At 49.7% G+C, this 71,681-nt stretch overlaps 2 protein-coding genes across 2 annotated transcripts in view; one reads left to right on the forward strand and one right to left on the reverse strand.

Moving 5' to 3' along the window:
• Window positions 1-11,352: 11,352 nt before the first annotated feature.
• On the forward strand, window positions 11,353-37,682 carry LOC144481707 (histidine N-acetyltransferase-like). Its single transcript, XM_078200851.1, has 4 exons — window positions 11,353-12,011; window positions 13,788-13,998; window positions 25,497-25,721; window positions 36,842-37,682. Exons 2-4 carry the CDS (start codon window positions 13,822-13,824, stop codon window positions 37,394-37,396), a joined length of 957 nt encoding a protein of 318 aa, XP_078056977.1. The 5' UTR covers window positions 11,353-12,011; window positions 13,788-13,821; the 3' UTR covers window positions 37,397-37,682.
• Window positions 37,683-57,087: 19,405 nt separating this feature from the next.
• The window catches only part of LOC144481711 (leucine-rich repeat-containing protein 55-like), a 36,991-nt gene continuing 22,397 nt past the window's right edge, over window positions 57,088-71,681 (reverse strand). Inside the window, exon 2 of the mRNA XM_078200855.1 lies at window positions 57,088-57,378. Coding sequence (XP_078056981.1) covers window positions 57,143-57,378 — 236 coding nt within the window. The 3' untranslated portion in view covers window positions 57,088-57,142. The remainder of the gene's footprint in view (window positions 57,379-71,681) is intronic.

Here is a 71,681-nt window from a genome sequence, read left to right on the forward strand (position 1 = left end):
GGCGATGATAGGGATCTAGATGAGTATACGGCTTGTAGGAAGGGACTAAAGAAGGAAATTAGGAGAGCCAGAAGGGGTCACGAGAAGGCCTTGGCAGGTAGGATTAAGGAGAACCCTATATGTGAAAAGTAAAAGGATGAGACGTGAAGGAATAGGGCCTATAAAAGGTGAAGGCGGGAAAGTCTGTACGGAACCAGTAGAAATGGCAGAGGTGCTCAATGAGTATTTTGCCTCGGTTTTCACAGAGGAGAAGGACATGGGTGGGTGTACTGCGGGCTTGCGGTGGACTGAAAAGATTGAGGATGTGGACTTTAAGAAAGAGGTTGTGCAGGAATCTTTGAATGGCATCAAGATAGATAAGTCGCCGGGTCCGGATGGGATGTACCCCAGGTTACTGTGGGAGGCGAGGGAAGAGATTGCAGAGCCTCTGGCGATGATCTTTGCATCGTCGATGGAGACGGGAGAGGTGCCGGAGGATTGCGGATGTGGTTCCTATTTTCAAGAAGGGGAATAGGGATAGCCCAGGAAATTACCGACCGGTGAGTCTAACCTCAGTGGTTGGTAAACTGATGGAGAAGATCCTGAGGGACAGGATTTATGAGCATTTGGAGCGGTTTAGTATGCTCAAGAATACTCAGCATGGCTTTGTCAAAGGCAGATCGTGCCTTACGAGCCTGGTGGAGTTCTTCGAAAATGTGACTAAACACATTGATGAAGGGAAAGCGGTAGATGTGGTTTATATGGATTTTAGCAAGGCGTTCGATAAGGTCCCCCATGCAAGGCTTCTAGAAAAAGTGAGAGGGCATGGGATCCAAGGTGCTGCTACCCTGTGGATCCAGAACTGGCTTGCCCAAAGGAGGCAGAGAGTGTGTAGAGATGGGTCTTTTTCGAAATGGAGGTCAGTCACCAGTGGTGTGCCCCAGGGATCTGTTCTGGGACCCTTGCTGTTTGTCATTTTCATAAATGACCTGGATGAGGAAGTGGAGGGATGGGTTGGTAAGTTTGCCGACGACACGAAGGTTAGTGGGGTTGTGGATAGTTTGGAGGGATGTCAGAAGTTACAGAGGGACATAAATAGGATGCAAGACTGGGCGGAGAAGTGGCAGATGGACTTCAACCCAGATAAATGCGTAGTGGTCCATTTTGGTAGGTCAAATGGGATGAAGGAGTACAATATAAAGGGAAAGACTCTCAGTACTGTAGAGGATCAGAAGGACCTTGGGGTCCGGGTCCATAGGACTCTAAAATCGGCCCCGCAGGTGGAGGAGGTGGTTAAGAAGGCGTATGGTGTGCTGGCCTTTATCAATTGAGGGATTGAGTTTAGGAGTCCGGGGATAATGATGCAGCTATATAAGACCCTCGTCAGACCCCACTTGGAGGACTGTGCTCAGTTCTGATCATCTCATTACAGGAAGGATGTGGAAAAGATTGAAAGGGTGCAGAGGAGATTTACAAGGATGTTGCCTGGATTGAGTGGCATGCCTTATGAGGATAGGCTGAGGGAGCTCGGTCTTTTCTCCTTGGAGAGACGTAGGATGGGAGGAGACCTAATAGAGGTGTATAAGATGTTGAGAGGCATAGATCGGGTGGACTCTCAGAGGCTTTTTCCCAGGGTGGAAATGTCTGCTACGAGAGGACACAGGTTTAAGGTGCTGGGGGGTAGGTACAGGGGAAATGTGAGGGGGAAGTTTTTTACACAGAGGGTGGTGGGCGAGAGGAATCGGCTGCCGTCAGTGGTGGTGGAGGCAAACTCAATAGGGACTTTTAAGAGACTCCTGGATGAGTACATGGGACTTAATAGGATGGAGGGTTATAGGTCAGCCTAGAAGGTAGGGATATGTTCGGCACAACTTGTGGGGCCGAAGGGCCTGTTTTGTGCTGTAGTTTTGCGATGTTTCTATGTTTCTATTACACTTAGGTCATTTGACAGGTCCCATACATAACAGCCATATAAATCGGAGTCACGGTGTCTGGGTTTAATGTCAACAAATTCACTGATCTGGGCTAATGCAGGAAGCTTCCAATCACAGCTCCCAGACCAGAGCATCTTTACCGCCTACATCTGGTTTTAACCTATAAATTGACCAAAATTCCCAGCATGCTTAGCTCTGAGACAGAGCAGCCATCTTAAAAGCTACTATTGCCATTATTGTTGTTAAATTATTGTTGTAGCCATTCTTTCTCCGTCCACACTGCCCCCTCCAATCTCTTGCAATTTTAGAGTTCTTTCTTAACGGCAACTTTATTCCTTACTTTCCAAAACATCTTTCAAGTTAATCCGGGATCTCATTGAAGTAAGAGGATTTTACTGGAAGAATGCATATTATAGCCATTCACTGCCCCCCCATCAAACACTCCCAGGGCAGGTACAGCACGGGGTTAGATACAGAGTAAAGCTCCCTCTACTCTGTCCCCCATCAAACACTCCCAGGACAGGTACAGCACGGGGTTAGATACAGAGTAAAGCTCCCTCTACACTGTCCCCCATCAAACACTCCCAGGACAGGTGCAGCACGGGGTTACATACAGAGTAAAGCTCCCTCTACACAGTCCCCCATCAAACACTCCCAGGACAGGTACAGCACAGGGTTAGATACAGAGTAAAGCTCCCTCTACACTGTCCCCCATCAGACACTCCCAGGACTGATACAGCACGGGGTGAGATACAGAGTAAAGCACCCTCTACACTGTCCCCCATCAAACACTCCCAGGACAGGTACAGCACGGGGTTAGATACAGAGTAAAGCTCCCTCTACACTGTCCCCCATCAGACACTCCCAGGACTGATACAGCACGGGGTTAGATACAGAGTAAAACACCCTCTACACTGTCCCCATCAAACACTCCCAGGACAGGTACAGCACGGGGTTAGAGACAGAGTAAAGCTCCCTCTACACTGTCCCCCATCAAACACTCCCAGGACAGGTACAGCACGGGGTTAGATACAGAGTAAAGCTCCCTCTACACTGTCCCCATCAAACACTCCCAGGACAGGTACAGCACGGGGTGAGATACAGAGTAAAGCACCCTCTACACTGTCCCCATCAAACACTCCCAGGACAGGTACAGCACGGGGTGAGATACAGAGTAAAGCACCCTCTACACTGTCCCCCATCAAACACTCCCAGGACAGGTACAGCACGGGGTTAGATACAGAGTAAAGCTCCCTCTACACTGTCCCCCATCAGACACTCCCAGGACTGATACAGCACGGGGTTAGATACAGAGTAAAACACCCTCTACACTGTCCCCATCAAACACTCCCAGGACAGGTACAGCACGGGGTTAGATACAGAGTAAAGCTCCCTCTACACTGTCCCCCATCAAACACTCCCAGGACAGGTACAGCACGGGGTTAGATACAGAGTAAAGCTCCCTCTACACTGTCCCCATCAAACACTCCCAGGACAGGTACAGCACGGGGTGAGATACAGAGTAAAGCACCCTCTACACTGTCCCCATCAAACACTCCCAGGACAGGTACAGCACGGGGTGAGATACAGAGTAAAGCACCCTCTACACTGTCCCCCATCAAACACTCCCAGGACAGGTACAGCACGGGGTTAGATACAGAGTAAAGCTCCCTCTACACTGTCCCCCATCAGACACTCCCAGGACTGATACAGCACGGGGTTAGATACAGAGTAAAACACCCTCTACACTGTCCCCATCAAACACTCCCAGGACAGGTACAGCACGGGGTTAGATACAGAGTAAAGCTCCCTCTACACTGTCCCCCATCAAACACTCCCAGGACAGGTACAGCACGGGGTTAGATACAGGGTAAAGCTCCCTCTACACTGTCCCCATCAAACACTCCCAGGACAGGTACAGCACGGGGTTAGATACAGAGTAAAGCACCCTCTACACTGTCCCCCATCAAACACTCCCAGGACAGGTACAGCACGGGGTTAGATACAGAGTAAAGCTCCCTCTACACTGTCCCCCATCAAACACTCCCAGGACAGGTACAGCACGGGGTTAAATATCCCCCTACACTGTTGAATGACTTAATGACACTTCGCTGGCCACTATTCCCGATGGTGTGGGTCAACCTCCTTCTCTCCCATCACCCACCTCCCTCTCCCACCCCTGAGATGAGATGCTGCCCCGAATGCTTGTCTGTTGACAGAAGATGCTGGCGTTAGCAGCATTGTTAATCAGCAGTAAGATGGGGGAGCGTGACTGATCCAGGTAAGAGCCTCGCAAGAGCATGGTGACTCATTCTTGGGTGTTACGTGGGCAGGCACTGAGTAACAGTCACAGCGGTTAGGGACTGCAAAGCCTTTGTCTCTGCCAACAGAAAACAGGAGAGCTGTCAGTGATGAGACAAAGTGTTCCTTCCTCCACCCGCCCAGTGTCCCAGTCTTCCCAGTCCTGACAACGCCACGAATCAATGACCTGGGAATGACGTCAATCGAGTGTGGGGCTGGACCCTAGAAGCTGTGAAGGAACTGTCAAAGAGCTGTCCAGTTATCAAAGCACTTTCAAGCTGTCAAGGAACTGTCAAGCTGTCAAGGAACTGTCAAAGAACTGTCCAGTTATCAAAGCACTTCAAAGCTGTCAAGGAACTGTCAAGCTGTCAAGGAACTGTCAAAGAACTGTCCAGTTCTCAAAGAACAAAGAACAGTACAGCACAGGAAACAGGCCCTTTGGCCCTCCAAGCCTGTGCCGCTCCTTGGTCCAACTAGACCAATCGTTTGTATCCCTCCATTCCCAGGCTGCTCATGTGACTATCCAGGTAAGTCTTAAACGATGTCAGCGTGCCTGCCTCCACCACCCTACTTGGCAGCGCATTCCAGGCCCCCACCACCCTCTGTGTAAAAAACGTCCCTCTGATGTCTGAGTTATACTTCGCCCCTCTCAGCTTGAGCCCGTGACCCCTCGTGATCGTCACCTCCGAAGCACTTGAAAGCTGTCAAGGAACTGTCAAGCTGTCAAAGGACTGGGCCAAAGTTCCCCTCCATCTGGAGTGATCTTCAATCCCTGCCGTCTCACTCACTTCTCCAACTATGTCCCTCCGCTTATTCCTCCTCCTTCTCCAAATAGTGCCCCCTCTCTAACCACCCCCCCCCCCCCCCCCACAGTGCAGAAGGAGGCCTTTCGGCCCATCAAGTCTGCACCGACCACAATCCCAACCCGGCCCCCATTCCCGTAATCCTAAACATTTACCCTGACACCGTGGTTAATTTCGCACAGCCAAGCCACCTGACCTGCACGTTTTTTGGAGGAAACCGGAGCACCCGGAGGAAACCCACGCAGACAGTGACCCGAGGCCGGGATTCAAACCCGGGTCCCTGGCGTTGTGAGGCAGCAGTGCTAACCCACTGTGCCACTGAGCTGGGATTCTACATTGACCAAAAATTTGGGATTGGACCCGAGCCGGTGCCAGGGATAGAGGATTGGTGTGGAGTTGGTGGTGTTCTGGGCTTCATTGGACAAAAGGAGGCCATTCAGCCCTGTCGTGTCTGTCCCCCCCTCCCCCCCAGAATGAGCAAAGCACCTAATGCTTCTCCCCCGCCTTGTCCCCCCCTAACTCCGCACATCCTCCTTCTTCAGATCGGATCCAATATCCACCTGAATCCGTCTTTTCTTTGGGATTGTTAAAAGCGAACATGATTTTGCAGGTTTTTTTTAACACGCGCAGGCTCATTGGAACTGTCAAGCTGTCAAGGAACTGTCAAAGAACTGTCCAGTTATCAAAACACTTTCAAGCTGTCAAGGAACTGTCAAGCTGTCAAAGGACTGGGCCAAATTTCCTCTCCATCTGGAGTCTGTGTGTGATCTTCAATCCCTGCCACCTCACTCACTTCTCCAACTATATCCTTACTCTTATTCCTCCTCCTTCTCCAAATTGTGTCCCCCTCTCCAACCCCCAATCTCCTCCCTTTTCCACCCATGTGTTTTCTGAGGTGGCCAATGAGACTGCAAATCGGCAATCTTGACTGGCAGGCCACCAAATTAAGGAATAGCTTGATGTTTCTTTTTCAGATTGACAGTTCCTTGAAACCTTGACAGTTCCTTGGCAGCTTGACATTTCCTGGTCAGCCTGACAGTTCTTTGACCAATGAACAGGTCTTTCATAGTCCTTCAACAGCTGACCAGCTCTTTAATAGCTTTTCCATTCTTTGACAGTTCCTTGACAGCTTGACAGGTTTGTATATATCAAGTGCACAATCGTGGTCAATTTTAACAATTCCAAAGGATGCCTTATCCAACACGTTTGACAGCTCTGGAACGTCCCACAGTTTTTCACTTCCCATGAAGAATTTTGAAGGTGCCACCAACTTGAGTAAGAAACGTGGCAGGCAATTTACGCACAGAAAGATCCCACAAGCAGCAGCGAGATAAGCGTGATCCCGCTGAGAGGCACTAAATCCATTGAAGCATCAATGAGAAGGCGATGGCCGAGTGATATTATCGCTAGACTACTAATCCAGAAACCCAGCTAATGTTCTGGGGGACCCGGGTTCGAATCCCCGCCACGACAGATGGTGGAATTTGAATTCAATAAAAAATATCTGGAGTTAAGAATCTACTGATGTCCCATTGTCGGAAAAACCCATCTGGTTCCTATCGGGAAGGAAATCTGCCGTCCTTACCCTGGTCTGGCCTACATGTGACTCCAGAACCACAGCCAATGTGGTTGACTCTCAACTGCCCTCCAAGGGCAACTAGGGATGGGCAATAAATGCTGGCCCAGCCAGCGACGCACATGTCCCAGGAATGAATAACAAAATAATCTGTAGTTCAGACAAAAAGTTCTGATAAATTAACCCTAATTCCCTCTCCACAGATACTGCCAGACCAAACACCCTTTTTTAGCTTCTATTTTCGAGAAAATTCCTCAAGGATACAGACCGGCCATTTCCCCTTGGCCAGAGTGTCCAGAAGAATGGGGCACGGTCTCGGGATATCTTGGATCGAGATGAGGAGAATTCCCTTCGCTCGAGGGGTTAAAGTTTATTTAATAGTGTCACAAGTCGGCTTACATTAACACTGCAATGAAGTTACGGTGAAAATCCCCCTAGTCGCCACACTCCGGCGCCTGTTCGGGTAACACTGAGGGAGAATTTAGCATGGCCCAATGCACCCTAACCAGCGCGTCTTTCGGACCGTGGGAGGAAACCGGAGCACCCGGAGGAAACCCACGCAGACACGGGGAGAATGTGCAGACAGTGACTTGAGCTGGGAATCGAACCCGGTGAGGCAGCAGTGTTAAACCACTGTGCCGAAAGGTTGTGAATCTTTAGCAATTTAACCCCACCACCACTAGCAGTATTTCCTTCAGCTATCTGACGTGATCCCAAGCTCCGGAATCCGCTCCCTAAATCACTCTGCTCCACCAGCCCCCGCAACAGCTTTCTTTCTCTGTGTTAGAATCATAGAATCCGTACAGTGCAGAGGAAGGCCATTCAGCCCATCAACACTGCAATCCCATACAATCCAGGCCCTATCCTGGTAACCCCATCTATTTACCCTGCTAACAATTCCCCCTGACACTAAAGGGCAATTTATCATGACTAATCAACGTAACCTGTGCATCTTTGGACACTAAGGGGCAATTTAGCATGGCCAATCCCCCTAACCTGCACATCTTTGGACACTAAGGGGCAATTTAGCATGGCCAATCCCCCTAACCTGCACATCTTTGGACACTAAGGGGCAATTTAGCATGGCCAATCCCCCTAACCAACACATCTTTGGACACTAAGGGGCAATTTAGCATGGCCAATCCCCCTAACCTACACATCTTTGGACACTAAGGGGCAATTTAGCATGGCCAATCCACCTAACCTGCACATCTTTGGACACTAAGGGGCAATTTAGCATGGCCAATCCACCCTAACCTGCACATCTTTGGACACTAAGGGGCAATTTAGCATGGCCAATCCCCCTAACCTGCACATCTTTGGACACTAAGGGGCAATTTAGCATGGCCAATCCCCCTAACCTGCACATCTTTGGACACTAAGGGGCAATTTAGCATGGCCAATCCCCCTAACCAACACATCTTTGGACACTAAGGGGCAATTTAGCATGGCCAATCCCCCTAACCTACACATCTTTGGGCACTAAGGGGCTATTTAGCATGGCCAATCCCCCTAACCAACACATCTTTGGACACTAAGGGGCAATTTAGCATGGCCAATCCACCTAACCTACACATCTTTGGACACTAAGGGACAATTTGGCATGGCCAATCCACCTAACCTGCACATCTTTGGACACTAAGGGACAATTTAACACGGCCAATCCACCTAACCTGCACATCGCCTCTTCAGCAGCTGGATCGCCCGAAACAGACTTTTATTCAGCAGGGCCATTTCGACGCGATTCCGGATCGGCGAACGCGGGGGTAACGGGGGAAATGCTGGTAAAGCAGGGCGGGCAAATGCATTTCAATCGCCGTTGCACCCGTTTCGGGCGTGAATCAGATCGCGGCAATTCCCGGGTCTCGGTAAAGTGGCCATCTGCGCGGATGTGAACGCGGATCGCGTTAATGGCCTCACACCCGACCTTACCACATTTTCGCACCCGGCAATGGTAAAATCGGGTCCTAAAGTTGCAATTTAGCATGGCCAATCCACCGAACCTGCACATCTTTGGACACTAAGGGGCAATTTAGCATGGCAAATCCACTTAACCTGCACATCTTTGGACACTAAGGGGCAATTTAGCATGGACAATCCACCTAACCTGAACATGTTTGGACACTAAGGGGCAATTTAGCATGGCCAATGCACCTAACCTACACATCTTTGGACACTAAGGGGCAATTTAGCATGGCCAATGCACCTAACCTACACATCTTTGGACACTAAGGGGCAATTTAACCTGGCCAATGCACCTAACCTGCACATCTTTGAAATGTGGGAGGAAACCGGAACACCCGGACGAAACCCATGCAGACACAGGGAGAATGTGCAGACTCCGCACAGACAGTGACCCGAGGCCAGGGATCGAACCCGGGTCCCCGGTGCTGTGAGGCAGTTGTGCTAACCCACTGTGCCACCGTGTTGTTCAGACACTCTTCGAAACATCGCTCCTCATCTCATTCGACAGCACTTTGCAAACCCACAACCTCTATCACCTGGACGGACAGGGGCAGCAGATACCTGGGGAACACCGCCACCTGGTGGTTCCCCTCCGAGCCACTGGCCACCCCGACTGGGAAATGTGTCAGCTGTTCCTTCACTGTGATTGGGTCAAAACCCTGGAACTCCCTTCCTAACAGCACTGTGGGTGTACCTACACCACACGGGACAGCAGTGGGTTCAAGATGGCGGCTCACCCACCACCATCTCAAGGGGCAAATAATTGTGGGATCTACTCAAGAATTTCTTTTTCTTACGCAGCTCAGAGTAAATCTGGACTTGATAAAGGCTACTGTGAAGTACCAAGTTAATGTTTTATCAGGTCAAAGACACCCTCATGAATGCGCCTTATTATTGTTGGCTTCTGGGGTCAGAGCCGGTGAAATTCCCAGGCTGCTCCAGTAGGTGGCGGCATTTTGCTGCTCTTCGTGGATTGGATGCCTCACTGCTGGGGTAATACCACCACCTGCTGGCCATGGCAGGTATAGTAAGAAGTCTCACAACACCAGGTTGAAGTCCAACAGGTTTATTTGGTCGCACAAGCCACAAGCTTTCGGAGCGCTGCCCCTTCATCAGGTGAGTGGGAGTTGTGTTCACAAACAGGGCACATATAGACACAAACTCAATTGACAAGATAATGGTTGGAATGCGAATCTTTACAGGTAATCAAGTCTTAAAGGTACAGACAATGTGAGTGGAGAGAGGGTTAAGCACAGGTTAAAGAGATGTGTATTGTCTCCAGACAGGACAGTTAGTGAGATTTTGCAAGCCCAGGCAAGTTGTGGGGGTTACAGATAGTGTGACATGAACCCAAGATCCCGGTTGAGGCCGTCCTCATGTGTGCGGAACTTGGCTATCAGTTTCTGCTCAGCGATTCTGCGCTGTCGTGTGTCGTGAAGGCCGCCTTGGAGAACGCTTACCCGAAGATCAGAGGCCGAATGCCCGTGACCGCTGAAGTGTTCCCCGACTGGAAGACTCTTGCCTGGCGATTGTCGAGCGGTGTTCATTCATCCATTGTCGTAGCGTCTGCATGGTTTCCCCAATGTACCATGCCTCGGGACATCCTTTCCTGCAGCGTATCAGGTAAACACAGTAAGAATTTTAACAACACCAGGTTAAAGTCCAACAGGTTTATTTGGTAGCAAAAGCCACACAAGCTTTTGCTACCAAATAAACCTGTTGGACTTTAACCTGGCGTTGTTAAACTTCTTACTGTGTTTACCCCAGTCCAACGCCGGCATCTCCACATCATGCGTATCAGGTAGACAACGTTGGCCGAGTTGCAAGAGTAGGTACCGTGTACCTGGTGGATGGTGTTCTCACGTGAGATGATGGCATCCGTGTCGATGATCCGGGACGTCTTGCAGAGGTTGCTGTGGCAGGGTTGTGTGGTGTCGTGGTCACTGTTCTCCTGAAGGCTGGGTAGTTTGCTGCGGACAATGGTCTGTTTGAGGTTGTGCAGTTGTTTGAAGGCAAGAAGTGGGGGTGTGGGGATGGCCTTGGCGAGATGTTCGTCTTCATCAATGACATGATGAAGGCTCCGGAGAAGAAGTCGTAGCTTCTCCGCTCCGGGGAAGTACTGGACGACGAAATATAGCAGGAGTAATTACTTCTGCAGTTAAAACAGAGGACAAAGAAACATACACAGCAACAAACTCTTCGGCTCCCCCTGCCCCCCGCCAGCCCTAACTAAACTACAAAAAAAACCTTCTGTCCTTACTCGGTCCGTATCCCTCTATCCCCTCCCTATTCATGGACCCATCCAGATGCCTCTTAAATGTTGCTAATGTTCCTGCTTCCACCACCTCCTCTGGCAGCGCGTTCCAGACACCCAACACTCTCTGCGTGGAAAACATCCTCCGCACATCTCCCTTAAACTTTCCCCCTCTCGTGAGCTTCACGTTTCTAGGTGTCCAGATCACCAACAACCTGTCCTGGTCCCCCCCCATGCCGACACTATAGTTAAGAAAGCCCACCAACGCCTCTACTTTCTCAGGAGACTAAGGAAATTTGGCATGTCAGCTACGACTCTCACCAACTTTTACAGATGCCCCATAGAAAGCATTCTTTCTGGTTGTATCACAGCTTGGTCTGGGGCTCCTGCTCTGCCCAAGGCCGCAAGGAACTACAAAAGGTCTTAAATGCTATCAGTGGTTACAGCGCCAGAGACCTGGGTTTGATTCCTGGCTTGGGTCACTGCCTGTGTGGAATCTGTACGTTCTCCCCTCCCCCACCGCGTCTGGATGGATTTCCTCTGGGTGCTCTGGTTTCCTCCCACAGGGAACAAGATTCGTCCCTGCTGCCACCAGACTTTTGAATGGACTACCCTGCGTTGAGCTGATCTTTCTCGACAACCCCTGCTGTGGCTGTAACACTGCCCTCTCCTTTCCTTCTCCCCTAGTTTCTCCATGAATGGTGTTTGTATGGTGTGCAAGAGACAACACTCTCTCTCTCTCTCCACTGAGTTTATCCAGCATTTCCCGCTTTTTAATCCTGGAATTTGATCTCCCATTCCTTTGGGAGCCAAATCAAAGTCGGAGGGTTTGCATCCCCTCCGGAGAGGCCTGGATTTGTACTCAGTCTGTTGGGAGGCGTACGTTGCGAAACCGGCTGCAGAAATCGGGAGGTTGAACACTCTCGGAATTTGGACCCCGCAGCCCTTCAATCACGTCACGCAGAACAAAGGTTAAAGGTCACTGCGTGTCAGTGCCAGCATTATAACCACCTGCAGCCTTACAGACACGCCAGGGTTGTTGGCACGGGAACTCAAGCTCTCTGCACGCCTGCAGTTGGTTGTATCCACGGTGGGCCCAATTGTGGAGTTTGGTGGGGATTTCTTTACTGGGCAATTGGAGCGAATTGGGATTGGAGCCAGCACGCGCCTTCGGGCCTACGATAATCTCCTTGCCTCAGGTGAGAAAATCGTCATTGGTGGAGGGAGGAAGTGGGTGGCGGGGGTTGGGGGGGGGGGGGGGGGGGGGGAGGATGGCAGGGAAGTAGAAAATTCCAGACTAGACCGCGCTGTCCTCAGGATATAGGGCGGCACGGTGGTTAGCACTGCTGTCTCACAGCGCCAGGGGAGCCGGGTTCGATTCCCGGCCTCAGGTGACTCTGTCTGTGCGGAGTCTGCCCGTGTTTGTGTGGGTTTCCTCCGGATGCTCCGGTTTCCTCCCACAGTCCAAATATGTGCAGGTTAGAGGGATTGGCCATGCTAAATTGTCTCTTAGTGTCCAAAGAGGTCTAACTTGACTTGATTGGCCATGCTAAATTTCACCCTTAGCGTCAAAGATGTGCAGGTTAGGTGGATTGGCCATGTTAAATTGCCCCTTAGTGTCCAAAGATGTGCAGGTTAGGTAGATTGGCCATGCTAAATTGCCCCTTAGTGTCCAAAGATGTGCAGGTTAGGTGGATTGGCCATGCTAAATTGCCCCTTAGTGTCCAAAGATGTGCGGGTTAGGTGGATTGGCCATTCTAAATTGCCCCTTCGTGTCCAAAGATGTGCAGGTTAGGTAGATTGGCCATGCTAAATTGCCCCTTAGTGTCCAAAGATGTTCGGGTTAGGTGGATTGGCCATGCTAAATTGCCCCTTTGTGTCCAAAGATGTGCAGGTTAGGTGGATTGGCCATACTAAATTGCCCCTTAGTGTCCAAAGATGTGTAGGTTAGGTGGATTGGCCATGCTAAATTGCCCCTTAGTGTCCAAAGATGTGCGGGTTAGGTGGATTGGCCATGCTAAATTGCCCCTTAGTGTCAAAGATGTGGGGGTTAGGTGGATTTACCATGCTAAATTGCCCCTTAGTGTCCAAAGATGTGCAGGTTAGGTGGATTGGCCATGCTAAATTGCCCCTTAGTGTCCAAAGATGTGCAGGTTAGGTGGATTGGCCATGCTAAATTGCCCCTTAGTGTCCAAAGATGTGCGGGTTAGGTGGATTGGCCATTCTAAATTGCCCCTTCGTGTCCAAAGATGTGCAGGTTAGGTAGATTGGCCATGCTAAATTGCCCCTTAGTGTCCAAAGATGTTCGGGTTAGGTGGATTGGCCATGCTAAATTGCCCCTTTGTGTCCAAAGATGTGCAGGTTAGGTGGATTGGCCATACTAAATTGCCCCTTAGTGTCCAAAGATGTGTAGGTTAGGTGGATTGGCCATGCTAAATTGCCCCTTAGTGTCCAAAGATGTGCGGGTTAGGTGGATTGGCCATGCTAAATTGCCCCTTAGTGTCCAAAGATGTGCGGGTTAGATGGATTGGCCGTGCTAAATTGCCCCTTCGTGTCCAAAGATGTGCGGGTTAGGTGGATTGGCCGTGCTAAATTGCCCCTTCGTGTCCAAAGATGTGCAGGTTCGGTGGATTGGCCATGCTAAATTGCCCCTTAGTGTCCAAAGATGTGCGGGTTAGATGGATTGGCCGTGCTAAATTGCCCCTTCGTGTCCAAAGATGTGCGGGTTAGGTGGATTGGCCATGCTAAATTGCCCCTTAGTGTCCAAAGATGTGCGGGTTAGGTGGATTGGCCATGCTAAATTGCCCCTTAGTGTCAGGGGGATTATCAGGATAAATATGTTGGGTTACGGGAAAAGAGCCTAGATGGGATAGGTGTTGGTGCAGGCTCGATGGGCCGAATGGTCTCCTTCTGCACCGTTGTGAGTCTATGAATTCTATGGTTTTATGATGAGTGGAGTCCTGTTCCACCCCCAGGTTTGCCGAGTTCTGACCGACAAAGGTGCCCAAGATGGAAGGAGCGAGCCACGGCCTAGAATTCTGCCTCGCCCAGGAGGCCGACTTTGAGGCGGTGATGTCCATCTCTGGAGATGTTTACGGAGGCCTGGATTACCTGCCTGTCAGGTACCACGCTTGGCTGAAGGAGCCACATCGAAAGGTGGTACTGGCTAAAAAGAAGGGACAAGTGGTAAGTGTGACAGTCCCTCATCAAATTGACCATACGGTAGCACAGGTGGTTAGCGCTGCTGCCTCACAGCGCCAGGGACCCGGGTTCGATTCCCGGCTCGGGTCACTGTCTGTGTAGAGTCTGCACGTTCTCCCCGTGTCTGCGTGGGTTTCCTCCGGGTGCTCTAGCTTCCTCCCACAGTCTGAAAGACGTGCGGGTTAGGGTGCATTGACCCGAACAGACGCCGGAGTGTGACGACTAGGGGAATTTCACAGTAACTTCATTGCAGTGTTAATGTAAGCCTTACTTGTGACTAATAAATAAACCTTAACTTTACTCATCTTCCATAGAAACTAGAAGCAGGAGGAGGCCATTCGGCCCTTCCAGCCTGTTCCACCATTCATCTTGATCATGGCTGATCATCGAATCCAATATCCTGATTTCCCCCCCTTCCCCCCCATATCTCTTGATCCCTTTCGCCCCAAGAGCGATATCTAATTTCTTCTCGAAATCACACAACGTTTTGGCTTCGACTACTTCCTGTGGGAGTGAATTCCACACATTCACCACCCTCTGGGTGAAGAAATTTCTCCCCACCTCAGTTCTAAAAGGTTTACCCCCTTATCCTCAAACTATAACCCCCTAGTTCTGGACTCCCCCCATCATCGGGAACATTCTTTCTGAATCTACTGTGAAGAAATGTCTCCTCACCTCAGTTCCAACCACGCATCTTTGGACTCTGAGGGGCAATTTAGCACGGCCAATCCCCCTAACCTTCACATCTTTGGACATTAAGGGGCAATTTAGCACGGCCAATCCACCTAACCTACACATCTTTGGACATTAAGGGGCAATTTAGCACGGCCAATCCACCTAACCTTCACATCTTTGGACATTAAGGGGCAATTTAGCACGGCCAATCCACCTAACCTTCACATCTTTGGACATTAAGGGGCAATTTAGCACGGCCAATCCATCTAACCTACACATCTTTGGTCACTAAGGGGCAATTTAGCATGGCCAATCCACCCAACCAGCATTTCTTTTCGGACTGTGGGAGGAAACCCACGCAGACACGGGGAGAATGTGCAGACTCCACACAGACAGTGACCCAAGCCGGGAATTGAACCCGGGTCCCTGGCGCTGTGAGGCAGCAGCGCTAACCCACTGTGCCATCGTGCCACCCTGGATGAGAGGGGATCAGATCGAGGGATAAAAAATACTAAAAGGGATTGATCGAGTAAATGTGGACCAAATGTTTCCCCCGTGCCGGGCAATCTCGAACAAGAGGTCACAGGGTAGAGGTTGAGAGGCGGTAGTTTTAAAACTGAGATGAGGAGGAACTACTTCTCGCAGAGGGGGGTGAGTTTGTGGAACTCGCTGCCCCATAGCGCGGGGGAGTCTGAATCATTGAATGGTTTCGAGAAGGAGATGGATATATTTCTGATATAAAAACGGGTTAAAGGGAGATGGGGAAGAGGTGGGGAGGTGGATTTGAGACCAGGGAGAGATCAGCCATGATCTGATTGAATGGCGGAGCAGGCTCGAAGGGCTGAATGGCCTCCTCCAGCTCCTAATTCCTATAATTAGAATCTCTACAGTACAGAAGGAGGCTATTTGGCCCATCGAATCTCTACTGACCACAATCCCACCCTGGACCTATTCCCGTAACCTCACACATTTACCATGCAAACCTCCCTGACACTAAGGGTCAATTTAGCACGGCCAATCAACCCAACACGCACATCTTTGGACTGTGGGAAGAAACCGGAGCACCCGGAGGAAACCCACGCAGACATGGGGAGAACGTGCAGACTCTACACAGACAGTGACCCGAGGCCGGAATTGAACCTGGGTCCCTGGCGCTGTGAGGCTATGTTTCCAAGCTTGGTGCCATCCAGGGGTTGTTGTTAATCCATCTCTTAGGCAGTATCTGAAGTTTATTTATTAGTGTCGCCAGTCGACTTACATTAACACTGCAATGAAGTTACTGTGAGAATCCCCTAGTCGCCCACACTCTGGCGCCTGTTCGGGTAACACTGAGGGAGAATTTAGCGCGGCCAATGCACCCTAACCAGCACGTCTTTCGGACTGTGGGAGGAAACCGGAGCACCCGGAGGAAACCCACGCAGACACGGGGGAGAATGTGCAAACTCCACACAGACAGTGACCCGAAGCCGGGAATCGAACCCGGGACCCTGGCGCTGTGAGGCAGCAGTGCTAACCCACTGTGCCGTAGCATCCTGCATGACAATGCCAGAAGACATATTGGTGAAGCTCAAATCCAGTCAATGAATGAACAAAAAAAGAAAATAGCAATTCTATTCATTACGTATTTACCAGGTCCGAACAATGAGCAAATAATTAACTTGTCGAGCTGATCAGAGGTTAACTGACAGGCTTTTGCAATAAACTTTTACGATTTTATTTGAGTGCAAAGGCTAATTGCTGATGTTCAGTTCAACAAAAGAATAACAATTTGCATTTTTATAGCGCCCCTCGGGTGCTTTGTGGGTTTTGAAATGCTTGCGAAGCATATTCGCTGTTGGGCTCAGTCAGCAGTTAGGAAGGCAAATGCAATGTTAGCATTCATGTCGAGAGGGCTAGAATACAAGAGCAGGGATGGACTTCTGAGGCTGTATAAGGCTCTGGTCAGACCCCCATTTGGAGCAGTTTTGGGCCCCATATCTAAGGAAGGATGTGCTGGCCTTGGAAAGGGTCCAGAGGAGGTTCACAAGAATGATCCCTGGAATGAAGAGCTTGTCGTATGAGGGACGGGTTGAGGACTCTGGGTCTGTACTCGTTGGAGTTTAGAAGGATGAGGGGGGGATCTTATTGAAACTTACAGGATACTGCGAGGCCTGGATAGAATGGACGTGGAGAGGATGTTTCCACGAGTAGGAAAAACTAGAACCAGAGGGCACAGCCTCAGGCTAAAGGGGCGATCCTTTAAAACAGAGATGAGGAGGAATTTCTTCAGCCAGAGAGTGGTGAATCTCTGGAACTCTTTGCCGCAGAAGGCTGTGGAGGCCGGGTCATTGTGTGTCTTTAAGACAGAGATAGATAGGTTCTTGATTAATAAGGGGATCAGGGGTTATGGGGAAAAGGCAGGAGAATGGGGATGAGAAAAATATCAGCTATGATTGAATGGCAGAGCAGACTCGATGGGCCGAGTGGCCTCATTCTGCTCCTATGTCTTATGGTTTGAGCGCTGGCTGTGGGTCATGGAGCCATACAGATATACAGCACGGAAACAGGCCCTTCGGCCCAAATCGTCCATGCCGACCAGGTTTGCTAAACTGAACTAGTCCCGTTTGCCTGAGTTTGGCCCATATCCCTCTAACCCTTTCCCAAAAGGTTGTGAATGTAGCCCAATCCATCATGCAAACCAGCCTCCCATCCATTGACTCTGTCTACACTTCCCGCTGCCTCGGGAAAAGCAGCCAGCATAATTAAGGACCCCACGCACCCTGGACATTCTCTCTTCCACCTTCTTCCGTCGGGAAAAAGACACAAAAGTCTGAGGTCACGCACCAACCGACTCAAGAACAGCTTCTTCCCTGCTGCTGTCAGACTTTTGAATGGACCTACCTCGCATTAAGTTGATCTTTCTCTACACCCTAGCTATGACTGTAACACTACATTCTGCACTCTCTCATTTCCTTCTCTATGAACAGTATGCTTTGTCTGTGCAGCGCGCAAGAAACAATACTTTTCACTGTATCCCAATACATGTTGGGTCCAAGCAGCTAAAAACGGAGGGAGCTCTGGAGGAGTATAATGAAAGTAGGAAAATACTCAAACGGGGAATTAGAAGAGCAAAAAGGGGTCACGAAATGTTCTTGGCAGACAGGATTAAGGAGAATCCCAAGGCATTTTATTCATACGTTAGGAACAAAAGGGTTGTAAGGGAAAAAATCGGACCTCTCAGGGACAAAAGTGGGGACTTATGCTTGGAGCCCAAAGAGGTAGGGGAGATCCTAAATGAATACTTTGCGTCGGTATTCACTAAGGAGAGGGATGTGTTGACTGGGAGTGTCTCGGAGGGGAGTGTTGAACCGTTGGAGAAAATCTCCATTACAAAGGAGGAAGTGTTAGGTTTGTTAGAGAATATAAAGACTGACAAATCCCCAGGGCCTGATGGAATCTATCCAAGGCTGCTCAGGGAGACGAGAGGTGAAATCGTTGGGCCTCTGACGCAAATCTTTGTCTCGTCACTGGACACAGGTGAGGTCCCAGAGGATTGGAGGATAGCCAATGTGGTCCCGTTATTTAAGAAGGGTAGGAAGGATAACCCGGGTAATTATAGGCCGGTGAGCTTGACGTCCGTGGTGGGGAAGTTGTTGGAGAAGATTCTTAAAGATAGGATGTATGCGCATTTAGAAAGGAATAAACTCATTAACGATAGTCAACATGGTTTTGTGAGAGGGAGGTCATGCCTCACGAACCTGGTGGTGTTTTTTGAAGAAGTGACCAAAATGGTTGACGAAGGAAGGGCCGTGGATGTTGTCTATATGGACTTTAGTAAAGCATTTGACAAAGTCCCTCATGGTAGGCTAGTGAAAAAGGTTGGATCCCATGGGATAAAGGGGGAGGTGGCTAGATGGGTGGAGAACTGGCTTGGTCATAGAAGACAGAGGGTGGTAGTGGAAGGGTCTTTTTCCGGCTGGAGGCCTGTGACTAGTGGTGTACCGCAGGGCTCTGTATTGGGACCTCTGCTGTTTGTGATTTATATAAATGATCTGGAAGAAGGAGTAACTGGGGTGATCAGTAAGTTTGCGGACGACACAAAACTGGCAGGACTTGCAGATAGTGAGGAACATTGTCAGAGGCTACAGAAGGATATAGATAGGCTGGAAATTTGGGCAAGGAAATGGCAGATGGAGTTCAATCCTGATAAATGCGAAGTGATGCATTTTGGTGGGAATAATGTAGGGAGGAGCTACACGATAAATGGAAGAACCATAAAGGGTGTAGAGACGCAGAGGGACCTGGGTGTGCAAGTCCACAGATCTTTGAAGGTGACGTCACAGGTGGAGAAGGTGGTGAAGAAGGCATATGGCATGCTTGCCTTTATAGGACGGGGCATAGAGTATAAAAGTTGGGGTCTGATGTTGCAGATGTATAGAACGTTGGTTCGGCCACATTTGGAATACTGCGTCCAGTTCTGGTCGCCACACTACCAGAAGGACGTGGAGGCTTTGGAGAGAGTACAGAGGAGGTTTACCAGGATGTTGCCTGGTATGGAGGGGCTTGGTTATGAGGAGAGATTGGGGAAACTGGGGTTGTTCTCCTTGGAAAGACGGAGGATGAGGGGAGACTTAATAGAGGTGTATAAAATTATGAAAGGCATAGATAGGGTGAACGGTGGGAAGCTTTTCCCCGGGTCGGTGGTGACGTTCACGAGGGGTCATAGGTTCAAGGTGAAGGGGGGGAGGTTTAACACAGATATCAGAAGGACATATTTCACACAGAGGGTCGTGGGGGCCTGGAATGTGTTGCCGGGCAAGGTGGTGGAGGCGGACACACTGGGAACGTTTAAGACTTATCTAGACAGCTATATGAACGGAGTGGGAATGGAGGGATACAAAAGAGTGGTCTAGTTTGGACCAGGGAGCGGCGCGGGCTAATTGTTCCTGGTTTCTCGTTTCAAGGCTTCATTCTATGATCATCTTGCTGGTGCCAGTACAGAGTGAGACTGCGGATAGTTGGGAACCTGTCTCGGGGGCAGGGAATTCATATGGTGTTCGTGGAAGTGGAAATGACTAGGGTTGGGAAGCATTTTCCGATCGGGGCCATTGTGATCTCCTGGACTCGTTTCGATCGCCTCAGGGGGTCGGAGAGGAATTTCCCAGATTTTTTTTTCCCCATATTGGCCCTGGGGTTTTTCACTCTGGGTTTTCGCCTCTCCCTGGAGATCACATGGTCTGGAATGGGGGGGTGGGGGTAAGTTAATAGGTTGTAATGAACAAAGCATCGTAGCTGTGAGGGACAGCTCGGTGGATAGGATATTGGTATGTAGATAGGCTGGAAAATTGGGCGGGGATCCTGGATTCAGGATTCAATCCTGGACCGGGGAGCGGCGCGGGCTTGGAGGGCCGAAGGGCCTGTTCCTGTGCTGTATTGTTCTTTGTTCTTTGTTTGTATGTGACAATAATAAATCAAATCAAATCCTTCTCCCCTATGTACTCTATGAACGGTATGCTTTGCCTGTACAGCGCGCAAGAAACAATACTTTTCACTGTATCCCAATACATGTGACAATAAATCAAATCCTTCTCCCCTATGTACTCTATGAATGGTATGCTTTGCCTGTATAGTGTGCAAGAAACAACACTTTTCACTGTATCCCAATACATGTGACAATAATAAATCAAATCAGATCTACCCACTTTGTCCAAATGTATTTTAAATGTTGTAATTGTACCCACCTCTATCACCTCCTCTGGCACCACCCTCTGTGTGAAAAAGTTGCCCCTCGGTTCCCTTTCCCCTCTCACCTTAAACCTACGCCCTCTAGTTTTGATGTGGAGATGCCGGCGTTGGACTGGGGCGGGCACAGTAAGAAGTCTCACAACACCAGGTTAAAGTCCAACAGGTTTATTTGGAATCACGAGCTTTCGGAGCGCTGCTCCTTCGTCAGGTGAGTGACTATTTTGGACTCCCCCTACCCTGGGGGGGAAAAGACCTCACCTATTCACTTTATCTACACCCCCTCATGATTTTATAGAACCCTATAAGGTCACCCTCTCATCCTTCTACGCTCCAGGAAAAAAAAGTCCCAGCCTATCCAGCCTCTCGTTATAATTCAAAGCTTCCAGTTCCGGTAATATCCTTGTAACCCTTTTCGTGCACCCTTTCCAGTTTAATGACACCCTTCCTACAGCAGGAGTGACCAGAATTGTATGCAGTGCTCCAAATGTGGCCGTACCAATGTCTTGTACAGTTGTTACATAACGTCCCAACTCCTGTACTCAATACTCCAACCAATGAAGGCAAGTGTGCCAAACCCCTTCCTCACTACCCTGTCTACCTGTGATGCCACTTTCAAGGAACTATGTACCTGCCCCCCGCTCCATTCCTCAACACTCCCCAGGGCCCTACCACTATGTTGGCCTTCATAGCGAGAGGTTTTGAGTACAGGGATAGGGATGTTTTGCTGCAATTGTACAGGGTGTTGGTGAGGCCACACCTGGAGTATTGTGTGCAGTTTTGGTCTCCGTATCTGAGGAAGGATGTTCTTGCTATAGAGGGAGCGCAGCGAAGGTTTACCAGGCTGATTCCTGGGATGGCAGGTCTGTCATATGAGGAGAGACTAAGTCGGTTAGGATTATATTCACTGGAGTTTAGAAGAGTGAGAGGAGATCTCATAGAAACTTATAAAATTCTAACAGGTCTAGACAGGGTAGATTCAGAAAGAATGTTCCCGATGGTGGGGGGAGTCCAGAACCAGGGGGTCATAGTTTGAGGATGAGGGGTAAACCTTTTAGTACTGTGGTGAGGAGAAATTTCTCCCCCCAGAGGGTGGTGAATGTGTGGAATTCACTCCCACAGCAAGTAGTTGAGGCCAAAATATTGTGTGATTTCAAGAAGAAATTAGATATCGCTCTTGGGGCTGAAGGGATCGAGGGATATTAGGGGATGGGGGGGATCAGGATATTGAATTTGATGATCAGCCATGACCAAGGTCAATGGCAAATGGCCAGATGGCCTACACCTACTTCTAGTTTCTATGTTTCTATGCATTTATTAACTGCTCTTGCTTGATTTGGCCAAAATGCAACACCTTACACCCAGAGGGTGGTGGGAATCTAGAATGTGCTGCCTGGGAAGGTAGTGGAGGCCGGGAACCTTACAACCTTCAAGAAGTATTTGGATGAGCACTTGAAATATCTTAACATTCAAAGATATGGAAATAGTGCAAGAAAATGGGGTTAACACATCCTAAAATGGTGGTTATTATCGGGGCAGACTCAATGGGCCGAAGGGCCTTTCCACACTGTATGCCTCCATTATACAGGGCCTTGGTGAGGCCACACCCAGAGTATTGTGTGCAGTTTCCGTCTCCTTTCCTGAGGAAGGATGTTCTTGCTCTGGAGGGAGTGCAGCGAAGGTTTACCAGGCTGATTCCGGGGATGGCAGGACTGATGTGTGAGGAGAGATTAAGAACATAAGAACTAGGAGCAGGAGTTGGCCATCTGGCCCCTCGAGCCTGCTCCACCATTCAATAAGATCATGGCTGATCTTTTTGTGGACTCAGCTCCACTTACCCGCCCGCTCACCGTAACCCTTCATTCCTTCACTGTTCAAAAAATTATCTATCCTTGCCTTAAAAACATTCAATGAGGTAGCCTCAACTGGGTAGGGAATTCCACAGATTCACAACCCTTTGGGTGAAGAAGTTCCTCCTCAACTCAGTCCTAACTAGGATTAGGTTAGGATTGTTTTCACTGGAGTACAGATGAATGAAGGGGGACCTCATAGTGAAGGGTGGCACAGTGGTTAGCACTGCTGCCTCACAGCGCCAGGGACCCGGGTTCGATTCCCGGCTTGGGTCACTGTCTGTGTGGAGTCTGTATGTTCTCCCCGTATCTGCGTGGGTTTCCACTGGATGCTCTGGTTTCCTCCCACCGTCAGAAAGACGTGCTGGTTAGGGTGCTGGAATGTGGCAACGAGGGGAGTTTCACAATCACTTCATTGCAGTGTTAATGTAAGACTTACTTGTGACTAATAAATGAACTTTACTGTTTTTTAAAGAGAAATTCTAACAGGACTAGACAAGATAGATGCAGGGGGGATGTTCCCGATGGTGGGGGGAGTCCAGAACCAGGGGGTCACAGTCTGAGGATTCGGGGTAGACCATTTAGGACGGAGGTGAGGAGACATTTCTTCACCCGGTGAGCCTGTGGAATTCATCACCACAGGAAGTAGTTGATGCCAAAACATTGAATGTATTCAAGTTGAGGCGGCTGGATATAGCACTTGGGGTGAATGGGATCAAAGGGAGAAAGCAGGATGAGGCTATTGAGTTGGATGATCAGCCATGATGGTGATGAATGGGGGAGCAGGTTCGAAGGGCCGAATGGCCTCCTCCTGCTCCTATCTTCTGTGTTTCTATGTTTCTGTATAAAACTCTACGACCACTGTGTCTTGCTCTCCGAAGACTAAATAGCGTCGCTTTATTTGTATGCTTTAAGAACCTAGGTCCTTGACTTTTTAAAAATTATTTTATGGGACGTGGGCGTCACTGGCTGGGCCCAGCATTTATTGCTCGTGCCCTAACTCCCCTCCCGTTTCAGAGGGCAGCTGAGAGTCAACCACATTGGCTGTGGCTCTGGAGTCACATGTAGGCCAGACCGGGTAAGGATGGCAGATTTCCTTCCCCCCAAGGACATTCGTGAACCAGATGGATTTTTCCAACAATTGACAATGGTTTTATTATCATTTTGATTTGATTTGGTTTATTATTGATTTATTATTGATGGGCGGCAGCACAGTGGGTTAGCACTGCTGCCTCACAGCGCCAGGGACCCGGGTTCGATTCCCGGCTCGGGTCACTGTCTGTGTGGAGTCTGCACGTTCTCCCCGTGTCTGCGTGGGTTTCCTCCGGGTGCTCCGGTTTCCTCCCACAGTCCGAAAGACGTGCTGGTTAGGGTGCATTGGCCGTGCTAAATTCTCCCTCAGTGTTACCCGAACAGGCGCCGGAGTGTGGCGACTGGGGGATTTTCACAGTAACTTCATTGCAGTGTTAATGTAAGCCTACTTGTGACACTAATAAATAAACCTTAAACTTTATTGTCACATGTATTGGGATACAGTGAAAAGTATTGTTTCTTGCGCACTATACAGACAAAGCATACCGTTCATAGAGTACATCGGGGAGAAGGATTTGACTTATTATTGTCACATGTATTGGGATACAGTGAAAAGTATTGTTTCTTGCGCGCTATACAGAGAAAGTACACTTTTTATTGAGTACATGTGCAGCAGGGTGGCACAGTGGTTAGCACTGCTGCCTCACAGCGCCAGGGACCCGGTTCAATTCTAGCCTCGGGTCACTGTCTGTGTGGAATCTGCACGTTCTCCCCGTGTCTGCGTGGGTTTCCTCCGGGTGCTCCCGTTTCCTCCTACACTCCAAAGATGTGCGGCTTAGGTTAATTGGCCATGGTAAATTCTACCTTAGTGTCAGTGGGGTTAGCAGGGTAAATATGTGGGATGAGAAGGCGGTATGGTGGCACAGTGGTTAGCACTGCAGCCTCAAAGCGCCAGGGACCCGGGTTCAATTCCGGCCTCGGGTCACTCTCTGTGTGGAGTTTGCACATTCTGCCCGTGTCTGCGTGGGTTTCCTCCGGGTGCTCCGGTTTCCTCCCACAGTCCAAAGATGTGCGGGTTAGGTGGATTGGCCATGCTAAATTGCCCCTTAGTGTCCAAAGACGTGCAGGTTAGGTGGATTGGCCATGCTAAATTGCCCCTTAGTGACCAAAGATGTGTAGGTTAGGTGGATTGGCCATGCTAAATTGCCCCTTAGTGTCCAAAGATGTGTAGGTTAGGTGGATTGGCCATGCTAAATTGCCCCATAGTGACCAAAGATGTGTAGGTTAGGTGGATTGGCCATGCTAAATTGCCCCTTAGTGTCCAAAGATGTGTAGGTTAGGTGGATTGGCCATGCTAAATTGCCCCTTAGTGTCCAAAGATGTGTGAGTTAGATGGATTGGCCATGCTAAATTGCCCCTTAATGACCAAAGATGTGCAGGTTAGGTGGATTGGCTATGCTAACTTGCTCCTTAGTTTCCAAAGATGTGCAGGTTAGGTGGATTGGCCATGCTAAGTTGCCCCTTAGTGTCCAAAGACGTGCAGGTTAGGTGGATTGACCATGCTAAATTGCCCCTTAGTGACCAAAGATGTGTAGGTTAGGTGGATTGGCCATGCTAAATTGCCCCTTAGTGTCCAAAGATGTGTAGGTTAGGTGGATTGGCCATGCTAAATTGCCCCTTAGTGACCAAAGATATGTAGGTTAGGTGGATTGGCCATGCTAAATTGCCCCTTAGTGTCCAAAGATGTGTGAGTTAGATGGATTGGCCATGCTAAATTGCCCTTTAGTGACCAAAGATGTGCAGGTTAGGTGGATTGGCCATGCTAAATTGCCCCTTAGTGTCCGGGGAATTAGCAGTGTAAATACGTCGGGTTGCGGGGATAGGGTCTGAGTGGGATTGTGGTCTGTGCAGACTCAATGGGCCGAATGGCCTCCTTCTGCACTGTAGGGATTCTATGATTCCAGAGGGATAGGGCCGAATGGCCTAATTCTGTTCCTTTATGTATATAAATATGAATTATATATATCGAAAAAATATGAATTCATGAATGACCAGATAGTCACCCAAGCCGGGAATCGAACCTGAGTCCACCAGAAGATTAGCCTGGATTACTAGTCCAGTGATAATACCACGAGGCCACTGCCTCCCCTTGGCTAACCTGTTGAATGTGTTAAAGCAGTTATGTGTTGTTGTTGTTGTTCGCAGGTTGCCCTTGTGTCAACCAGCATCTTGGATGATGGGTGTACGGTAGTGGTGGAAGGATTAAGAGTGGCACCAACGGAAAGAGGCAAAGGGATCGCTGGCCACATCCAACAACACTGCTTGGACCTTGTCAGGGTTGACTTCCCACAGGTCAAAGTGCGCAGATACGTCAGATCCGGCCACTTTGGCCCAGAGTGCTTGGCCAAGTACCGTCCGATATGTAGACAGGTAATGTCACAAACATCAATGGTGCCTCGAAGATACGAACTAGGAGGAGGCGATGGCCTAGTGGTATTGTCACTAGACTCTTAATCTCAAAGCTCTGTCCTGGGGACCCAGGTTTGAATCCCGCCTCGGCAGATGGTGGAATTTGAATTCAATAAAAATCTGGGATTACGAATCAATCCATTGTCGGAAAAGCCCATCTGGTTCCTTCAGGGAAGGAAATCTGCTGGCCTTACCCGGTCTGGCCTACATGTGCCTCCAGAGCCACAGGTTGACTCTCAACTACCCTCCAAGGGCAACTAGGGATGGGCAATAAATGCTGGCTCAGCCAGCGATGCCCATGTCTCTCAAATGAATATACAAAAAACTAGAAGCAGGAGTACACCATCTGGCCCCTTGAGCCTGCTCCGCCATTCAATAAGAACATGGCTGATCTTTTCATGGACTCAGCTCCACTTACCCGCCCGCTCACCCTTCATTCCTTCACTATTCATAAATCTATCCATCCTTCCTTAAAAAAATTCAATGAGGTAGCCTCACTGGGCAGGGAATTCCACAGATTCACAACCCTTTGTGTGAAGAAGTTCCTCCTCAACTCAATCCTAAATCTGCTCCCCCTTATTTTGAGGCTATGCCCCCTCGTTCTAGTTTCACCCGCCAGTAGAAACAACCCCCCTGCTTCTATCTTATTTGTTCCCTTCATAATCTTATATGTTTCTATAAGATCTCCCCTGATTCTTCTGAATTCCAATGAGTATAGCCCCAGTCTACTCAATCTCTCCTCATAAGCCAACCCTCTCAACTCCGGAATCAACCTCGTGAATCTCCTCTGCACCCCCTGGTCAAGCCATCTTGCTGCCGTGGCAACCGTCTTGACCTTCTCGATGTTGGGAGAGGGGGCCGCAAGGTTCTGCCCAGGAAATCTCATCACGTTTCCTTTCATTCTTTCATGGGATGTGGGCATCGTTGGCTGAACCCCTTGAACTGAGTGCGTGGGATTTTCCAGACATGTTCGCCCCGAAACCGGAAAATCCCACCCAAAGTCAACGGATCTTTCCATGATCCACCCCTCACAAGATTCAGAGCGGGAAAAATGAGGCAATTCGCCTTACATCTCGTTTGGCCATGACAGAGGGGCAGTTAAGAGTCAACCACATTGGCTGTGGGCCCTGGAGTCACATGTAGGCCAGACCGGGGTAAGGATGGCAGATTTCCTTCCCTAAAGGGGACATTACACTTCAAGATTTATTTATTAGTGTCACAAGTCGGCTTACGTTAACACTGCAATGAAGTTACTGTGAAAATCCCCTAGTCGCCACACTCTGGAGCCTGTTCGGGTAACACTGAGGGAAAATTTAGCACGGCCAATGCACCCTAACCAGCAGGTTTTTTGGACTGTGGGAGGAAGCCGGAGCACCCGGAGGAAACCCACGCAGACACGGGGAGAACGTGCAGACTCCGCACAGGCAGTGACCCAAGCCGGGAATCGAACCCAGGTCCCTGGTGCTTTGAGTTAATGATATTAATGATTTGGAAGAGGGAACTGAATGTATTATCTCCATATTTGCAGATGATACAAAGTTGGGTGGGAGGGTGAGCTGTGAGGAGGATGCAGAGATACTTCTGTTGTACCTGTTAATTCTTAGATACTTTCAACCAGTTTACTTACTCCAAGGTTTTACTCCGGTGCCCTTATTTGCAAGATGGACAAAGGACAAACACAAAGGTTCAACAAGTTTATTAATAATAACACTATTAACCCTTAAATTACCCACATAAAACAAGAGGATACCCCAGCAGATTCAAGTATACTACCCGTAAAGATGGCTTGGTTAAACTGCAGGCCCGATTCTCTGAGTCCCTCTGGTCTGTCGTCACGAAGGTGAGTCTCGATGGCAGCTTCTTCCTTCTCTGGTCAGTCTTCCGAATGGTCACAACTGCCTCCCTTGTTGAGTCTTCGCTCCTGTGTGCCTCTGAGTGATCTGTGGACTTGCACACCCAGGTCCCTCTGCGTATCTACACCCTTTATGGTTCTGCCATTTATCATATAGCTCCTCCCTAAATTATTTCTACCAAAATGCATCACTTCGCATTTATCAGGATTGAACTCCATCTGCCATTTCTTTATTCCTTTATCCCCAGCCTGCTTGCCTTTCCAGAAACTTCTCTGGCTTCCGGCCAATGAGGTCCCAGGAGGGGATTCCAATACCCAGTGGGTTTCTTGATGTCTGCCTGACAGGACACCAGGATCCGCCCCCCAGGTGTCCATCTCCATGTTGTTAAACTTGTTATCAGGTAAGGTTTCTACAAACAACAAACAAAGAACAATACAGCACAGGAACAGGCCCTTCGGCCCTCCAAGCCCGCGCCGCTCCCTGGTCCAAACTAGACCATTCTTTTGTATCCCTCCATTCCCACTCCGTTCATATGGCTGTCTAGATAAGTCTTAAACGTTCCCAGTGTGTCCGCCTCCACCACCTTGCCTGGCATCGCATTCCAGGCCCCCACCACCCTCTATGTAAAATATGTCCGTCTGATATCGGTGTTAAACCTCCCCTCCTTCACCTTGAACCTATGACCCCTCGTGAACGTCACCACCGACCTGGGGAAAAGCTTCCCACCGTTCACCCTATCTATGCCTTTCATAATTTTATACACCTCTATTAAGTCTCCCCTCATCCTCCGTCTTTCCAGGGAGAACAACCCCAGTTTACCCAATCTCTCCTCATAACTAAGCCCCTCCATACCAGGCAACATCCTGGTAAACCTCCTCTGCACTCTCTCCAAAGCCTCCACGTCCTTCTGGTAGTGTGGCGACCAGAACTGGACGCAGTATTCCAGATGCGGCCGAACCAACGTTCTATACATCTGCAACATCAGACCCCAACTTTTATACTCTATGCCCCGTCCTATAAAGGCAAGCATGCCATATGCCTTCTTCACCGCCTTCTCCACCTGTGACGTCACTTTCAAGGATCTGTGGACTTGCACACCCAGGTCCCTCTGCGTATCTACACCCTTTATGGTTCTGCCATTTATCATATAGCTCCTCCCTACATTATTTCTACCAAAATGCATCACTTCGCATTTATCAGGATTGAACTCCATCTGCCATTTCTTTGCCCAAATTTCCAGCCTATCTATATCCTTCTGTAGCTTCTGACAATGCTCCTCACTATCTGCAAGTCCTGCCAATTTTGTGTCGTCCGCAAACTTACTGATCACCCCAGTTACACCTTCTTCCAGATCATTTATATAAATCACAAACAGCAGAGGTCCCAATACAGAGCCCTGCGGAACACCACTAGTCACAGGCCTCCAGCCGGAAAAAGACCCTTCCACTACCACCCTCTGTCTTCTATGACCAAGCCAGTTCTCCACCCATCTAGCCACCTCCCCCTTTATCCCATGAGATCCAACCTTTTTCACCAGCCTACCATGAGGGACTTTGTCAAACGCTTTACTAAAGTCCATATAGACGACATCCATGGCCCTTCCCTCGTCAACCATTTTGGTCACTTCTTCAAAAAACTCCACCAGGTTAGTGAGGCATGACCTCCCTCTCACAAAACCATGCTGACTATCGTTAATGAGTTTATTCCTTTCTAAATGCGCATACATCCTATTTCTAAGAATCTTCTCCAACAACTTCCCCACCACGGACGTCAAGCTCACCGGCCTATAATTACCCGGGTTATCCTTCCTACCCTTCTTAAATAACGGGACCACATTAGCTATCCTCCAGTCCTCTGGGACCTCACCTGCGTCCAGTGACAAGACAAAGATTTGCGTCAGAGGCCCAGCGATTTCATCTCTCGTCTCCCTGAGCAGCCTTGGATAGATTCCATCAGGCCCTGGGGATTTGTCAGTCTTTAACTTCTCTAACAAACCTAACACTTCCTCCTTTGTAATGGAGATTTTCTCCAACGGTTCAACACTCCCCTCCGAGACACTCCCAGTCAACACATCCCTCTCCTTTGTGAATACCGACGCAAAATATTCATTTAGGATCTCCCCTACTTCTTTGGGCTCCAAGCATAATTCCCCACTTTTGTCCCTGAGAGGTCCGATTTTTTCCCTAACAACCCTTTTGTTCCTAACGTATGAATAAAATGCCTTGGGATTCTCCTTAATCCTGTCTGCCAAGAACATTTCGTGACCCCTTTTTGCTCTTCTAATTCCCCGTTTGAGTTCTTTCCTACTTTCTTTGTACTCCTCCAGAACTCCCTCCGTTTTTAGCTGCCTGGACCTACCATACGCCTCTCTTTTCTTTTTGACCAGTCCCTCAATTTCCCTAGTTATCCACGGTTCTCGAATCCTACCCTTCCTATCCTTCTTTTTAACAGGCACATGCCTGTCCTGTAGCCCTAACAACTGTTCCTTAAAAGACTCCCACATGCCAGATGTGGATTTACCCTCAAACAGCCTCTCCCAATCAAGAGCTGCCAATTTCTGCCTAATCCCACTAAAGTTAGCCTTCCCCCAATCCAACACCTTACCCTTGGGACACCACTCATCCTTTTCCATCACTATCCTAAAGCTAACAGAATTGTGGTCACTATTTGCCACATGTTCCCCAACCGAAACTTTGAAGACCTGACCGGGCTCATTCCCCAGTACTAGGTCCAGTATAGCCCCCTCTCTAGTCGGGCTATCTACATATTGTTCCAAAGAACCCTCCTGTACGCATTTTACAAATTCCTCCCCATTCAGAGTCCCAGCTCTCAGCGATTTCCAGTCTATACCAGGGAAATTGAAGTCTCCCACTACAACAACCCTATATTTCCTGCACCTATCCAGTATCTCCTGACATATCCGTTCTTCCACTTCCCTCGGGCTGTTGGGGGGCCTGTAGTACACCCCCAACATAGTGACTGCGCCCTTCCTGTTTCTAAGCTCCACCCAGAGTGACTCGTTACACGACCCCTCTGAATTGTCCTCCCTCTGCACCGCTGTAATATGCTCTCCAACTAATACTGCTACTCCCCCACCTCTTTTGGCCCCTCCTCTGTCTCGCCTAAAACACTTGTACCCTGGAATATTCAGCTGCCAGTCCTGTCCCTCTTTCAACCAAGTCTCTGTCACCGCAACCACATCCAAATTCCTCGTGAGCATTAAGGCCCTAAGTTCATCTGTCTTACCTGCTACGCTCCTTGCATTGAAGTATAAGCACTCCAGACCTCCAGGCCCAGTGAGGTCATCCTCCCCCAGAGTGCTCTTCTTCTTTGCCAGCCTTGTCCCAGTCCCAAGCTCGTCCCCAGCCTCTACACTTGTAGACCTAATATTTTGATCCCCTCCCCCCTCCCCCCCTCCCCTGAGTGCTACAGGAACTCTTGGTGACAGGAAGTCTGGCCTGATCTGGGCTTCTAACAATAGACCGATGCATTTCAATGAGGTGCCATGATCTCCTGCTAAGTCTCAAGTAGAGAGTAACGACCTTTGATGGGTGGTTGATGGGTCAGTCCCAGACCACATTTGTGTATTGTACAATTGGCCTGCCTGAGGTTTGACTGTGTTTGATTTCAATGTGTCCAATTCTTTAATTTAGGATATCCAATTTTATCAGCCTTAAAACTAGGCCCTGTTTATATCACCACACTTGAGTATGATTTAGACAGGCTGAGTGTGTGGGCAAATACATGGCAGATGCAGTATAATATGGATAAATGTGAGGTTATCCACTTTGGTAGCAATAATAGGAAGACAGATTATTACTTGAACGGGCGTAAGTTCAGAGAGGTGGATACTCAACGAGATCTTGGAGTCCTCGTGCATCAGTCGCTGAAAGTGAAAATGGTATGTTGGCCTTCATAGTGAGAGGATTTGAGTATCGGGATAGGGATGTTTTGCTGCAATTGTACAGGGCGTTGGTGAGGCCACACCTGGAGTATTGTGTGCAGTTTTGGTCTCCGTATCTGAGGAAGGATGTCCTTGCTATAGAGGGAGTGCAGTGAAGGTTTACCAGGCTGATTCCTGGGACGGCAGGTCTGTCATCGGAGAGACTAAGACGGTTAGGATTATATTCACTGGAGTTTAGAAGAGTGAGAGAGGATCTCACAGAAACTTATAAAATTCTAACAGGATTAGACTCAGAAAGAATGTTATAGAATTCCTACAGTGCGGAAGGAGGCCATTCGGCCCATCGAGTCTGTACTGACCACAATCCCACCCAGGCCCTATCCCCATAACCCCACATATTTACCCTGCTAATCCCCCGAACACTAGGGCCAATCCACCCTAACCAGCACATCTTTGGACTGTGGGAGGAAACTGGAGCACCCGGAGGAAACCCACGCAGTCACGGGGAGAACGTGCAGACTCCACACAGTGACCCAAGGCTGGAATTGAACCCGGGTCCCTGGGCGCTGTGAGGCAGCAGTGCTAACGACTGTGCCATCATGCCGCCCTAATGTGGAGTGTTCCTAATGGTGAGGGGAGTCCAGAACTAGGGGGTCATAGTTTGAGGATAAGGGGGTAAACCTTTTAGGACTGAGGTGAGGAGAAATTTCTTCACCCAGAGGGTGGTGAATGTGTGGAATTCACTCCCACAGAAAGTAGCTGAGGCCAAAACGTTGAGTGATTTCAAGAAGAAATTAGATATCGCTCTTGGGGCTAAAGCGATCGAGGGATATGGGGGGAAGGAGGGGGAATCAGGATATTGAATTTGATGATCATCCAAGATCGTAATGAATGGTGGAGCAGGCTCGAATGGCCTACTCCTGCTTCTGGTTTCTATGTTGATGAAGGCAGCTCGCCCACCACCCTCCTGGAGGGGCAATTAGGAATGGACAATAATTACTGGGCCCAGAGACGCCAACACTCCGTGAATGAATTCATTAAAAAGAACAGCAGAGAGACCAGCCCTGTGTTTGGGGACAGAATTCATCCCTTAACCACCAACGCTAAAGCAGATTATCTATCATTTATCACATTGCTGTCCCTGGGAGATTGCGAGCAAAGTAGTTGATGCCTTTACTTGATTGAAATGAGGACTACACTGTCAACAAAGAACAAGAACAAAGAAGAACAAAGAACAGTACAGCACAGGAAACAGGCCCTTCGGCCCTCCAAGCCTGTGCCGCTCATTGGTCCAACTAGACCATTCGTTTGTATCCCTCCATTCTCAGACTGCTCATGTGACTATCTAGGTAAGTCTTAAACGATGCCAACGTGTCTGCCTCCACCACCCTACTTGGCAGCGCATTCCAAGCCCCCACCACTCTCTGTGTAAAAAACATCCCTCTAATATCGGAGTTATACTTCGCCCCTCTCACCTTGAGCCCGTGACCCCTCGTGATCGTCACCTCCGACCTGGGAAAAAGCTTCCCACCGTTCACCCTATCTATACCCTTCATAATCTTGTACACCTCTATTAGATCTCCCCTCATTCTCCGTCTTTCCAGGGAGAACAAGCCCAGTTTACCCAATCTCTCCTTGTTCTTCATTGGGTACTTTGGATGTTCTTCATTGGGTACTTTGGATGTTCTTCATTGGGTACTTTGGATGTTCTTCATTGGGTACTTTGGATGTTCTTCATTGGGTACTTTGGATGTTCTTCATTGGGTACTTTGGAGTACCCGGCGGGTATTTGGGTTCGGAATGTAACCACGTTGATTGGTAATTCAGGCTTTCCATATGTGATGATGCCATGAGGCTGCATCTGGAGGCCGACATCTTGAGATCTGTTCAATCAAAGCCTCTCACAGAAACACCCGAAAGAAGCTTGCCTTCCTTATCCTTGCAACACCCAGGGCTCAGGACACTATATCAATGTTTGGGTGGGCACGGTGTCACAGTGGTTAGCACTGCCGCCTCACAGCTTCAGTGACCCGGACTCAAATCCGGCTTTGGGTGAATGTGTGGAGTTTGCACGTTCTTCCCCCGCATCTGCGTTGGTTTCCTCCAGGAGCTCTGGTTTCCTCCCACGGTCCAAAGATGTGCGGGTTAGGTGGATTGGCCATGGTAAATTGCCCCTTAGTGTCCAAAGATGTGCAGGTTAGGTGGATTGGCCATGCTAAATTACCCCTTAGTGTCCAAAGATGTGCAGGTTAGGTGCATTGGCCATGCTAAATTGTCCCTTAGTGTCCAAAGATGTGCAGGTTAGGTGGATTGGCCATGCTAAATTGCCCCTTAGTGTCCAAAGATGTGCAGGTTAGGTGCATTGGCCATGCTAAATTGTCCCTTAGTGTCCAAAGATGTGCGGGTTAGGTGGATTGGCCATGCTAAATTGCCCCTTAGTGTCCAAAGATGTGCAGGTTAGGTGCATTGGCCATGCTAAATTACTCCTTAGTGTCCAAAGATGTGCGGGTTAGGTGGATTGGCGATGCTAAATTGCCCCTTAGTGTCCAAAGATGTGCAGGTTAGGTGCATTGGCCATGCTAAATTACTTCTTAGTGTCCAAAGATGTGCGGGTTAGGTGGATTGGCCATGCTAAATTACCCCTTAGTGTCCAAAGATGCGCAGGTTAGGTGGATTGGCCATGCTAAATTACCTCTTAGTGTCCAAAGATGTGCAGGTTAGGTGGATTGGCCATGCTAAATTGCCCCTTAGTGTTCAAAGATGTGCGGGTTAGGTGGATTGGCCATGCTAAATTGCCCCTTAGTGTTCAAAGATGTGCGGGTTAGGTGGATTGGCCATGCTAAATTGTTCCTTAGTGTTCAAGGATGTGCAGGTTAGGGGGATTGGCCATGCTAAATTGTTCCTTAGTGTTCAAGGATGTGCAGGTTAGCTGGATTGGCCATGCTAAATTGCCCCTTAGTGTCCAAAGATGTGTAGGTTAGGTGGATTGGCCATGCTAAATTGTCCTTTAGTGTCCAAGGATGTGCAGGTTAGGTGGATTGGCCACGCTAAATTGCCTCTTAATATGCTAAGATGAGCAGGTTGGGTGGATTGGCCATGCTAAATTGCTCATTAGTGTCCAAAGATGTGAAGGTTCTACCGAGATGGCCAACCCTTGAAGCGCCTGCGCAAGGTTAATGATACAGTGGTACGGCACGGTAGCACAGTGGTTAGCACTGCTGCTTCACAGCTCCAGGGTCCTGGGTTCGATTCCTGGCTCGGGTCACTGTCTGTGTGGAGTTTGCACATTCTCCTCGTGTCTGCGTGGGTTTCCTCCGAGTGCTCCGGTTTCCTCCCACAGTCCAAAGATGTGCGGGTTAGGCTGATTGGCCAGGTTAAAAATTGCCCCTTAGAGTCCTGAGATGCGTAGGTTAGAGGGATTAGTGGGTAAATATGTGGGGGTAGGGCCTGGGTGGGATTGTGGTCGGTGCAGACTTGATGGGCCGAATGGCCTCCTTCTGCACTGTAGGGTTTCTATGATTCTATGATTCATCTATCAATGACTCGCATAACCGCGGAGCCTGATTCCGGCAAAAGTGAGTCGATTGCTCCTTGAAATGTCAGGACTATCTGTGGGACATTATCAAGGTGAGCCATCAGCAGGTTTGCGCGGAGGGTACGAGTCCCTGCCTCTTTTGGGTTCGAGGCCCATCTGGATACAACACAGGGGAGTGTTCAAGTCCTGGGCCCTTTTGGGTACACATTTGGGTTAGAGGGCCAGTTCTCGATCGAGGCATGTGCGAGTTGGGTTTAAAGCCCCATTTGGGTACAGTACTGCGCAGAGGTTTGAGGCTGGTGTTCAGTAATTACCTAGGCTTGGTCTCAATATAGAGATAACCATTACACTGTTTCCGTAACTTCATTCTGTCTGCAGTACTCTGGTCCGTCAAAGGTGGTGCTCTAGATTACATGACCACACTCTGTCAGAGAGAGAGACAGACAGAGCAGCTTATACTGCCAGAACAATGGGGCGGCACGGTGGCACAGTGGTTAGCACTACTGCCTCACAGCGCCAGGGACCCCGGGTTCAATTCCGGCCTCGGGTCACTGTCTGTGTGGAGTCTGCACATTCTCCCCCCACCCCGTGTCTGCGTGGGTTTCCTCCCACACTCCAAAGATGTGCAGGTTAGGTGGATTGGCCATGCTAAATTGCCCCTTGGTTTCCAAAGATCATTGAATCCTAGAATCCCTACAGTGCAGAAGGAGGCCATTTGGCCATCGAGTCTGCACCGACCACAATCCCACCCAGGTCCTATTCCCGTAACCCCACATATTTACCCTGGTAATCCCCTGACTCCAGGGGCAATTTAACACGGCCAATGCACCCTAACCCACACATCTTTGGACTGTGGGAGGAAACCGGAGCACCCGGAGGAATCCCACGCAGACACGGGGAGAATGTGCGAACTCCCCACAGACAGTGACCATGACAGTGACAGTGCAGTTTAGGGTGAATTGGCCATGCTAAATTGTCCTTTCATGTCCAAAGATGTGTAGGTTAGGTGGATTGGCCATGCTAAATTGTCCCTTAGTACCCAAAGATGTGTAGGTTAGGTGGATTGGCCATGCTAAATTACCCCTTAGTGTCCAAAGATGTGCACGTTAGGTGGATTGGCCATGCTAAATTGCCCCTTAGTACCCAAAGATGTGTAGGTTAGGTGGATTGGCCATGCTAAATTACCCCTTAGTGTCTAAAGATGTGCAGGTTAGGTGGAATGGCCATGCTAAGTTGCCTTTTATTGTCTAAAGATGTATAGGTTAGGTGGATTGGCCATGCTAAATTACCCCTTAGTGTCCAAAGATGTGAAGGTTAGGTGGATTGGCCATGCTAAATTGCTCCTTAGTGTCCAAAGATGTGTAGGTTTGGTGGATTGGCATGCTAAATTGCCTATTAGTGTCCAAAGATATGAAGGTTAGGTGGATTGGCTGTGCTAAATTGCCCCTTAGTGTCCAAAGATGTGCAGGTTAGGGGGATTGGCCATGCTAAATTGCCCCTTAGTGTCCAAAGATGTGCAGGTTAGGTGGATTGGCTGTGCTAAATTGCCCCTTAGTGTCCAAAGATGTGCAGGTTAGGCGGATTGGCCATGCTAAATTGCCCCTTAGTGTCCAAAGACCTGTAGGTTAGTCGCGATGGTAAATGTGTGATGTTAGGGGGAATAGGGCGGGCGAGACAGCCTAGGCGGGAAGGTCTGTCAAAGTCGGTACAGATTGATGGGCTGAATGGCCTCTTCTGCACTGTAGGGATTACATGATTGTGTGATAAAGTCTTCCTTTCTTTGTTGCAGGAAATACTCTTGTTCTGCTTCAAACTGGAAGAGTTCCGGCCAAAGCTGGACAACGCCATCGCCCAGTTGAAGGCGAGCGGGGCGGATTGGGAAGATCCCATCCTTCTCGCGGCCTCCGACGTCCGACGCGTGTTCCTGAGCCCGGCCGTGGTGGACGGCGTGTTGCCTGGGAAGACCATCATATGGGACTGGGTGCCGTACAAGCCACTGGCCAGCAATCTGGAGACCCTGCTCAAGCAAGACATCGTCTGGATGGCGGACAACAAGGGAGAGCCAAGGGTCCTCAGCCTGGGCACTGCCCCCTACGGAATACCCATCGAGGCTGATGCCCACCGCCTCAATATCGACGTCCTTGGAAAGCACTTCGCCTGTGCCCGGAACCAGTTCCTTGCCCAGCTACGGCAAGGGATTGGCACCATGCAGGGCCCCTTGTACTGTTTGCTGTTCCTGGAGCCATGTCTGAGGCAGGAGATGCTCTCCTTCTGCCAAAACTCCATGGGCTTGCACCAGGACAGGGTCATTGAGGGGCAGAACGTGCTGGAGGCGGACATGTAGACCGGCGGCTGAGCACCGAGTCACGAGGGATCAAGTCCCACTCTCAGGACTTGCGTGCGCATCTGCAACCGCAATGATCAATGGTTTGATAGTTCTGTGTTTGATTATGCAAGCCTTGTGACTGATCTGTGCTCACTGTGCTTGATTAATTGAGCTTGGCCGTTGACTCAGAGCAAAGTAAATGGGCACCGGAAGAGAAACAGATGTGAGGCAATTTTTGTGACTGTTTTAAAACATCTATAAATAAACTCATTGCAGAGTTGCATTGTGCCGAGCTTGTTAAGCCAAAGATCCCAGCCCGTTTTATTCAGTCAATGTTATCAAAACGTGGTCCTCTTTGAAAATAAAAGAGGGTGGGGGAGGGCGAGTGTTGGTGGGATTAACCCCCCCACACCCTACCACCCCCCCAACCAAACCACACCAGAAAGGGTTTAATTGGTTATTTTCTCACTTCTGTCTCTGGGATCTTGCTGTGCAGGCACAAAAGTTGGCATTTTTGCCTGCAGTCCATCACTTAGCCAACTCTACATCCTCACTTGAGGCTGATTGCTGCACTTAAGAATCATAGAATCCCTGCAGTGCAGTGGGAGGCCATTCAGCCCATCGAGCTCCCACTGACAAAAATCCCAACCAGGCCCTATCCCTGTAACCCCAAGTATTTACCCTGCTAATCTCCCTGACGCTGAGGCAATTTAGCATGGCCAATCCACCTAACCTGCACATCTTTGGACTGTGGGAGGAAACCGGAGCACCCGGAGGAAACCAATGCAGACACAAGGAGAACGTGCCACCTCCACACAACAGACAGTGACCCAAGCCGGGAATCGAACCCGGGTCCCTGGAGCTGTGAGGCAGCAGTGCTAACCACTGTGCCACGGTGCCACCCTCAGGGGCAATTTAGCATGGCCAATCCACCTAACCTACACATCTTTGGACACCAAGGGGCAATTTAGCATGGCCAATTGATCCAAACTACACCCCTGTGGATAAAAGTTAAAGGGAAAATTTAGCAATGGCCAATTCGCCTGACCTGCGCATTTCGGACTGTGGGAGGAACCCGGAGCACCCGGAGGAAACCCACGCAGACACGGGGGGGAGAACGTGCAAACTCCACATGACAGTGACCCAAGCTGGGAATCGAACCCGGGTCCCTGGCACTGTGACGCAACAGTGCTAACCACTGTGCCACCGTGCCGCCCTAAAGGGCAATTTAGCATGGCCAATCCACCCTAACCTGCACATCTTTGGACACGAGGGGTAATTTAGCATGGCCAATCCACCTAACCTGCACATCTTTGGACACTAGGGGTAATTTAGCATGGCCAATGGAACTAACCTGCAAATCTTTGGGACACTAAGGGCCAATGTACAATGGCCAATCTATCTAACCTACACGTGTGTTTGGACATTCGGAGACAATTTAGCATGGCCTTTCCACTTAAATTGCTCATTATTGGACAGTAAGGGGCAATTTAACACGGCCAATCCATTTAACATCTTTCAGACTGTGGGGGGAAACCGGAGCACCCGGAGGAAACCCATGCAGACACGGGGAGAACGTGCAGACTCCACACAGACAGTGACCCAAGCCGGGAATCGAAACCGGGTCCCTGGCTGCCGTGAGGCCGCTGTGCTGAGCCGCTGTGCCACCGTACAGTTCTGTCATCAAACAGTTAAGCTAAACAAACACATCTGAGAAGTTGTTTAGCAGAAGGCCGGCTTATTAAACATTAACGTGGGATTAGTTATGTGTTCTGTGTGTGTGTGTGTGAGGGTTCCGGGGTTCACCCGCAGGTCATCATTTATTGGAAGGATCTGTACTTTACGATCTCGTGAACATAAGGAGTTAATTAACTTATCCAGGCCTGGGTTGCTTGGCAACCCTTCCTCGGGCCCTTATTATAGTTATGAGGAAGATATTGTTCTTCTCGCATTCTCTAAATCTAATTAGTACCCCCCCACCCCCCCACCCTCCCCCCCCCACCACCAGTGGCATCTGTTGTTCTCCAGAACCCAGAGGGAGCTCACACAGTGTACAGTGGAGGTTGACTCAGGCTGAGATGCACTAGGCCGCCTATTCCGTCAAGCCCCTGTCTGCAGAGCCCGACTCACAAGATTCAGATAACACCCAGACTACTGCAACCTCCACTGAGGGAGCGAGGCGGAGTGGGGGGAGGGGGGGTGGCAGGCAGGGGAAGGAACCTTTGTCACTGTTCTGTACCAGAGCACCAAAAGGGAGATGAAGATAGGATTTAATTGAGTATTGTCGCATGCATTGGGATGCAGTGGGAGGAAATATTTCGGTCCTGCTCGCCCCAAGACCGGAAAATCCCGCCCGAGGTCAGTGGACCTTGGCACGCTGTGCTCCCCTCCTCCCCGCCCCCCCCCACCCCCGGCCCACTACGATTGCAGAGGCGGGCAAAATGGGAAAATTCCACCCAGTGAAAAGTATTGTTTCTTGCGCGCTGTACAGACAAAGCATACCGTTCATAGAGTACATAGGGGAGAAGGATTTGATTTATTATTGTCACATGTATTGGGATACAGTGAAAAGTATTGTTTCTTGCGCGCTATACAGACAAAGCATACCGTTCATAGAGTACATAGGGGAGAAGGATTTGATTTATTATTGTCACATGTATTGGGATACAGTGAAAAGTATTGTTTCTTGCGCGCTATACAGACAAAGCATACCATTCATAGAGTACATAGGGGAGTAGGAAAGGAGAGAGTGCAGAATGTATGTTACAATCCTAGCTCGGGTGTAGAGAAAGATCAGCTTTAAGGTAAATGTCCAGAGGGGCAGTTTTTACACACAGAGGGTGGTGAGTGTCTGGAACGAGCTGCCAGAGGCAGTAGTAGAGGCGGGTATGATTTTGTTTTTTAAAAAGCGTTTAGACAGTTACATGGGTACGATGGGTAGAGAGGGATATGGGCCAAATGCGGGCAATTGGGGCTAGCTTCGGGGTATAAAAAAAGGGCGGCATGGACAAGTTGGGCCGAAGGGACTGTTTCCATGCTGTAAACCCCTATGACTCTATGACTCTATCAGGCAGGTCCATCCAAAAGCCTGATGGCAACATCGAAGAAGTTGTTTTTGAGTCGGTTAGTGCGTGGTTTGATTTAATATTATCACATGTACTGGGATACAGTGAGAAGTATTGTTTCTTGTGGGCTATACAGACAAAGCATACCGTTCATAGAGTACATAGGGGAGAAGGGTTTGATTTATTCTTGTCACATGTATTGGGATACAGTGAAAAGTGTTGTTTCTTATGTGTTATACAGACAAAGCATACCGTTCATAGAGTACACAGGGGAGAAGGGTTTGATTTATTCTTGTCACATGTATTGGGGTACAGTGAAAAGTATTGTTTCTTACGTGTTATACAGACAAAGCATACCGTTCATAGAGAAGGAAAGGAGAGGGTGCAGAATGTAGTGTTACAGTCATAGCTAGGGTGTAGAGAAAGATCAACTTAATGCAAGGCGGGTCCATTCAAAAGTCTGACGGCAGCAGGGAAGAAGCTGTTCTTGAGTCGGTCGGTACGTGACCTCAGACTTTTGCATCTTTTTCCCGACGGAAGAAAGTGGAAGAGTGTGAGTGGGATTTTATGGCCTTGCTCCAACGAGCCTGGAAATTCCTCCCCAAGTTCCATCCCTCACCTGCTCCGATTCCATGGCAAACGTGGCAGTAGAATTCTGACTCGGCTGTCCAGGGTGCGTGGGGGGTCCTTGATTATGCTGGCTGCTTTTCCCGAGGCAGCGGGAAGTGTAGACAGAGTCAATGGATGGGAGGCTGGTTTGCGTGATGGACTGGGTTACTTTCACGATCCTTCGTAGTTTCTTGCGGTGTTGGGCAGAGCAGGAGCCAGACCAAGCTGTGATACAACCAGAAAGAATGCTTTCCATGGTGCATCAGCTATGTCTAAAAAGGATGACCCCTAATTTCAAAACATTGGCCCCCACGCACCCCCTCCTTTCCCCCCGCCATGCTCACCCCAGGTGGCACAGTGGGTTAGCACTGCTGCCTCACCGCGCCAGGGACCCGGGTTCGATTCCCAGCTTGGGTCACTGTCTGTGTGGAGTTTGCACATTCTCCCCGTGTCTACGTGGGTTTCCTCCGGGTGCTCCGGTTTCCTCCTACAATCTGAAAGACGTGCTGGTTAGGGGTGCATTGACCCGAACAGGCGTCGGAGTGTGGCGACTGGGGGAATTTCACAGTAACTTCATTGCAGTGTTAATGTAAACCTTACTTGTGACTAATGAATAAACTTTACTTTGCTGCCTCCCTGTGAGGTAAACTGAAACCTTAAACTCTGTCATGGGGTGGGAAATGACCCCATAACCCTCTCTCTCTGAGGCAAGCATGCCCCCCAGTAAGACACATCTGATACCCTGAGAAGTCCCGGTCACAGGGGCCAACTGTCTGTACTTTTAATTCCTTCATGGGATGTGGGCGTTGCTGGCTGGGCATTTAGTGCCCGTCCCTAATTGCCCCTTGAGAAGGTGGTGGGTGAGCCGCCATCTTGAACCTGCTGTAGTCCCGTGTGGTGTAGGTACACCCACAGTGCTGTTAGGGAGGGAGTTCCAGGATTTTTACCCAGCAACAGTGAAGGAACGGCCGATATATTTCCCAGTCGGGATGGTGAGTGGCTCGGAGGGGAACCTCCAGGTGGGGGTGTTCCCCAGGTATCTGCTGCCCTTGTCCTTCTAGATGGTGGGGGCTGTGGATTTGGAAGGTGATGCCTAAGGAGTCTTGGCAAGTTTATGCAGTGCATCATGTAGACATTGCTGGGGATTGGTTTGCCTCAGTTAGTTGGGTGCTTGGTTCATGATGCAGAGCGATACCAACAGTACAGTGGCACAGTGGTTAGCACTGCTGCCTCACAACGCCAAGGACCCGGATTCAATTCCAGCCTCAGGTCATGATCTGTGCGTGTGTTCTAGGTGCTCTGGTTTCCTCCCATAGTCCAAACATGTGCAGATTGAGGGATTGGCCATGCTAAATTGCCCCTTAGTGTCCAAAGATTTGCCGGTTAGGTAAATTGGCCATGCTAAATTGCCCCTTAGTGTCCAAAGATGTACAGGTTAGGTGGATTGGCCATGCTAAATTGCCCCTTTGTGTCCAAAGATATGTGGCTTAGGTGGATTGACCATGCTAAATTGCCCCTCAATTTCCAAAGATGTGCGGGTTCGGTGCATTGGCCATGCTAAATTGCCCCTTAGTGTCCAAAGATGTGCAGGTTAGGTGGAATGGGCCAGACTAAATTGCCTGATAGTGTCCAAAGATGTGCAGGTTCGGTGGATTGGCCATGCTAAATTGCCCCTGAGTGTCCAAAGATGTGCAGGTTAGGTGGATTGCCCATGCCAAATTGTCCCTTAGTGTCCAAAGATGTGCTGGTTAGGTGGATTGGCCATGCTACATTGCCCCTTCGTGTCCAAAGATGTGTAGGTTAGTTGGATTGGCCATGCTAAATTGCCCCTTAGTATCCAAAGATGTGTAGGTTAGGTGGATTCACCATGCTAAATTGTCCCTTAGTATCCAAAGATGTGCAGGTTCGGTGGATTTGACATGCTAAATTGCCCCTTAGTGTCCAAAGATGTGTAGGTTAGGTGGATTGGCCATGCTAAATTGCCCCTTGGTGTCCAAAGATGTGAGGGTTAGGTGGAATGGGTCAGACTAAATTCTATGATAGTGTCCAAAGATGCGCAGATTTGGTGGATTGACCATGCTAAATTGCCCCTTAGTGTCAAAAGATGTGCAGGTTAGGTGGATTGGCCATGCTAAATTGCCCCTTAGTGTCAAAAGATGTGCAGGTTCGGTGGATTGGCCATGCTAAATTGTCCCTTAGTGTCCAAAGATGTGCAGGTTAGGTGGATTAGCCATGCTAAATTGCCCCTTAGTGTCCAAAGATGTTCAGGTTAGTGGACTGGCCATGCTAAATTGTCCCTTAGTGTCCAAAGATGTGTAGGTTAGGTGGATTGGCCATGCTAAATTGCCCCTTAGTGTCAAAAGATGTGCAGGTTAGGTGGATTGGCCATGCTAAATTGCCCCTTAGTGACAAATGATGTTCAGGTTAGGTGGCTTGGCCATGCTAAATTGCCCCTTAGTGTCCAAAGATTTGCTGGTTAGGTGGATTGGCCATGCTAAATTGCCACTTAGTGTCCAAAGATGTGTAGGTTAGGGGGATTGGCCATGCTAAATTGCCCCTTAGTGACAAATGATGTGCAGGTTAGGTGGATTGGCCATGCTAAATTGTCCCTTAGTGTCCAAAGATGTGCGGGTTAGGGGGATTGGCCATTGTTAATGCAATGGGGTTATGGGGATAGGGCAGAGGAGTGGGCTTGGGCAGAGTGCACATTTGGAGGATCAATGCAGACCCGATGGGCTGCGTGGCCTCCTTCTTCACCTTAGGGATTCGATGGGCAAGTTTTAAGTTTATAAGTTTATTTATTAGTGTCACAAGTCAGCTTGCATTAACACTGCAATGAAGTTACTGTGAGAATCCCCTAGTCGCCCACACTCCGGCGCCTGTTCGGGTAACACTGAGGGAGAATTTAGCATGGCCAATGCACCCTAACCAGCACGTCTTTCGGACTGTGGGAGGAAACCGGAGCACCCGGAGCACACGGGGAGAGAATGTGCAGACTCCACACAGACACTGACCCAAGGCGGGAATCGAATGTGGGTCCCTGGCGCTGTGAGGCAGCAGTGGTAACCACTGTGCCACCGTGCCGTACCACGGTTTGGCCTATTGTGCAAGGCAGGAACATGTCATTTTGATAGGGTCGGAGAAAGATGATATTCTGTCCAGCTATCTTGAACCTGGTAAGACACTGATCCGTAACACATTTGAGTTCCTTACCCCATCCATGACCTGGCGGTGTCTGTAGGCACCATCTGTTAACAATGTGTTCAGTACAATTGCACGTCCCCTCTACAGAGTGAACCTATGAACTTTGACCTCGGTGGCTGGAAGGTTTATTGGTTCGAGGAGCAGGCAAATCAGTAATGAAAACCTCCCCCCCCCCGACCCCCCCCCCCCCCCCCCCCCGCATCACCTCTTCAATCCTGCAACTCCTGACCAGCTTGAATACCCATTGGCGGGGGGCCTCCATTTATCACAGCGGGGGACTGACCAACATCGGCTTTGAGACTGGTTCTGCAAAGGCAGTAATTGTGCGTGGCTCAACGGGGGCTCTTGATAACTCGGCACAGGAGGAATCCCAGGCATCGACTTCCAGAGAACACGTCTGCCTCAGTGAAATGTCAACTGGCAGGTGACTCGGTTGGAGTTCCGGCACTAATGGCCTTCCTTCAATAAGAAATTGAATAAGCTTTGCACTAACCGTGCTCTCTCCTGTGGTTCTGTTGCCCTTCACAGATTTCGTATTTGCGTTCGGTTCATCGAGATGCTAGCTGTTTGCTGTCAGTTTTGGAGGGGACGATTAGGGGGAAGAGGAGGGTAATTTTAACAGCTAATAGCACATGGGAGCACTTCCCCCAAATTGGACTACGGCACTTCTAGAAGGCAATGATTAATGGGGAACAGACATTAAGATCCTTCAAAACTTATCACGATGAGTAATGGCAATCTGAAAATTCATCAGCCGATCAAAAATGCATTTAACTTTTTTAAAAAAAGGACGTTTTAAAAGCAAGAATAGATGCTGACGTAAGATGGCTGCCACAAGTCACCTGATATCCGGCATTGCAAGTTTTCTTTCTCTGGGCGGCACGGTGGCACAGTGGGTTAGCACTGCTGCCTCTCAGCGCAAGAGACCCGGGTTCAATTCCCAGCTGGGGTCACCCCCTGTGTGGAGTTTGCACATTCTCCCCGTGTCTGCGTGGGTTTCCTCCGGGTGCTCCGGTTTCCTCCCAAAGATGTGCGGGTGAGGTGGATTGGCCATGCTAAATTGCCCCTTAGCGTACGGTGGACTAGCTGTGGTAAATGCACGGGGTTACGGGGATAGGGCCTGGGTGGGATTGTGGTTGGTGCAGACTCGACGGGCCGAATGGGCTCCTTCTGCACTGTGGGGATTCTATGAACCAGTTTTGGGAAACTTTTGATGTGAATCAGAATTCAGGCATACCCACACACCCTCATAGAATTTCAGAGCTGTTGATGTCAAGAACCTCTTTGAAAGCATTTACTGGACCGCTACCAGAGCAGGTCAGAGGCTGGGAATCCTGCAGTGAGTAACTCACCTCCGGACTCCCCGCAAAGCCTGTCCACCATCTACAAGGCACAAGTCAGGAGTGAGATGGAATACTCCCCACTTGCCTGGATGGGTGCGGCTCCAACAACTCTCAAGAAGCTCGACACCATCCAGGACAAAGCAGCCCCGCTTGATTGGCCCCCCATCCACAAACACTCACTCCCTCCACCACCGACGCTCAGTAGCAGCGTGTGTACCATCTACAAGATGCACTGCAGCAACTCACCGAAGATCCACGGCGGCTTGGTGGCACAGTGGTTAGCACTGCTGTCTCACAACGCCAGGGACCCAGGTTCAACTCCGGCCTCGGGTGACTGTGTGGAGTTTGCACGTTCTCCCCGTGTGTGCTTGGGTTTCCTCCGGGTGCTCCGGTTTCCTCCCACACTCCAAAGACGTGCGGGTTAGGTGGATTGGTCATGCTAAATGATCCTTAGTGTCAGGGGGACTAGCTAGGGTAAATACATTGGATAATGGGGATAGGGCCTGGGTGGGGATTGTGGTCGGTGCTGACTCAAAGGGCCAAATGGCCTCCTTCTGCACTGTAGGGATTCTATGGTAGTTTCTATTATCCTTAGACATCACCTTCCAAACCCACGACCAGCTCCATCTAGGAGGACAAGGGCAGCAGATACCTGGGAACACCATCACCTGAGGTTCCCCTCCGAGCCACTCACCATCTTGACTTGGAAGTATATCGGCTGTTCCTTTGCAGTCGCTGAGTCAAAGCAAGAAAAGATGCTGGCGTAAGACGGCTGCCACAAGTCACCTGATATCCGGCATTGCAAGTTTTTTTTCCTGGAAGTCCCTCCCTACCGGCATTGTGGGTCAACCCCACAACACGTGCAGTGTTTCAAGAAGGCAGCTCACCACCACCTTCTCAAGGAGCAACGAGGGATGGGCAATAGATGCTGGGCCCAGCCAGCGACGCCCATGTCCTACGAATGAATTTTTTAAAAAATTGCATTTCCATAAGGATACCTTGCTAGCGGAGAGAGAGGGCAGGATTTTCCAGCTACGCTTGTACCAGAGACTGGAAAATCCCACCCAAGGCCAACAGATCTTTGCATAGTCTTGGCCCACCCACCACGATTCCCGTGGTGAGTGAGATGGGAAAATTCCATCCAGAAAGTCTATGAGGACAATAGCTACATGGAAAGGTATTTTTCCGATCTCATCAAGATGGATAAAGAATCGTTCAGATGCTTATGGCTGGGGCATCACAGAATCTAAGCACCTCGACCGTGTGTGGGGGTGGCATGGTGTGGCACAGTGGTTAGCACTGTTGCCTCACGGCGCCAGGGATCCAGGTTCAATTCCAGCCTTGGGTCACCATCTGTGTGGAGTTTGCACATTCTTCCCCCGTGTCTGCGTGGGTTTCCTTCGGGTGCTCCCGTTTCCCCCCACAGTCCTAAAGACGTGCGGGTTAGGTGGATTGGCCATGCTAAATTGACTCTTGCTGAGAAGGAATTAGCAGCGTAAATATGTGGGGTTACGGGGATGTGCGGGTTAGGTTGATTGGCCAGGTTAAAAATTGCCCCGTAGAGTCCTGAGATGTGTAGGTTAGAGGGATTAGCGGGTAAAATATGTGGGGGTAGGGCCTGGGTGGGATTGTGGTCGGTGCAGACTCGATGGGCCGAATGGCCTCCTTCTGCACTGTGGGGATTCTATGATAGGACCTGGGTGGGATTGTGGTCGGTGCAGACTCACTGGGCCGAATGGCCTCCTTCTGCACTGCAGGGATTCTATAAATCTATGACCAGGAAACAAAAGTAGCAGGTCGGATCAGCTAAACAAATACCTTCCAGAAAGATGTGGAGGCTTTGGAGAGGGTACACAAAAGATTTACCAGGATGTTGCCTGGTTTGGAGGGCATTAGCTATGAGGAGAGGTTGGAGAAACTTGATTGTTCTCACTGGAGCGACGGAGGTTGAGGGGCGACCTGATAGAAGTCCACAAGATTATGAGGGGCATGGACAGAGTGGATAGTCAGAAGCTTTTTCCCAAGGTGGAAGAATCAATTCCACAAGAGATGGGTGAGATCCTAAATGAATATTTCTCATCCGTATTTACTGTTGAGAAAAGCATGGATGTTAGGGAACTTGGGGAAATAAATAGTGATGTCTTGAGGAGTGTACATATTACAGAGAAGGAGGTGCTGGATGTCTTGAAGCGCATCAAGGTAGATAAATCCCCGGGACCTGATGGTGTATCCCAGGACATTGTGGGAGGCTAGGGAGGAAATTGCGGGTCCCCTAGCCGAGATATTTGAATCATCGATAGTCACAGGTGAGGTGCCTGAAGATTGGAGAGTGGCAAATGTTGTGCCTTTGTTTAAAAAGGGCTGCAGGGAAAAGCCTGGGAACTACAGGCCAGTGAGCCTCACATCTGTGGTGGGTAAGTTGTTGGGAGGTATTTTGAGGGACAGGATCTACAGGCATTTAGAGACGCAAGGACTGATTAGGGACAGTCAGCATGGCTTTGTGAGTGGAAAATCATGTCTCACAAATTTAATTGAGTTTTTTGAAGGGGTAACCAAGAAGGTAGATGAGGGCAGTGCAGTTGATGTTGACTACATGGATTTTAGCAAGGCCTTTGACAAGGTACCCTTTGGTAGCTTGTTGCATAAGGTTAAATCTCACGGGATCCAGGGTGAGGTAGCTAAATGAATACAAAATTGGCTTCTTGACAGGAGCCAGAGGGTGGTTGTAGAGAGTTGTTTTTCAAACTGGGGGCCTGTGACCAGCGATGTGCTTCAGGGATCAATGCTGGGTCCACTGTTATTTGTCATTTATATTAATGATTTGGATGAGAATATAGGAGGCATCGTTAGTAAGTTTGTAGATGTCACCAAGATTGGTGGCATAGTGGACAGTGAAGAAGGTTATCTCGGATTGCAACAGGATCTTGATCAATTGGGCCAGTGGGCTGACGAGTGGCAGATGGAGTTTAATTTAGATAAATGCAAGGTGATGCATTTAGGTAGATTGAACCAGGGCAGGACTTACTCAGTTAATGGTAGGGAGTTGGGGAGAGTTACAGAGCAAAGGGATCGAGGGGTACGAGTTCATAGCTCCTTGAAAGTGGAGTCACAGGTCGACAGAAGGCATTCAGCATGCTTGGTTTCATTGGTTAGAACATTGAATACAGGAGTTGGGACATTTTGTTGAAGTTGTACAAGACATTGGTAAGGCCACACTTGGAATTCTGTACAGTTCTGGTCACCCTATTATGGAAAGGATATTATTAAACTAGAAAGAGTGCAGAAAAGATTTACTAGGATGCTACCGGGACTTGATGGTTTGAATTATAAGGAGAGGCTGGGTAGACTGGGACTTTTTTCTCTGGAGCATAGAACGCTGAGGGGTGATCTTATAGAGGTCTATAAAATAATGAGGGGCACAGATTAGCTATATAGTCAATATCTTTTCCCAAAGGTAGGAGAGTCTAAAACTAGAGAGCATAGGTTTAAGGTGAGAGGGGAGAGATACAAAAGTGTTCAGAGGGGCAATTTTTTCACACAGAGGGTGGTGAGTGTCTGGAACAAGCTGCCAGAGGCAGTAGCAGAGGCAGGTACAATTTTGTCTTTTAAAAAGCATTTAGACAGTTACATGGATACGATGGGTATAGAGGGATATGGGCCAAATGCGGGCAATTGGGATCAGCTGATGGGTTTTTTAAAAAACAGGACGGCATGGACAAGTTGGGCCAAAGGGCCTGTTTCCATGCTGTAAACCTCTATGACTGGGCGGCACAGGTTTAAGGTGCGAGGGGCAAGGTTTAAAGGAGATGTACGAGGCAGATCTTTCACACAGAGGGTGGTGGGTGCCTGGAACTCGTTGCCGGGGGAGGGAGTGGAAGCGGATACGGTAGTAACTTTAAAGGGGCGTCTTGACAAATACATGAATAGGATGGGAATAGAGCGATACGGTCCCCGGAAGGGTAGGGGGTTTTAGTTCAGTCGGGCAGCACGGTCGGTGCAGGCTTGGAGGGCCGAAGAGCCTGTTCCTGTGCTGTAATTTTCTTTGTTCTTCTTTGTTCCAAGTTAGTAATGGTGAGAGAGAGGTCATGTGACTGAAGCAACCATGTTTGAAATCACTTGAATAAGGAGTTAAAACATTAGTCTATAATAACTTCCCTTGGGGCAGTGATTATTTTCCCTGTTTCCCCCAGTTAAGGCCCTTCATCTATTAAAGTTCAAAATCCAACACAGAGATAGTGAGTTTTTCACTGAAAGTATACTGTGGTGTAAAAAATCATGGACTTTTTGGAAAAGATGGGTTACACTATTGCAATTTTAGTGTAGTTTTAAGAGTTTTAAAAAAATAATCATGGTCACCGCCTTGAGTGATATCATTGCTGGAAGGAGGGTTACAAAAAAAACCAGGTGACTGACGTTTTTCGACTTTCAGTTTAGTTGTGGCCGAAGCAAGCTGGAAAATAAGGCTCTTTCTCTCTCTGTTTCGTCCTGAAAATGTTATCGGTTTGTTGAAAGAAAGGCTTGTTCCCATGCTGCAGTAAAGAACCTGTGCTTCGATGTTTTCGGGAGCTGATACGATTGCAAACTGCTCTGAGTTTTCAAGATCATTTGAAATCAACATTCAACACAGAGAACTGGATTCCGGTATCATGTGAGCTTTAGACTGTGCAGTGATAACTCTGTTTGAAGGGTTTTATTCATTGGATATTCATTAAGGGTTATACATTGGTGAGGTTGCTTTGTTTTTGGTTGTAATTGCTAAAGGTTCTTGCCAATTTTCTCACTATACATGTTAACTATATTCTTAAATAAACATTGCTTGGTAACAGCTCCCGAGTGGGTCACTTGAATCGTACCTGAAGTGAAGCTTACCCGAGCAAAATTCAAGACGCAAAGCTTATGATTCAGATGGGTTTCATAAAACACTTTGGAATTCTTAAACTGAACCATACCATTATAGAAAAGGTATTGTAGAATCACAGAATCCCCAAAGTACAGAAGGAGGCCATTTGGCCCATGGAGTCTGTACTGACCACAATCCCTCCCAGGCCCTATTCCCGAACGCCCACACATTTGCCCTGCTAATCCCACAACTCTAGGGTCAATTTAGCATGGCCAATTAACGAGGCAGGGTGGCACAGTGGGTTAGCACTGCTGCCTCACAGCGCCAGGGACCCGGGTTCGATTCTGGCCTTAGGTAACTGTCTGTGCGGATTCTGCACGTTCTCCCCGTGTCTGTGTGGGTTTCCTCCGGGTGCCCCGGTTTCTTCCCACACTCCAAAGCTGTGCGAGTTCGGGGCGGCACGGTGGGACAGTGGTTAGCACTGCTGCTTCACGGTGCCAGGGACCTGGGTTTGATACCCGGCTGGGGTCACTGTCTGTGTGAAGTTTGCACATTCTCCCCGTGTCTGCCTGGGTTTCCTCCGGGTGCTCCAGTTTCCCCCCACACTCCAAAGATGTGCGGGTTCGGGGCAGCAAGGTAACACAGTGGTTGGCACTGCTGCTTCACAGCGCCAGGGACCTGGGTTCGATTCTCGGCTGGAGTCATCGTCTGTGTGGAGTCTGCACATTCTCCTCGTGTCTGCGTGGGTTTCCTCCGGGTGCTCCGGTTTCCTCCCGCAGTCTGAAAGATGTGCTGGTTAGAGTGCATTGACTCAAACAGGTGCTGGAGTGTGGCGACTAGGGGAATTTCACAGTAACTTCATTGCAGTGTTAATGTAAGCCTTACTTGTGACTAATAAATAAACTTTACTTTTAACTAGAGGTTGATTGGCCATGATAAATTGCCCCTTCCTGTCAGGTGATGTGGAGGTCCGTTAAATATGTGGGGTTCCGGGGATAGGTCCTGGGTGGGATTGTTGTCAGTGTAGACTCAGTGGGCTGAATGGCCTCCTTCTGCACTGTTGATTCTATAACTTCTTTCACCCAATAACTTCTGGTTTCCTCCCGCACGTCTTTCAGACTTGGGAGGAAACCGGAGCACCCGGAGGAAACCCACGCAGACACGGGGAGAACGTGCAAACTCCACACGGACAGTGACCCAAGCCGGGAATCAAACCGGGTCCCTGGTGCTGTGAGGCAGCAGTGCTAAACCACTGCGCCACAGTGCCACCCTTGATCATAGAATCCCTACAGTGCAGAAGGAGGCCATTTGGCCCATCGAGTCTGCATCGACCGCAGTCCCACCAAGGGCCCTATCCCCGTAACTCCACATATTTCCTCTGTTAATCCCACTGATACTAGGGCCAATTTAGCACGGCCAATCCACCTAACCTGCACATCTTTGGAGCGCGGGAGGAAACTGGAGCACCCGGAGGAAACCCACGCAGACATGGGGGGGAGAACGTGCAAACTCCACACAGACAGTGACCCAAGCCGGGAATCGAACCCGGGTCCCTGGCGCTGTGAGGCAGCAGTGCTAACCCACTGTGCCACCGTGCCCCCCCCCCTTATTCATCAGTTTCCATTCTACATGGGTTTCGACTCCTGGGAATTTGAGATCACCATGGAAAATGTGTGCCGTAGCCACGGCGACGAGCGAAGGGCACCCAAATGGTGACCTCTAAATTTAAAAAAAAATCTTTTTGCGTTGAACCTTAATTTGACTCAGAAATTAGCTTCCTACTGTGTAACTTGTAAATTCTGCAAGTTTGTGTGTCAATGTAGGTTTGCAAATGCAACCTTACTTTTTCATATGTTCTGAATGTTTTTACCTGGGTGGGTTTTCCTCAATAAAATAATAAAAATAACCCAATGAAAATGGACCTCTTTTTGTTTCCAGTTCAGCAACACTTCTCCGACTATCTTCTTGGCAATTGACATGTTCGTGTTGAAGAATCCATGTTCTCAGTGGAGCGACGGAGGTTGAGGGGCGACCTGATAGAAGTCTACAAGATTATGAGGGGCATGGACAGAGTGGATAGTCAGAAGCTTTTTCCCTCAGGGTGGAAGAGTCAATGACTAGGGGGCGTAGGTTTAAGAGGCGAGGGGACAAGGTTTAAAGGAGATGTACGAGGCAAGATTTTTTTAACGCAGAGGGTGGTGGGTGCCTGGAACTCGCTGCCAGGGGAGGTAGTGGCATGTATTCATATAAGGTGGCACGGTGGTTAGCACTGCTGCCTCACAGCGTCAGGGACCCGGGTTCGATTCCCGGTTCGGGTCACTGTCTGTGTGGGAGTTTGCACGTTCTCCCCGTGTCTGCGTGGGTTTCCTCCGGGTGCTCCGGTTTGCTCCCACAGTCTGAAAGACGTGCTGGTTAGGGTGCATTGGCCGTGCTAAATTCTCCCTCAGTGTTACCCGAACAGGCGCCGGAGTGTGACGACTAGGGGGATTTTCACAGTAACTTCATTGCAGTGTTAATGTAAGCCTTACTTGTGACTAATACAAAAACTTAAAAGTGGAAGCAGATACGACAGTGACTTTTAAGGGGCGTCTGGACAAAGTAAAGTTTATTTCTTAGTCGCAAGTAAGGCTTACATTAACACTGCAATGAAGTTACTGTGAAAATCCCCTAGTTGCCACAATCCGGGACAATGCACCCTAACCAGTACGTCTTTCAGACTGTGGGAGGAATCCAGAGCACCCGGAGGAAACCCACGCAGACACGGGGAGAATGTGCAAACTCCAGACAGACAGTGACCCAAGCCGGGAATCGAACCCGGGTCCCTGGCGCTGTGAGGCAGCAGTGTTAACCACTGTGCCACCGTACATAAATATATGATACAAACACATAAGTAGGATGGGAATAGAGGGATACGGTCCCCGGAAGGGTAGGGGGTTTTAGTTCACTCGGGCAGCATGGTCGGTGCAGGCTTGGAGGGCCGAAGGGCCTGTTCCTGTGCTGTAATTTTCTTTGTTCTTTGTTCGAACGGCAGTCGGTAAATACATTCATCCTTCTACGCTTGTAACATCCTGTTACAATTGAACTCAGAGCGGTAGGACAGGGGGAAGTCGTTTATTTTCCATTTTCTCACATGCTCATTACAGCGTTCTCTGCCATCCAGCAAGATCTTAGCCGATCTGATCCCGCTTTCAAAGCCATCTTTCCCGCTGGATTCCCGTATCCCTCGATTCCCTCAGAGTTCAAAAGGACTGTACTCCACGGAGTTTCGAAGGGTGATGGTGGAGGGGAGAATCCCATTGAAACTTACAGAATACCGAAAGGCCCGGATAGAGTGGACGTGGGGAAGATGCTTCCATTAGTGGGAGAGAATGGGACCCGAGGGCCCAGCCTCAGAGTAAAGGGACAGCCCTTTGGAACCGAGATGAGGAGGAATTTCTCCAGCCAGAGGGTGGTGAATCTGTCGAATTCATTACCACAGAGGAGGCCGGGTCATTGAATGTCTTGAAGACAGAGATAGATCGGTTCTTGATTGGTAAGGGGGGTCAAAGGTTACGGGGGAAAAGGCAGGAGAATAGGGTTGAGAAGCGTATCAGCCAACGGCGGAGCAGACTCGATGGGCTGAATGGCCTAATTCTGCACCGATATCTTATAGTCGAAAAGAATTTCCTTAGTTCTTGCTTAGTTCTTCTTTTAATCTGGGGCGGGACAGTGGTTAGCACTGCTGCCTCACAGTGCCAGGGACCTGGGTTCAATTCCTGGCCTTGGGTCACTGTCTGTGCGGCGTCTGCACGTTCTCCCCGTGTCTGCGAGAGTTTTGTCCCACAGTCCAAAAGATGTGCGGGTTAGGGTGCATTGGCCGTGCTAAATTCTCCCTCCGTGTTACCCGAACAGGCGCCAGTGTGGCGACTAAGGGGCAATTTAGCATGGCCAATCCACCTAACCGGCACATCTTTGGACAATAATGGGCAATTTAGCATAGCCAATCCACCTAACCTGCACACCTTTGGATACTAAGGGGCAATTTAGCATGGCCAATCCACCTAACCCGCACATCTTTGGACACTAAGGGACAATTTAGCATGGCCAATCCATCTAACCCGCACATCTTTGGACACTGAGGGACAATTTAGCATGGCCAATCCATCTAACCTGCATATCTTTGGACACTATTGGGCAATTTAGCATGGCCAATCCACCTAACCCGCACATCTTTGGACACTGAGAGACAATTTAGCATGGCCAATCCATATAACCTGCACATCTTTGGACACTAAGGGACAATTTAGCATGGCCAATCCATCTAACCCGCACATCTTTGGACACTGAGGGACAATTTAGCATGGCCAATCCATCTAACCTGCATATCTTTGGACACTATTGGGCAATTTAGCATGGCCAATCCACCTAACCCGCACATCTTTGGACACTGAGAGACAATTTAGCATGGCCAATCCATATAACCTGCACATCTTTGGACACTAAGGGACAATTTAGCATGGCTAATCCACCTAACCTGCACATCTTTGGATACTAAGGGGCCATTTAGCATGGCCAATCCACCTAACCCGCACATCTTTGGACACTAAGGGACAATTTAGCATGGCCAATCCACTTAACCCGCACATCTTTGGACACTAAGGGACAATTTAGCATGGCCAATCCACCTAACCCGCACATCTTTGGACACTGAGGGACAATTTAGCATGGCCAATCCACCTAACCCGCACATCTTTGGACACTAAGGGACAATTTAGCATGGCCAATTCATCTAACCTGCATATCTGTGGACACTAAGGGCCAATTTAGGATGGCCAGTACACCTAACCCGCACACCTTTTGGAGTGTGGGAGGAAACTGGAGCACTTGGAGGAAACCCACGCAGACACAGGGAGATTGTGCAGACTCCGCACAGAGTACCCAGGGAATTGAACCCAGGTCCCTGGCATCTGAGGCAGCAGTGCTAACCACTGTGCCACCGTGCCACCCCCATGGTTCATCCAAATGATGACCCTGAAACCATTTTCGATTGTTGGAAAAACCCATCTGGTTCACTGTTGTCCTTCTGGGAAGGAAATCTGTCGTCCTTCACCGGTCTGTCCTATATATGACTCCAGAGTCACAGGAATGTTGTTGACTCTTAGCTGCCCTCGGCCAACTAGGGATGGCCAAGAAATACAGGCCCAGCCAGCAATGCCCAGGCCCTGTAAAAATAAATAAATGTTTGCTGAGGTGGAGTGTTTGGCAATGCAGTGAGTCCGTGTTAATCCAGCCATTACTCTTTCCTTGGCTGATTAACATCCCTCCGTCAATTGTGGCAACATTGTCCTTACCCGGGTTTTATTTTCAGAAAGTTGCATTTCCATCCCACTCCACTTTTTTTAAAATAGCCAAACAGATGGATAGTTCTCTGAATTCATACCACATTTACAAGTCAGGAAAGTATCAGATTAAGTCAAATGAATGAGCAGACACCAGCAGACTTAAGCGAAACGCTGAGATATATACTATTAAAATTTTTAATAGTGTCATTGCCTCTCCCCCCACACCCACCTCACACATTTCCTCGGTTTCTCGAATGTCAATTTGACGGGAACCGTCACGTTTTTCCATCAGTCAACCTCACAGACTTAAAGTCAATCCGGATCATCAATTATTTATAGGACGGACCCGACAGCACACAGTTAGCAGTGTACAAGATGCACATACCTTCTAAGACCTCCCGTACGGACTATTAAAACTCCCCCACCAGCTGATGGGGTGAAATAAAGGGGTGGGAGGAGGCTAGTATGGAGCGTGAACACTGACACCGCCCCCGTTTCTGGTTGCTGTACAGCCTAAGTATGCCTACAATGTCGCAAATGTGCTCCTTAGGCGAGCGCGAAGATTATGATGCAAAAGTCAAATGTTCAAATCTTGGGTCCTACGTTTCGGGTAACAGAAGTCCCATTTTCTCCAAGGCTACACCGGGCTCCGAAATCCACTTGGCCCGACGGCGACACACGGCGCAGATTTAACCGTGGCCCTCCTCAGCTCCCCGCTTTGCCAAGTGCCAAGTTCAGACCCAAAAACCCGTATCATGTCTTCTTCCCTCTTCTTGGACAACCTTCAATTTGATCTTCCTCGAAGTCTGACGCAGGACTGTAAAGATCTGTGAAGGGCCCTCTTCCTCAGCTGAGTTTGGAAGTACTAAAGTCTTTGTTACCATTAAAGATGCAATGAATTTTGGTAGATTCAAACCCTTGTGAGCCTTGTTTGACAACTTGGAGTCAATGTTGGACCTCCTGGAACAGCACAGCGAATAAGGCTTAAGCTCTCCCGTTACAATGGCAATCGCGTCGAGAGACTCGACGCTCTTCTCAAGAAACTGCTCCCAAATCCAATTACGAGCTTAGTTTCTTCAAATCCCTCTCTCCAACAGCACCCAAATGCCCCGCTCTTTCCTCTTCACCGGCCTGGCTCAGAGCGTCCCCGACTTAACGGAGTCCAAATCCGTAGCTTCCCTCACATGCCGAAGACAGCGAGAGCACAAAAAGGAAAAGTCCTTCCCGGAACCCGGACTCTCCTCCTGACAAAGCGCCCTTTGCAGTCTCGCCTCTGCCCAGATCCCGCCCCCACTCCCCCGGTTTCCTCCTCCCTCGCTCGTCCCTTCCTGCGGGCTAAATGTAAGGAGGCAAAACGCGATCCTCCTGGCAGCTTGCGTGCGTCACATCTCTTCCTCTTCGGTCGCCTTGTTCCAGCGGTGACAGCAGTTGGCAGTGATTCCCAACAGGAAGTTGGTGGCGACGGAGGCTATTGACACAACGAAGCCAACAAAAGCGATGAAGAGATAGTCGTCCAAGCTCAGGGAGAAGCGGCAAGCTTTGAAGCTCTCTTCAGTCAGGGTGAAGAGCGGGATACCTTTGACCGCAGCCGGACCGGCGCACTCCACCTCCCTGGAATCTGAAACAAGTCTCACAAGGTTACAAGAGCAGGAAGGATGGCGGTAGCCAGTTCTATTAAACATAGATGAGGAAGACAGATTATTACGTCAACGGGTGTACAGTGAGAGAAGTGGACGGCGCGGTGGCCCGGTGGTTAGCGCTGCTGCCTCACAGCGCCAGGGACCTGGGTTCGATTCCCGGCTTGGGTCACTGCCTGTGTAGAGTTTACACGTTCTCCCCCCGTGTCTGCGTGGGTTTCCTCCGGGTGCCCCGGTTTCATCCCATAGTCCAGTGGTTCCCAAAGGGAGCGGCGCGCCACACTGGTGCGGCGAGAGAGGATGACAAGTGTGGCGGGAAGATTCAAGGACAATCATTGAAACATGGTTTAAACAAGCATTGTTTTATACTTTCTGGATGTGCCAGGATCATATTATAAATTAGTCGTGTTCTATGTTATGAATCAAGCACTGCTCAGAGTTGTTTTTTTTTTGTTTTTGAATGTATTTCTTATCAATAAAACATTCGGTGAGGCGCGAGCAAATTTTTATTCCGAAAGTGCGGCCCAGTGAAAAAAGTTTGGGAACCACTGCCATAGCCCAAAGATGTGTAGGTTAGATGGATTGGCCATGCTAAATTGCCCCTTAGTGCCCAAAGATGTGTAGGTTAGGTGGATTGGCCATGCTAAATTGGCCCTTAGTGTCCAAAGACGTGCAGGTTAGGTGGATTGGCCATGCTAAATTGCCCCTTAGTGCCCAAAGATGTGTAGGTTAGGTGGATTGGCCATGCTAAATTGGCCCTTAGTGTCCAAAGACGTGCAGGTTAGGTGGATTGGCCATGCTAAATTGCCCCTTAGTGTCCAAAGATGTGTAGGTTAGGTGGATTGGCCATGCTAAATTGCCCCTTAGTGTCCAAAGATGTTTAGGTTAGGTGGATTGGCCATGCTAAATTGCCCCTTAGTGTCCAAAGATGTTTAGGTTAGGTGGATTGGCCATGCTAAATTGCCACTTAGTGTACAAAGATGTGTAGGTTAGGTGGATTGGCCATGCTAAATTGCCCCTTAGTGTCCAAAGATGTTTAGGTTACGTGGATTGGCCATGCTAAATTGCCCCTTAGTGTCCAAAGATGTGCAGGTTAGGTGGATTGGCCATGCTAAATTGCCCCTTAGTGTCCAAAGATGTGCAGGTTAGGTGGCTTGGCCATGCTAAATTGCCCCTTAGTGTCCAAAGATGTGCAGGTTAGGTGGCTTGGCCATGCTAAATTGCCCCTTAGTGTCCAAAGATGTGCAGGTTAGGTGGATTGGCCATGCTAAATTGCCCCTTAGTGTACAAAGATGTGCAGGTTAGGTGGATTGGCCATGCTAAATTGCCCTTTAGTGTCCAAAGACGTGCAGGTTAGGTGGATTGGCCATGCTAAATTGCCCCTTAGTGTCCAAAGATGTTTAGGTTACGTGGATTGGCCATGCTAAATTGCCCCTTAGTGTCCAAAGATGTGCAGGTTAGGTGGCTTGGCCATGCTAAATTGCCCCTTAGTGTCCAAAGATGTGCAGGTTAGGTGGCTTGGCCATGCTAAATTGCCCCTTAGTGTCCAAAGATGTGCAGGTTAGGTGGATTGGCCATGCTAAATTGCCCCTTAGTGTACAAAGATGTGCAGGTTAGGTGGATTGGCCATGCTAAATTGCCCCTTAGTGTCCAAAGACGTGCAGGTTAGGTGGATTGGCCATGCTAAATTGCCCCTTAGTGTCCAAAGATGTGCCGGTTAGGTGGCTTGGCCATGCTAAATTGCCCCTTAGTGTCCATAGATGTGCAGGTTAGGTGGATTGGCCATGCTAAATTGCCCCTTAGTGTCCATAGATGTGCAGGTTAGGTGGATTGACCATGCTAAATTGCCCCTTAGTGTCCAAAGATGTGCAGGTTAGGTGGATTGACCATGCTAAATTGCCCCTTAGTGTCCAAAGACGTGCAGGTTAGGTGGATTGGCCATGCTAAATTGCCCCTTAGTGTCCAAAGATGTGTAGGTTAGGTGGATTGGCCATGCTAAATTGCCCCTTAGTGTCCAAAGATGTGCAGGTTCGGTGGATTGGCCATGCTAAATTGCCCCTTACCCTAGCTAGGACTGTAACACTACATTCTGCACTCTCTCGTTTCCTTCTCTATGAACGGTATGCTTTGTCTGTATAGCGTGCAAGAAACAATACTTTTCACTGTATCCCAATACATGTGACAATAATAAATCAAATCAAAAAATTGCACCTTCGTGTCCAAAGATGTGCAGGTTAGGTGGATTGGCCGCGCTAAATTGCCCCTTAGTGTCAGGGAGGCTCACATGGGGTTGTGGGGATAGGGCCCGGGTGGGATTGTGGTCAATGCAGACTCGATGGGCTGAATGGCCTCCTTCTGCACTGTAGGATTCTATGATTCTATGGTTAGGGTGCATTGTCCTGAACAGGCGCCGGAGCGTGGCGACTAGAGGAATTTCACAGTAACTTCATTGTAGCGCTAATGTAAACCTAAAACTAATAAATAAACTTTAAACTTTACTATATGCAGTGAGACCTTGATGTCATTGAATCGTAAAAGAATCATCGAATCCCTACAATGCAGAAGGAGGCCATTCAGCCCATCGAGTCTGCAACCACAGTCTCACGCAAGGCCTAACCCCCTAACCCCATGCATGGCCAATCCACCTCACCTGCACATCTTTGGACTCTTGTGGGTAATTTAGCATGGCCAATCTATCTAACCCACATATCTTTGGACTGTGGGAGGAAACCGGAGCACCCGGAGGAAACCCATGCAGACACAGGGGAGAACGTGCAGACTCCACACAGACAGTGACTCAAGCCAGGAATCGAACCCGGGACCCTGGCGCTGTGAGGCAGCAGTGCTAACCCACTGTGTCACCGTGTCACCCATCGTGTCCTCATGCACCAGTCACTGAAAGTAAGCGCGCAGATACCACAGGCAGAAAGGAAGGCAAATGGTATGTTGGCCTTCATAGCGAGAGGATTGAGCAGGGAGATAGAATCATAGAATCCCTACAGTGCATAAGAGGACACTCAGCCCATCGAGTCTGCATCCACTCTTCTGACAGAGTGCCTCTCCCAGGCCCCTTCCCTCTCTATCCCCGTAACCCCACACATTTGCCATGGCCAATCCATCTAACCTACAAATTAAGAATCTACTGATGACCATGAATCCATTGTCAATTGTTGCAAAAACCCATCTGGTTCACTAATGTCCTTTAGGGAAGGAAATCTGCCGTCCTTACCTGGTCTGGCCTACACGTAACTCCAGAGCCACAGCAATGTGGTTGACTCTCAACTGCCCTCTGAACAAGGGCAATTAGGGATGGGCAATAAATGCTGGCCAGCCAGCGATGCCCATGTGCCAGGAATAAAGAAAAAACATCTTTGGAAACTAAGGCACAATTTAACATGGCTAATTCATCTAACCTACACATTGTTGGACACTAAGGGGCAATTTAGCATGGTCAATCCACCGAACCCAGACATCTTTGGACACTAAGGGGCAATTTAGCATGGCCAATCCACCTAATCTGCACATCTTTGGACACTAAGGGGCAATTTAGCATGGCCGATCCACCTCACCTACACATCTTTGGACATGAAGGGGCAATTTAGCATGGCCAATCCACCTAACCTGCACATCTTTGGACACTAAGGGGCAATTTAGCATGGCCAATCCACCTAACCTGCACATCTTTGGACACTAAGGGGCAATTTAGCATGGCCATCCACCTCACCTACACATCTTTGGACACGAAGGGGCAATTTAGCATGGCCAATCCACCTAACCTGCACATCTTTGGATTGTGGGAGGAAACCAGAGCATTTGGAGGAAACCCACATAGAGACGGGGAGAATGTGCAGACTCCACACAGACAGTGACACAAGCCAGGAATTGAACCCGGGTCCCTGGCATTGTGAGGCAGCAGTGCTAACCCACTGTGCCACCGTGCCGCCCCAGGAGTGTTTTGCTGCATTTGTACAGGGCATTGGTGAGGCCACAGCTGGAGTACTGTGTGCAGTTTTGGTGTCCTTATCTGAGGAAGGATGTCCTTGCGACAGAGGGAGCGCTGCGAAGGTTTACCAGGCTGATTCCTGGGACGGCAGGTCTGTCATATGAGGAGAGACTAAGTCGGTTAGGATTATATTCACTGGAGTTTAGAAGAGTGAGAAGGGATCTCGTAGAAACTTATAAAATTCTAACAGGGTTCGACAGGGTAGATTCAGAAAGAATGTTCCCGATGGTGGGGGGAGTCCAGAACTAGGGGGTCATAGTTTGAGGATAAGGGGGTAAACCTTTTAGAACTGAGGTGAGGAGAAATTTCTTCACCCAGAGGGTGGTGAATGTGTGGAATTCACTCCCACAGAAAGTAGTTGAGGCCAAAACGTTGTGTGATTTCAAGAAATTAGATATCACTCTTGGGGCGAAAGGGATCGAGGGATATGGGGGGGAAGGAGGGGGATCAAGATATTGAATATGATGATCATAATGAATCATAGAATCCCTACAGTGCAGAAGGAGGCCATTCGGCCCATCGAGTCTGCACCGACCACAATCCCACCCAGGCCCTACCCCCACATATTTTACCCACTAATCCCTCTAACCTACGCATCCCAGGACTCTAAGGGGCAATTTTTTAAACCTGGCCAATCAACCTAACACACACATCTTTGGACTGTGGGAGGAAACCGGAGCACCCGGAGGAAACCCACGCAGACACGAGGAGAATGTGCAAACTCCACACAGACAGTGACCCGAGCCGGGAATCGAACCCGTGACCCTGGAGCTGTGAAGCAGCAGTGCTAACCACTGTGCTACCGTGCCGCCCGTGAATGGCGGAGCAAGGCTCGAATGGCCTACTCCTGCTTCTGGTTTCTATGTTGATGAAGGCAGCTCGCCCACCACCCTCCTGGAGGGGCAATTAGGAATGGACAATAATTACTGGGCCCAGAGACGCCAACACTCCGTGAATGAATTCATTAAAAAGAACAGCAGAGAGACCAGCCCTGTGTTTGGGGACAGAATTTATCCCTTAACGACCGGGATTGTATTGTTAAGCAGTGTGCTCTATTCTTGTTGCGAATAAAAGCCTTTATTCCCGGGTACGATCTAGCCTCCCCGAGTGGATTAATCGCGCATCAGGCTGGGGTATTGAGTTTAAAAATTGGCAAGTCATGTTGCAGCTTTACAGAACCTTAGTCAGGCTGCACTTGGAATATAGTGTTCCATTCTCCTGTTCGCCACACTGCCAGAAGGATGGGGAGGCTTTGGAGAGGATACAGAAAAGATTTACCAGGATGTTGCCTGGTATGGAGGGCATCAGCTATGAGGAGAGGTTGGAGAAACTTGGTTTGTTCTCAGAGGTTGAGGGGGCGACCTGATAGAAGTCTACAAGATTATGAGAGGCATGGACAGAGTGGATAGTCAGAAGCTTTTTCCCTAGGGCGGAAGAGTCAATGACTAGGGGGGCACAGGTTTAAGGTGCAAGGTTTAAAGGAGATGTACGAGGCAAGTTTTTTTACACAGAGGGTGGTGGGTGCCTGGAACTCGCTGCCGGGGGAGGGAGTGGAAGCGGATACGGTAGTGAGTTTTAAGGGGGCGTCTGGACAAATACATGAATAGGATGGGAATAGAGGGATACGGTCCCCGGAAGGGTAGGGGGTTTTAGTTCAGTCGGGGCAGCATGGTCGGTGCAGGCTTGGAGGGCCGAAGGGCCTGTTCCTGTGCTATAATTTTCTTTGTTCTATCGCCATGTCTCAGATGCCTCCGTTGCAAGCTCAGATTAATTGGTGAACTTGCCGACTGGGTCACACTTCTGTGATTTATTGAAAACATTTTCGATCAAATAATCTCACTTTGCCCTGAACAAGGGGCCAGTTTCAAATCTTCATCCAAGAGTTGGGTATCGATGTCACCTCCAATATGGGTAAATTGGTAAGGCAGGGATGGTGGGGAAGTGGGGGTGGGGTGTCGGGGGGCGGGGCGGGGGTGGGGGTGGGGTAGGGGGGGTCTTTGTCCATTTTACAGGTCTTCTTTCTCTGTCCGAAAAGAGTTCACCACCTCCACCCAACATTAAACTGAGAGCAAAAACCTCAAACTGGTTTATGATTTGCATAGGGCTATGGTGAGAGAGCGGGGCAGTGGGATTAGTTTGGGGATTGATACAGGGCTATGGGGAGAGAGTGGGGCAGTGGGATTAGTTTGGGATTGATACAGGGCTATGGTGAGAGAGTGGGGCAGTGGGATTAGTTTGGGGATTGATACAGGGCTATGGGGAGAGAGCGGGGCAGTGGGATTAGTTTGGTGATTGATACAGGGCTATGGGGAGAGAGTGGGGCAGTGGGATTAGTTTGGGGATTGATACAGGGCTATGGGGAGAGAGCGGGGCAGTGGGATTAGTTTGGTGATTGATACAGGGCTATGGGGAGAGAGTGGGGCAGTGGGATTAGTTTGGGGATTGATACAGGGCTATGGGGAGAGAGCGGGGCAGTGGGATTAGTTTGGGGATTGATACAGGGCTATGGGGAGAGAGCGGGGCAGTGGGATTAGTTTGGGGATTGATACAGGGCTATGGGGAGAGAGCGGGCAGTGGGATTAGTTTGGGGATTGACACAGGGCTATGGGCAAGAGTGGGGCAGTGGGATTAGTTTGGGGATTGATACAAGGCTATGGGGAGAGAGTGGGGCAGTGGGATTAGTTTGGGGATTGATATAAGGCTATGGGGAGCGGGTGAGGCAGTGGGATTAGTTTGGGGATTGATACAGGGCTATGGGGCAAGAGTGGGGCAGTGGGATTAGTTTGGGGATTGATACAAGGCTATGGGGAGAGAGTGGGGCAGTGGGATTAGTTTGGGGATTGATATAAGGATATGGGGAGCGGGTGAGGCAGTGGGATTAGTTTGGGGATTGATACAGGGCTATGGGGAGAGAGCGGGGCAGTGGGATTAGTTTGGGGATTGATACAAGGCTATGGTGAGAGAGCGGGGCAGTGGGATTAGTTTGGGCATTGATACAAGACTATGGGGAGAGAGTGGGGCAGTGGGATTAGTTTGGGGATTGATACAGGGCTCTGGGGAGAGAGTGGGGCAGTGGGATTAGTTTGGGGATTGATACAGGGCTATGGGGAGTGAGTGGGGCAGTGGGATTAGTTTGGGGATTGATACAGGGCTATGGGGAGAGAGTGGGGCAGTGGGATTAGTTTGGGGATTGATATAAGGCTATGGGGAGAGAGTGGGGCAGTGGGATTAGTTTGGGGATTGATACAGGGCTATGGGGAGAGAGTGGAGCAGTGGGATTAGTTTGGGGATTGATACAGGGCTATGGGGAGAGAGTGGGGCAGTGGGATTAGTTTGGGGATTGATACAAGGCTATGGGGAGAGAGTGGGGCAGTGGGATTAGTTTGGGGATTGATACAGGGCTATGGGGAGAGAGTGGAGCAGTGGGATTAGTTTGGGGATTGATAAAAGGCTATGGGGAGAGAGTGGGGCAGTGGGATTAGTTTGGGGATTGATATAGGGCTATGGGGAGCGAGTGAGGCAGTGGGATTAGTTTGGGGATTGATACAGGGCTATGGGGAGAGAGCGGGGCAGTGGGATTAGTTTGGGGATTGATACAAGGCTATGGTGAGAGAGCGGGGCAGTGGGATTAGTTTGGGGATTGATACAAGGCTATGGGGAGAGAGTGGGGCAGTGGGATTAGTTTGGGGATTGATACAGGGCTATGGGGAGAGAGCGGGGCAGTGGGATTAGTTTGGGGATTGATACAGGGCTATGGGGAGAGAGTGGGGCAGTGGGATTAATTTGGGGATTGATACAGGGCTATGGGGAGAGAGTGGGACAGTGGGATTAGTTTGGGGATTGATACAGGGCTATGGGGAGAGAGTGGGACAGTGGGATTAGTTTGGGGATTGATACAGGGCTATGGGGAGAGAGCGGGGCAGTGGGATTAGTTTGGGGATTGATACAGGGCTGTGGGGAGCGAGCGGGGCAGTGGGATTAGTTTGGGATTGATACAGGGCTGTGGGGAGAGTGGGCAGTGGGATTAGTTTGGGGATTGATACAGGGCTGTGGGGAGAGTGGGCAGTGGGATTAGTTTGGGGATTGATACAGGGCTATGGTGAGAGAGTGGGGCAGTGGGATTAGTTTGGGGATTGATACAGGGCTATGGGGAGAGAGCGGGCAGTGGGATTAGTTTGGGGATTGACACAGGGCTATGGGGAGAGAGTGGGGCAGTGGGATTAGTTTTGGGATTGATACAAGGCTATGGGGAGAGAGTGGGGCAGTGGGATTAGTTTGGGGATTGATACAGGGCTATGTGGAGAGAGCGGGGCAGTGGGATTAGTTTGGGGATTGATACAAGGCTATGGTGAGAGAGCGGGGCAGTGGGATTAGTTTGGGCATTGATACAAGGCTATGGGGAGAGAGTGGGGCAGTGGGATTAGTTTGGGGATTGATACAGGGCTATGGGGAGAGAGTGGGGCAGTGGGATTAGTTTGGGGATTGATACAGGGCTATGGGGAGTGAGTGGGGCAGTGGGATTAGTTTGGGGATTGATACAGGGCTATGGGGAGAGAGTGGGGCAGTGGGATTAGTTTGGGGATTGATACAAGGCTATGGGGAGAGAGTGGGGCAGTGGGATTAGTTTGGGGATTGATACAGGGCTATGGGGAGAGAGTGGAGCAGTGGGATTAGTTTGGGGATTGATAAAAGGCTATGGGGAGAGAGTGGGGCAGTGGGATTAGTTTGGGGATTGATACAGGGCTGTGGGGAGAGTGGGCAGTGGGATTAGTTTGGGGATTGATACAGGGCTGTGGGGAGAGTGGGCAGTGGGATTAGTTTGGGGATTGATACAGGGTATGGTGAGAGAGTGGGGCAGTGGGATTAGTTTGGGATTGATACAGGGCTATGGGGAGAGAGTGGGGCAGTGGGATTAGTTTGGGGATTGATACAAGGCTATGGTGAGAGAGCGGGGCAGTGGGATTTGTTTGGGGATTGATACAGGGCTATGGGGAGAGAGCGGGGCAGTGGGATTAGTTTGGGGATTGATACAAGGCTATTGTGAGAGAGCGGGGCAGTGGGATTAGTTTGGGGATTGATACAAGGCTATGGGGAGAGAGTGGGGCAGTGGGATTAGTTTGGGGATTGATACAGGGCTATGGGAAGAGAGCGGGGCAGTGGGATTAGTTTGGGGATTGATCCAGGGCTATGGGGAGAGAGTGGGGCAGTGGGATTAGTTTGGGGATTGATACAGGGCTATGGGGAGAGAGCGGGGCAGTGGGATTAGTTTGGGGATTGATACAAGGCTATTGTGAGAGAGCGGGGCAGTGGGATTAGTCTGGGGATTGATACAAGGCTATGGGGAGAGAGTGGGGCTGTGGGATTCGTTTGGGGATTGATATAAGGCTATGGGGAGAGAGCGGGGCAGTGGGATTAGTTTGGGGATTGATACAGGGCTATGGGGAGAGAGCGGGGCAGTGGGATTAGTTTGGGGATTGATACAGGGCTATGGGGAGAGAGCGGGGCAGTGGGATTAGTTTGGGGATTGATACAGGGCTATGGGGAGAGAGCGGGGCGGTGGGATTAGTTTGGGGATTGATACAGGGCTATGGGGAGAGAGCGGGGCAGTGGGATTAGTTTGGGGATTGATACAGGGCTATGGGGAGAGAGCGGGGCGGTGGGATTAGTTTGGGGATTGATACAGGGCTATGGGGAGAGAGCGGGGCAGTGGGATTAGTTTGGGGATTGATACAGGGCTATGGGGAGAGAGCGGGGCAGTGGGATTAGTTTGGGGATTGATACAGGGCTATGGGGAGAGAGCGGGGCGGTGGGATTAGTTTGGGGATTGATACAGGGCTATGGGGAGTGAGTGGGGCAGTGGGAATCTATCGAGCACACTCTAATGATTGTGTACTCAGAGTTTGAATGGTGTGGGGCGGGGGGGGTGGTGGGGGTGGGGGTGGGAGGGGATGGGGTGGGGGTGGGGCGGGGGCTGTGTGGGTACTGCTCATAAAAGCAAATTCTCTCGGAGTCTGACTCCCCTCATGCAAGCTGCAGCAAATTGAGATGTGAATTATATCTCCGCAAATCACCTGCACACCTAGCAGACTGTGAATGAAGGTTGTTCCGAGGAAGATGTGTCAGATGGGCAAGGTGCCAACTAGTTGAGGCCGCTGTTCCATCATTTCAACTGAAGATGTTATGAGTCAGCCTCAAACTCAATGTCACTAACACTGAGGTGTGAACCAGGGCTGGATTCACAGTGACAGCAAGACTTCATCATCCCTTACCCTGCAAAGTCAAATCAAAGACACTCCACATCCTCCTGATCTTATCAACTCTGTATTTGACTCCAACTGATAGTCATCAGAACACAGATTGGACTCTTGCTGTGCCCAGTCACAGTTCACTGTCCAGAATCTAGCATCAATCTCCCTCTACACTGTCCCCCATCAAACACCCCCAGGACAGGTACAGCACGGGGTTAGATACAGAGTAAAGCTCCCTCTACACTGTTCCCCCATCAAACACTCCCAGGACAGGTACAGCATGGGGTTAGATACAGAGTAAAGCTCCCTCTACACTGTCCCCATCAAACACTCCCAGGACAGGTACAGCACGGGGTTAGATACAGAGTAAAGCTCCCTCTACACTGTCCCACATCAAACACTCCCAGGACAGGTACAGCACGGGGTTAGATACAGAGTAAAGCTCCCTCTCCACTGTCCCCATCAAACACTCCCAGGACAGGTACAGCACGGGTGAGATACAGAGTAAAGCTCCCTCTACACTGTCCCCCATCAGACACTCCCAGGACTTGTCCAGCATGGGGTTAAGTACAGAGTAAAAGTCTCTCTCCACTGTCCCCATCAAACACTCCCAGGACAGGTACAGCACGGGGTGAGATACAGAGTAAAGCTCCCTCTACACTGTCCCCCATCAGACACTCCCAGGACTTGTCCAGCATGGGGTTAAGTACAGAGTAAAAGTCTCTCTACACTGTCCCCATCAAACACTCCCAGGACAGGTACAGCACGGGGTTAGATACAGAGTAAAGCGCCCTCTACACTGGCCCCCATCAAACACTCCCAGGACAGGTAGAGCACGGGGTAAAGTACAGAGTAAAGCTCCCTCTACACTGTCCCCCATCAAACACTCCCAGGACAGATACAGCACGGGGTTAAGTACAGAATAAAGCTCCCTCTTCACTGTCCTCCATCAAACACTCCCAGGACAGGTACAGCACGGGGTTAGATACAGAGTAAAGCTCCCTCCACACTCTCCCCTTCAAACACTCCCAGGACAGGTACAGCACGGGGTGAGATACAGAGTAAAGCTCCCTCTACACTGTCCCCATCAAACACTCCTTGGACAGGTACAGCACGGGGTTCGATGCAGAGTAAACCTCCCTCTACACTGTCCCCCATCAGACACTCCCAGAACTTGTCCGTCACAGAGTTAAGTACAGAAAAAGCTCCCTCTACACTGGCCCCCATCAAACACTCCCAGGACAGGTACAGCATGGGGTTAGACACAGAGTAAAGCTCCCTCCACACTCTCCCCATCAAACACTCCGAGGACAGATAGAGCACGGGGTTAGATACAGAGCAAAGCTCCCTCTCCACTATCCCCCATCAAACACTCCCAGGACAGGTACAGCACGGGTTAAGTCCAGAGTAAAGCTCCCACTACACTGTCCCCATCAAACACTCCCCAGACAGGTACAGCACGGGGTTAGATACAGAGTAAAGCTCCCTCTACACTGTCCCCATCAAACACTCCCAGGACATATACAGCACGGGGTTCGATGTAGAGTAAAGCTCCCTCTACACTGTCCCCATCAAACACTCCCAGGACAGGTACAGCACGGGGTTAAGTACAGAATAAAGCTCCCTCTACACTGTCCCCCATCAGACACTCCCAGGACTTGTCCAGCACAGGGTTATGGACCGAGTAAAGCTCTCATTACACTGTCCCCATCAAACACTCCCAGGACAGGGACAGCATGGGATTAGATACAGAGTAAAGCTCCCTCTACACTGTCCCCATCAAACACTCCCAGGACAGGTACAGCACGGGGTTAGATACAGAGTAAAGCTCCCTCTACACTGTCCCCCATCAAACACTCCCAGGACAGGGACAGCATGGGATTAGATACAGAGTGAAGCTCCCTCTACACTGTCCCCATCAAACACTCCCAGGACAGGTACAGCACGGGGTTAGATACAGAGTAAAGCTCCCTCTACACTGTCCCCCATCAAACACTCCCAGGATAGATACAACGTGGGTTTCCTCCGGGTGCTCCAGTTTCCTCCCACAGCCCAAAGATGTGCAGGTTAGGTGGATTGGCCATTCTAAATTGCCCCTTAGTTGTTTGCTTTTCATTCATCCGTGGGACATGGGCATCACTGACTGGCCAGCATTTATTGCCCAATCCCTAGTTACCCCTGAGAAGGTGGTGGTGAGCCGCCATCTTGAATCGCTGCAGTCCACGTGCTGTGGGTTGACCCACAATGCCGTTCGGGAGGGAATTCCAGGATTTTGACCCAGCGACTGTGAAGGAACGGCCGATATATTTCCAAGTCAGGATGGTGAGTGGCTCGGAGGGGGAACTTGCAGGTGGTGGTGTTCCCAGGTATCTGCAGCCCTTGTCCTTCTAGATGGAAGTGGTCGTCGGTTTGGAAGGTAATGTCTGAGGATCTCTCGTGAGTTGCTTCAGTGCAGGTTTGTGAATTGCCTTGTGTCCAAAGATGTGCTGTTTTGGTGGATTGGCCATGCTAAATTGCCCCTTAGTGTCCAAAGATGTGCTGTTTTGGTGGATTGGCCATGCTAAATTACCCCTTAGTGTCCAAAGATGTGCAGATTGGGTGGATTGGCCATGCTAAATTGCCCCTTAGTGTCCAAAGATGTGCTGTTTTGGTGGATTGGCCATGCTAAATTACCCCTTAGTGTCCAAAGATGTGCAGATTGGGTGGATTGGCCATGCTAAATTGCCCCTTAGTGTCCAAAGATGTGCAGGTTAGGTGGACTGGCCATGCTAAATTGCCCCTTAGTGTCCAAAGATGTGCAGGTTAGGTGGACTGGCCATGCTAAATTGCCCCTTAGTGTCCAAAGATGCGCAGGTTAGGTGAATTGGCCATGCTAAATAAGTCAGATGCACTGAGGGAGAATTTAGCAGGGCCAATGCACCCTAACCAGCACGTCTTTCGCACTGTGGGAGGAAACCGGAGCACCCGGAGGAAACCCACGCAGACACGGGGAGAACGTACAAACTCCGCACAAACAGTGACCCGAGCTGGGATTCGAACCCAGGTCCCTGGCGCTGTGAGGCAGCAGTGCTAACCCACTGTGCCACCGTGCCGCCCCAAGGAGAGACTGGATAGGCTGGGATTGTTTTCTCCTGAGCAGAGAAGGCTGAGGGGGGACATGATTGAGGTGTATAAGATTATGAGGAGCATGGACAGGGTGAGTAAAGAGCAGCCGTTCCCCTTGGGTGACGGGTCAGTCATGAGGTGGGCAGAGTTTTAGGGCGAGGGGCAGCAGATTCAGAGGGGATTTGAAAAAACATTGTTTCACTCAGAGGGTGGTGGGAAACTGGAATGTGCTGCCTGGGAAGGTAGTGGAGGCTGGAAACCTTAAAAAATATCTGGATGAGCACTTGAAATATCAGAATATTCAAGGATATGGGGCAAGTGCAGAAAATGGGATTAGCGCAACTTTAGAGTTAGTGGTTGTCAGTGTAGAATGGATGGGCAGAAGGGCCTTTTCTGCACTGTACTATGACTCTTAGCAGGTCAAATGGGATGAAGGAGTACAATATTAAGGGAAAGACTCTTAGTACTGTAGAGGGTCAGAAGGACCTTGGGGTCCGGGTCCATAGGACTCTAAAATCGGCCCCGCAGGTGGAGGAGGTGGTTAAGAAGGCGTATGGTGTGCTGGCCTTTATCAATCGAGGGATTGAGTTTAGGAGTCCGGGGATAATGATGCAGCTATATAAGACCCTCGTCAGACCCCACGTGGAGTACTGTGCTCAGTTCTGGTCGTCTCATTACAGGAAGGATGTGGAAAAGATTGAAAGGGTGCAGAGGAGATTTACAAGGATGTTGCCTGGATTGAGTGGCATGCCTTATGAGGATAGGCTGAGGGAGCTCGGTCTTTTCTCCTTGGAGAGACGTAGGATGAGAGGAGACCTAATAGAGGTATATAAGATGTTGAGAGGCATAGATCGGGTGGACTCTCAGAGGCTTTTTCCCAGGGTGGAAATGTCTGCTACGAGAGGACACAGGTTTAAGGTGCTGGGGG

The sequence above is a fragment of the Mustelus asterias genome, chromosome 31 (assembly GCF_964213995.1).
Source record: "Mustelus asterias chromosome 31, sMusAst1.hap1.1, whole genome shotgun sequence".
Classification (NCBI taxonomy): Eukaryota; Metazoa; Chordata; class Chondrichthyes; order Carcharhiniformes; family Triakidae; genus Mustelus; species Mustelus asterias.

Coding starts and splice junctions, on each gene's coding strand:
- LOC144481707 (XM_078200851.1), top strand. CDS start 13,822: ATGGAAGGAGCGAGCCACGGCCTAGAATTCTGCCTCGCCCAGGAGGCC. Junction 13,999..25,496: donor CTAAAAAGAAGGGACAAGTG/GTAAGTGTGACA, acceptor TGTTGTTCGCAG/GTTGCCCTTGTGTCAACCAG. Junction 25,722..36,841: donor ACCGTCCGATATGTAGACAG/GTAATGTCACAA, acceptor TCTTTGTTGCAG/GAAATACTCTTGTTCTGCTT.